Source organism: Pithys albifrons, chromosome Z (genome assembly GCF_047495875.1).
Source record: "Pithys albifrons albifrons isolate INPA30051 chromosome Z, PitAlb_v1, whole genome shotgun sequence".
NCBI lineage: Eukaryota > Metazoa > Chordata > Aves > Passeriformes > Thamnophilidae > Pithys > Pithys albifrons.
The window spans coordinates 51,158,701-51,219,648 of record NC_092497.1 but is presented as its reverse complement, the minus strand read 5'-3'; the positions used below and the strand labels follow the sequence as shown (position 1 = coordinate 51,219,648).

Sequence of the window (60,948 nt, the reverse complement as noted above, 5' to 3'; positions counted from 1 at the left end):
AGCCCATCTCTGGAGACCCAAACGATGGGTTGGGCCACTGAGCTGGACTGGAGCTTGTTCAGTTACACTAAGGGGCACTTCAGAAGCTTTTAGGCCTTTCAGCGCTGTAACTCATCAGATACATCAATAATAGCCCTCTTCAATTTCACAAGGATAAGAAGGAAGTTTTAATCACTGTAACTCCTCTAGTTTGGTTCTGCTCAGAAAGGTTAAAGTTTAGATCAGTTCCTGTTAGGAGCCCAAAGTGGAAAACATAAATTTAGCACACCTAAGATTAGAAAGAATTTTTTTTCTAATTAATTTTAATGTTTTTCTCTCATGCCTATTCAGTCATTTCTCATATTAAAAGGCAATCTGCTCTTCTGGAGTTCTTTACTCAGTGAGTACTTTTGTGCATATTGCTATTTCACTCAATCAAAATTGAGTTCTTCATAGTGTTGACTTTCATTAAATTACAGTTATCTTTCTGATGGAATCAGGTAGATTCTCTTCCTTTTGTTGCACAGCAGTTTCACCATTTTTACTGCAGAGTTCTCTATATTTATTTCTAGTATGTAATTCAGATTCCTTCAGAAACTGCTACAGTCACAAAGGGTACAGACAACTTTCTGCTGTAATCTAAACAAAAATTCATGAACATATTTAGGAGAGAGAATCAGCTCAGTGAATGTTTAGATATCCATCTACCCCAGCTGTCAGTGAATGTGCCACGTGCATGTGCAAACATCTGTGTTTGTAACACAACTTCTGCTGCACTGATGTTCTCCCTGCTGTGCTTTTTCACCCTCCTTCACTGTTCACATAAAATTCTTGTTACCAACTGTTGTTTTTGGACTAAGCCAAAAGTAGCCAGGGTGATATTTATAGGAAAAAAATCTAATTGTCTTCATAACAGTCGTCTTCCAAGAGCTACTTTAATGCTATTTCTTTTGGTCAATGGTTCATATTGGCTATTACAAACACAACATCACAATGCAGGCAAGGATGGGGGAGGAATAAGGAAGAGGACACTGAGAGCTGCAGGAGCTGCAGAAGTTAAGTTGTTTCAGCTGCAACAGTACTGACATACACACACAAGTGTACACTGCCTCAGTAATTCACATAATTCACCCAACAGCAGCTCTGAGAAGAGCAGTAACCTCCTGCAGAGTGGGTATTCAATACATATGCCTGTCCAAGGCTGCATGGCAGAGACTGAGTATCAATAATGTGGGTGAGGTACAGAGTGGAAAAGAAAATAAAGATAATTAGAATCTTACTATGGGAAAAAAAAAAAAAGCAAACCAAAACATCTGCAGACATTTTCCCTACTTAGTTTTTGAAATAGAAGGTTAAAGAGTAACTAAGGAACCTGCTCTTGGAATGTTGTTTGTCTTACTGGCTTATTCATACCTTTTGTCCAGCTCTTAGTCACAATGGTCCCTCATTGATCCTGATGTGCACTTTCAAAAAAGCAGCATGGCACAAATCTCCTTCTCATTCGTCCTGGAAACTTCTCTCTCCTAAAGCAGCCTTTGCAGCTGGATGCTGCTCATGGTACCAACCATGGTGGCTGTTTGGGCTGTGTTTCCCCTCACCTTCCCAGCTCTTTGCTGCACTCACCTGCTCACTTTTACTGTACACCAAGACAATGTCGTGCAGTCAGCAGGTGGCTTTTCAAAGGGAGGAGAACAGGTCCTCACACAACAGCAGCACTGCAGCCCCTGCAGGGAACAGTGTTCAGGTAACAGTATGACACTCCAAGGAAACATCTGTTGGGATTCACACATTTCCAGGCTGGCAAACCAAAGACAAGTTTGCAGGTGCTGCTAAGATAAGAATGGAGTTTGTCCAGAGACCTTGAGCTGGTGCAGAAGCAAGAAATGAAATTTGCAGGAACCCCACAGAGTAACATTAATAGAACTCTTTTATAAAGTTAAAATAAGTTGCATTAAGACTATTTAGATCTAGCAATTTGGGGAAAATATGTATTTTACTTAACAGTTAGCTATAGATGTGTGATGTTGGATAGTCTGCATGGTGTGTGTAGGTTTGAAGATTGTGAGTAACTGTGTGAAAAAGTAGCTCTGAATATGGTCCCTCCTGAAACTTAAAGATCCTTGTGCAAGAATAGGTTAAATATTAATTTAAACAGAGTTGCACCTTTCCCCTTTTCCCCTTTTTTTTCTCCTGCTCCTCTTCCCTTCTCTCCACAACTAGTGTAACCCATGACAAAGAGGACCAAGAAATAAACTATCAGAAACCCCCACAAAATGAGATGCAGTCAAGTGATTTATTTAACAACAGGGCTTGAAGCCCCTGAAAGTCTCTAAAAGGCTCAATTGAGCAGTGGAGATCAGGCATCATGACAAACATCATCAGAGTCTCTGGGATACCACCAGAAAGCCCTGTCACAGCAGGGTGATGGCACAGCAGGATGTCAGGCTGCTGCTCCAAGGGGCGTTGTGCTGGAGCAGCCCCATGACCTGCTGTGATGAACTGACTGGCCTGTGAGGGAGGAAAGTGGGTTGTGTCCCCCTGGATTGCAGTGGAGCCTTTGCCACTGTCGCCCAGAAGATCCTCTTAGGACCTTTGTCAGAGTTGAAGCAGCTGAGAAGCTCCTCCTGGTCAGCCTGGAGGAGGGAAGGTTTGGGAGGGGTCTCACCAACCTGAAAGCAGCTGCAAAGAAGATGAAGGCACACTGTGCTGGTTTAAAGGTAAAACGGCAGGAGAAACAAACCCAACACAAAAGAGATTATAAGTCAGAGTTACAATTTAATAACAATATCATAATAAATGCAATGGCACAAAGAGAAATTGAGTTTAACCCCCAAACCCAGCAGTCTAACCCAGCCCCCTGGGGCACAAACACAGTGGGGTTTGGTGGCCCCTGTGCTGAGCCCCACGTGGTTTCATCGAGTCCAAAGGAAAAGGAAGGGACAAACCTGTTGGTGCAGATGATGGCACAGTCTGGTGGAGAGTGGTGGGCTCCTCCTGTCCAGGGTCTGCTCCTCCTCTGGATCCCATTAGTGGTCCCCAGAGGTCCCCAAATGCCAAGATTTTCACCCCTCAGGTGCAGGTGGGAGCCCCCAGTCCCTCCCCCAGGGCAGGGAGCTCCACACTGGGGGATCTGACTCTGGGAGTCAGGGGGGATTTTGGAATGCTTGCTGGCCCATGAGCAGAGCTGAGCCCTCAGGTGGGTGTGGAGGTGCCAAGGAGTCCCTGGAGGGCAGTTCTCCCAGCTCCTCTGCCAGGCTTCTTTCCCAGCCAGCTCCCAGCCTGAGGGCTCAGCTGTGCCCTGGGCAGCTGCTGCCAATGGGCCATTGGGAACAGTTGCTGGGCAATGGCCCAGAGGGTTTAGAATGCACAGCTTTGGTCTGTCCCAGTTTGCTGAACTGGGACACAGACCCTTTACAACTGTGACAGGACAAGAGCCAATGGGCATAAACTGGAACAAAGTACCAGAAAACATTTTTCCGCAGATTGCCCAGAGAGGTTGTGGACTCTCCATGCTTGGAGACATTAAAGAAATGCTGAAGGTCATTCTGGGTAAGTGGCTTCCAGGTGTTCCTGGTTGATCAGGGAGTTGGACCTGATGTCCTCCAGAGATCCTTTCCAACCTCAACCAGTCTGTTTTTGTGAAGGTGTCCTAAACTTGCATGAAATCAAAAATGACAATGCTTTGAAATTTCACAGGATTTTAGCCAGTGAAAGTAGCAAGGAATTATTGAGGAGTGGAACTTGAGCACACCTGAGGGAAGTCCCCCCTCGGGCTCAGCTCCCTCTCATTCATGCCAATGAATGCTGCTAAACCCACACCAGGGCGGTGGGCAATGGTGCCCAGGGGTCTGTGCCTGCACCTGGAGAGGTCTGAGCAGAGCAAACACACCTTGGTGTTCTCCCTGCTCTGGCAGCAGTGGCCACACACCTGTCCAGGAGGGGAATGCCTGGAGGTGACCCAGGATGGTGGGTCAGGAGGTGTGGGAGTTGTCAGGCTGTGGGGGGAAAGGTGTGTGTGCAGGTGTGCAGGTGTGCAGCTGCAGAGTGCAAGGGGGGCACAGGAGGTGTCAGGGGTGGGTCAGAGCAGGGTGGTGTGTGGGGTGGGGTGTGAGGGGTGTAGGTTTGGGGTGAGGGGAGGGGGTGTGGGCACAAGGCTGTGGGAATGGCTGTGAGAACGTGGTATGGGGGGAACTGGGGTCTGAGGGGCTGTGGGAGGTGCTGGAAGGGGTCTGGGATGGCTTTGGGGGCACAGGAATGTGAAGGGGAGCAGGTGTGGACATGAGAGAGTCCTGGGCATCTGCGGGGCAGGAGGGGTAAACCACTGTGGGCGTACAGGGCTGTGAGACTGGGGGCTGTGGGACTGGGGGCACTGGGGGCAGTGGGTACAGAGGACACAGGGGCACTGGGGGCTGCGGGCATGGGGGGCTGGGGGCCCAGGGGGCACTGGGGGCTGTTGGCACAGGTGTGAGGAGGCACAGGGGGCTGTGGGCATGGGGGTCTGTGGCCCCACAGGTGAGTGTGTGCAGGGGCCTGGGCGCAGTGCTGGGGGTGACACTCGGCGTCCCCCTTGCCTGTTCCCCCCATGCCTGTCCCCCCGTGCCTGTCTCCTACATACCCGTCCCCTCCATACCCACCCCCTCCATACCTGTCCCCTCCATACCTGCCCCCCCCCGTGTTTGTTCCCCCGTGCCGGTCCCGACGAGGAGCGGTTCCAGGTACCGTCGCTGCCCGACGGAGCTGCTGGCACTCCAGGACACGGCTGGTGACAATCCAGGTTGGAGCTGGTGGCACTCCAGGACAGGGCTGGTGACACTCTAGGACAGTGCTGGTGGCACCCCAGGACGGAGCTGGTGGCACTGAGGGCGGAGCTGGTGGCACTGAGGGCGGGGCTGGTGACATTCCAGGACAGGACTGGTGACACTCCGGGACAGGACTGCTGGCACTGAGGGCGGGGCTGGTGGCACTCCAGGACAGGACTGGTGGCACTCCGGGACAGGGCTGGTGACATTCCTGGGCGGGGCTGGTGGCACTCCGGGACAGGGCTGATGACACTCCAGGACAGGAGTGGTGGCACTCCAGGACGGAGCTGGTGGCACTGTGGGCGGGGCTGGTGGCACTCCAGGACAGGAGTGGTGGCACTGTGGGCGGGGCTGGTGGCACTCCAGGACAGGACTGGTGACACTCCAGGACAGGGCTGGTGACACTCCTGGGCGGGGCTGGTGGCACTCCGGGACAGGGCTGATGACACTCCAGGACAGGAGTGGTGGCACTCCAGGACGGAGCTGGTGGCACTGTGGGCGGGGCTGGTGGCACTCCAGGACGGGGCTGGTGACACTCCAGGACAGGGCTGATGGCACTCCAGGACAGGGCTGATGGCACTCCGGGACAGGGCTGGTGGCACTCCCCTGGGACTGGTGGCACTGAGGGCGGAGCTGGTGGCACTGTGGGCGGGGCTGGTGGCACTCAGGGGCGGAGCTGGTGGCACTGAGGGCGGGGCTGGTGACACTCCCCTGGGACCTGTCACACTCCTGTCTTCGCACCGTACGCTGCCACTTCCCTGGGGAGAAGTTTCCCTACTTTTCCGCATCGTTCCCGCACGGAACCTTCTGGATCCGACAGGTTACAAGTTACGGTGACAACTTCGGGGTGGTGGTGGAGCAGTTTGGGCAGCGTGGGAATGGTAATTTTTTTTTTTTTAAAAAATCGAATGTTACTCATATGTGGTAAATTTCAACCAGGAAAAGTTTTTGTTACCCTGTCTGAGAGAATTTGCGAGGGTTAACACGGATGTGAAGAATCACAGGAGTACTTGAATGCTCGTGCTGTTTAAGCCTGCAGGAAAGTTCTTTTTCAGGGATGAGGATCGATGGCAGTTTTACTGGAGTGATCCCTGAACGCAGCTGTGGGAGCCTGGCTAAGTCTGAGAGTGCAGAGACAGACGGCAGAAAACGCAGCTTTCCCGTTAAAAAGGTGAGGAATTCTGCAAGAACTCCTTCATTCATCTCACGTGTTCATGAAACTGTGGGTTGTTTTTGTACTTGTCTACACATTATAACATCGATGTGCTCCTTTCCCCTCCAGCGTTGTGATTGTTTTCATTGTCAGATTCAATCACTTGTTTCCATACTCTGAGGTGCCCTGTGTTGCTTTGTCTCAGAGCACTTTCCAGGGCAATGCTACCTTTTGGAAATAAAAAATTAAGCTCTTTCTCGACAGAAAGAGTATTGTAGGAATATTATTTGTACAAGAACAACAGGAATTTGTGGGAGATCTGAAAGACCAGTCCATGATTCAGTGTCACCCAATGAGATGCATAGTTCCTTCCTTCCTTAAACTGCTTTAAAGCTTTAAACTGCTTTTAAAGTTTACCTTCACAGGTGAGAAGTGACATTTCCTTGTAGGAACACATGAAGTCATTCTGGCATCACAGTTAATTACATTCAGGAATATTTTACAATCTCAAACTGTTCAGCACCCATCTGCAATGAATTATCAAATAAATTACACTTTTAGGGGTTCTGCTTGGACTTGTCTTTCCCTTCAGCTGTGGGGTTTTGGGAGCAGGTTGTACCCAGGTTGTATCCAGGTGTGGCACGTGTATTCCCAGAGCCAGTGTGGGTCCTGAGAAAGTCCAGCTGCACTTTGTTCCCCTGGTGACAAATTCAGGGTGACACAGCCCCAGGTGCTCTCCTGTGATTAACAGTCTCCAGATGAAGTCACGGGAACGTCATCCAGCACTCAGGAACGTGTTCTGCATTGTATTGTTCCAGCTGTGAGTGTGTAACACTCTGCTGTTCATACAGCATCTGTTTTGGAAGTATTTGGGGATTTTTGTTCCCCGTTTCATGTACCTTTCTGCACTTGTCTCTGCACAGAAACATCTCAGGCTTTCTCCATACAGGTTCACTTCTAACTTTTAAACTCCAGCTGTTGCCTCAGGCCAGCCTTACACCGTCCTCAGTCACATCAACAGTCCTGGTAAAGTCCCTGAAACAGTGAATTTGAGCAACAGGAGGCATTAGATGAGATGTCAGGAAAACAGCCTCACCTTCATTGCTGTCCTGCTGCATGACCTCAGGTAACATTATTCTCTTTCCATGCCTGTTTAACCTCTGATGTTCTTTTGGCCATAGAAGGTATCTCCACAGATGTTCTTCCTGTGTAAGAGGAGCAACATCCCACTGCTGAAGTAAAGTGAGCAGCTAAGCATCAGAAGAGCTTTAGATAAATAGGAGGGAAAAGAAAAAACAGCAATAACTTTCATGTAAGTCAAAACTAAGGGAGAACACATTAGAACTCCAACATGCATGCTACCTGCAAGGTATTTCTCTGCAGTTTGTTTCTGGAAATGTAAATGCACAAATTGATTGGCCTGTTTTAGAAAAGGCTTCATAAAAATCTTGAATACATTACTTGTCAAAAGTACATCAAAAAATCTTAGCAATGCTTTGCACTTCAGTGAAAGCTGAGAGGGACAGTACTGAGTCCTGTAATTTCTATAATGGAGTGAATCCTTACAGTAATTTCAGTGCAATTACCTTTTAAAAATGTTTTATCAAGGCAGAAGGGCAAAAAACCCATCCACAGGTCAAAGTCAGATTTCATCCCCAGAGTTGCAGGGAGGAAATCAGACACTTTTGTTTTGCTCATTGGACTTTTGGAACAAACTACATTGAGGTCATACTTTGATTTTTACATTTGAAGTAAAACAGAATTAAATTGCTGCTCTTCAGTTAATCACCAAATTTACTAATGCTTTTAGTGATGAATAAAAATAAGTCTCAGTTAATTTCCTTTGCTTTTAAACTAGTTAAACATTTTTATTTCTCTAGAAATACACTGTACATAAACAAATGTAATTTTCATATCCATGTCTAATATTGTATTGGAATTGCTCTGCTGGTTGTTAAATATTGATTCTTTTTGTCTCTAAAGGTTTTCCCTGCACACAGGTAAGCAAGTGCTTGTAAGACCTGAAAGTGTCAGTTGCATGTATGCAGGTATACATTCACACAAAGCCTTTTGTTATTTATGTCACATTAATTTTTTGTGTGAAATGTCCTGATTTACTTTTATGCTGTCAAATGTTTCTTTTGTTGTAGAGCTGACACTGTTTGCTGAGGGAGAGGTCTGTGCAAAAGACAGTCAGAAATAAAAAGGTGACAGCCATGCTTTAACCTTCTATAAATGTTATACTTCTACTCCAGTATTTAAAGTATTTAATGTGTTTCTTGAACAGAGGGTGGGAACACCTTTCTTTTCTTCTTACCCTGTGTTGCACAAGTACACCTTTCTTTTCTTCTTCCCTTCCTAATCTTTTCACAAAATAGGAGGGTGTCTTTACAGGAGTGATTTGTACAGTTAAATCTTCCCCTTTTATCCCCCACATATTTTCTCTTTTCTGGGGGAGCTCTTTGCGTGCTCTGGAAGGCAGATCCTGTTTCCAGCCCCTGGGGAGGTGCAGGTGAGAGGACACGGCGATGGAGTTGCCGCCGGAGGGGTATTCCCTGATCCAAGCCGTGTACCAGGTGATTTGTGGAATAAAGACCCTGTATCCAATAAGGTCATAGAGAGGTACATTTATTCAAGGCCCGGGTGCAGGGGGGTTGGCTCCTCCAAAAACATTCACACCTGGTCGAGTTACCAACTTGTTTATGTGCAAGTAAATTCTACATATTGTTTCTTCATGCATAAACATTATTTTCCTAGAAAAGGCAGGGTTATTATAATGAGTCCTAAGGACTGATTTCCATCTTCTCCACCTTGTGTACCTCCTTTTTCCTCCTGGGAATTAGGGGTAAGGGGCTCTGGTGACCTTTGGGGATGAAGTTTGTAGTCTTCCTCATGTGTCCCTTCTACCTTTGGCTCAAAACGGCCCCAGACCGGATCTGTTGGCAACTGTAACTGGTTTAATTGGCGAGGTTCTCTAATTATCCTGTTCTTTTGGCATATCTTCTGATTTATCTTTGTTTCCTATGGTGTCCAGTCTATTTTAGTTTGCACAAGAAATCCCTAAGGCCCCTCAGTGTGGAAGCTTCAAGGACAGGTCCTACACATCTGTACCTTATGATTTTTGCCCTATGCTAAGCTACTTTACATAAAGTGATTTTTATAATAACTATTAAGCAAACTGTATGATGGGTGTATCGATTAATAACATTATCAGTCAATAAGGATGAGCCCCTCCCATCACAGGGACGGCTGCGCCTGGCCAGGCTGCTCCTCGACGGCGGCGCGTACATCAACGAGAGCAACAGCCGGGGCCAGACCCCGCTGATGGCCGCGTGTATGAGCGGACACGCCGACCTGCAGAGCGCCAGCAAGGTCAGGATGGTTAAATACCTGCTGGACAACAGGGCGGACCCGAACATCCAGGACACCTCCGGGCGGACCGCGCTGGTTCACGCGTGCCTGGGCAGGGCCGGCCCCGACGTGGTGTCCCTGCTGCTCGCCCGCGGCGCCGACCCGACCCTGCCCGACCGCTCCAACTGCTCCGCCCTGGTGTACGCGGTGACCTCCGGCGACAGGGACACCCTGGACCTGCTGATCGGCGCCTGCAGGGCCCGAGGGAAGGAGGTGATCTTCATCACCACGGACAAGTCCGAGTCGGGCAGGCAGAAAACGCAGCAGTACCTGAACGTGCCTCCCCCGGAGCTCGGGAAGTGTCATTCCCCCGCCGCCAGCACCTCCCCGTCGGGCACGGGCTCAGGTGAGACTTCAGGGGCACAGCTCAGCCTCGGAGAGCTGTTCCTGCCGGGGCAGGTGGGCAGCTCCTCTCAAACAGTGACACTGGCGACAAAACCCAGCCCAACACGAGCGCAGCTCAGGCTGACACACCTGCAGCGAGAGCCCTGGATAAAGTGCTGCCCAGCTGTGTTCCACCAGAGGAAAATCGCTGCTCCACAGGAGCTGCAGAGTGTCACTCCCACAGAAATGCTCTCCAGTAAAGTCAGTGGGCTTGATTTATGGAAGGGAGTCAACACCCATTCCCAGAGTATCGACAGGAAAGTCACTGCTCATGTGTTGAAAACCTCTGATCAAACTGGGCCAAGGAAAGCATCACCTGACAAGATAAACTATCAGACTCCTTTCGTTGAAGAGAAACATAACCCCAGTGTGATTCCCATGGGTAGGAGTGTCAATCTGGGACAAATCAGCTTCATTTCAAACCTCAGTGACTTTATCAGGAACAGAAATGCAAAAGCAAACCGTGACAGCTCTGGCCCTCAGTTAACTGCTGGTCTGAGTCCTGCTGCTGCTGCTGCAGAAAACAGTAAGTCAGCAATAGGAGAGAAAGAGATTCATTCTCCATCTTACTCCTTGTTACCCAGTTCCAGAGAAGTCCTGGAGAAGGTGCCTCCTGTTACTCTGAAAGGCAGAAATCAGACTTTTCCAGACGGACAGGGCTCAGGAGCCTTAGTGACGGACCAGGCAAGGCCAGGTTTCCTGCCACCACTGACTGTGAACCCTCACCCCCCAGGTCAAGAGATCACTGTCATAAACACAGTTTCTGGAATGATTTCCTGTGGGCAAACACAGTCAGGACCAGCAGCACCTACTTTTCCAAGGATGACCAAAAATACCAACCTGCTGCAAAGGAGGCCATATGAGCAAATTACAGTCTGAGCAGATTAAGCAATTACTGAGTCTTTAAGAGGGGATTAAGGGCTAAAAACTCTTTATGATATGTAAATATTCACTACCTGCTTGCAATGGTGCATGTCACAGAGTAGAGCAGGTCTGTGGTGTCAAGCTCTGTGCCTTGGCATGAGTCAAACAGCCGGGGCATTGCATCAAAAGACATACCTAACTAATAAGGATGCCTTCTGTAAACTGGGGAACATTTTTTCCTGGTTTTGTAAGTTTTTTGACTTACCTGTGACAGACTGAACCTGCAATGACTCTTAAACGCTGCATTTGTAGGTTGTAAATATTATCCCTCCTAGACTTCCCCAAACACACACTCTTTGTGCACCCAGAATGGTGCGTGGAATTTGGGAATCTGAAGCGCTTGACTGCCTCTGTCCAGCATGTGCAAACCCAGAGAACTCAGACACAGCAGTGTGCAGGTGCCCTGGGCAGGGGCAGGAGCACAGACTGGGAGCGAGTTTCAGGTGCCTGGCTGGTCCTGGGGAGGGTGGGCACAGCTCTGGAGGAGCCTGACAGCTGCATCAGGAGCCCAACACGGGGAGCAGTGAGCCCAGAGTGTGACACAGAGACTGCTCGCACTGCCAAGGAGGCGGCTCGGACACCTCCACCTCAGCTGCTCCTGCTCCTGCTCCCTGGAATTGCCACTCTCAGCAGAGGAAGGGTGACAATGGTCTGTGACCTTTGCAGCTCTGGAGTCCCCAGAAGAGATCTCCAGGTCACAGAAAAGCTCTTTGTCCTCAGTCACAGCCCTTCCCACCAGGGTGCAGATGGTGGGGCGTATCCAGATGTTGTCTTATCAGCAGGGACACTTCACACACAGGCTTAGGGGCAAGGAAGTGCTCTATCATCCTGCTCAGACAGAGCTGAAAAAGACAACCCAAGGGTGGGCAGGCCCTGGCACAGGTGTCCAGAGGAGCTCCCCATGCCTGGGAGTGTCAAAGGCCAGGTTGGACAGGGCTTGGAGCAACCTGGGCTGGGGAAGGTGTCCCTGCCCATGTCAGGGGGTGGGATGGATGGACTTTGAGGTCCCTTCCAACACAAACCGTTTTGTGATTCTGTGGTTCTAACTACAAAGCTCACCTGGGAGATGGAAATCCACATTTTACCTAATTTGAGGCAGAGGACTGAATGTCTTAGAGGAAGAAGACACTCCTCTGCAGCCTCCAAGTTACTGCATGTTTTGTAGTACCTCTATCTAAAAAAAAACTATCTTTACTGTTCTGCAATTCCAAACATCACCCTATCTTTGTGTACATCCTATAGATGTTGGGTTGCATTTGGTATTTGGGATCTCACCTTCTAAATATTGAGAAAAAGTGAATGTGTTTGTGTTGTCGTAGTTTACAGAAATCAGTTGTATTGAAATTGTGTCTGTGTACTGTAAGTTTCTGCAACTGAAACACTTTTTTTCTGTAGGTACTATCTGTCTTCTTGCAGCTTTAGTCAGAGTTCACCAAAGCTGATACTGCCTAACAAATAACTAATGTTATTTAGCTTTAAACTTAGTATTTGATAATTTAAAGGGGATAAACACAGAAACAATTTAAAGGGGATGATTAACAGAGCTACAATTTAAAGGGGATGATAAACATAAAACACTTCAAAGGGGATGATAAACACGCTCTGTGTAAATACCTTTTTTGGAGTATTTGTTTCCGTTCTGGCTCTGCCTTTTCCTTCAGATGTTGCTGGATCAGCCCCTGTGTACATCACACAGAAACAAGGATTACATGGAAATCTTTTTATGGCAGAGACATTACATGGAACAGAGTATGTCAGTATTAAGTGGGCACAAATTAGTGACTACACACAATATACTTTTCAAATGTTTCCATGGTATTATAAATGGAAATGGCAATTTGTCGTCTCTTCATCTCATCATGAAGTTAAATATTTGTGACAGAAAATAGATCTTTAAAAAAACCACAAGTTTTTTCTTAGAAGAAATCTACCATCATTAAATGTTCTAACTGTGTCTTTGCTGAGGGTATAAAGCCCAATATATGCTGATTTGATTTTAAAATTAATGGTGTGTATGGAACTGTGGCTCCTTTAACTGAAACAGCAGTTTTTCTACAAAATGTTTGGACAATGTAGGAAAATTGGAAGTGTCTTGGAAAGGAGGTTTTCCAGTAGTGTTGCCAGTATTTTGTGATTAGTTGTGGTGCAGATGTGAAGGGTTAATATTGCTGTTTGTTTTTGCTTTACTGTTACAAGTGATCTTCAAAGCAAAAAGCTTTGTTCTCTTGATGTTGTTACGATGAATAAATAAAAGTTATTTTCCCCTCTCCAAGGGAATATGGAAGTAGCACATGCTTTTATTCACCACTGAGTAGATGATGAGTCACTGCCAAAGGTACTCACTCAGAAGTGTTCTCTCTGTGCAACAAAATGGGAACAGCTACTTAGATTTAATCCAATACAGCTCAATTTTCTCAGAGGATGGTGTGAGAGAGGCTCTTTCCACCTGCCAGAAGGTTCCTGTGGTTGCACTTGTGGAGTTGCACTTGTGCCACCTTCAAAGCCCTTAATCCCTGGCATTTCCCAGCCACCAAAGAAGGGTCAGCACAACCCTCATCTCTAATGTCAGAACCCTCCCTTACTGAGACAGAGAAGATAAAAATCAACATTTCAGTGCCCCTGGTACTGATCTCACCACAGGCTGAAAGCCTCTCCTTGCTGGTGCTCAGGGCTGTGGTGCCACATCTCTCAGTCTTGGTGGAAAAGCAGCAAAGCTCATCTGCTCTCACTGAAAATCACAGTCATAAAGCCCCAAAGCACAGAAATTACGCACAATGGCAGTGGCACTGACGTGACCAGTGTCACTGTGGATGTCATTGGCAGCAGCTTCACTCGGGCACATGACCCAGGGGGAAATGGATTTTATATCCAAGTGGTAAATTGGTAAGTTTAGAAATGTGAAAAATTCTTTCCTTGTAGTTTTCATTTTCTCTGCAAAGTGCTGTGAAACTGTACAATGAAATCGCCTTCTAAACAAACAGTGGCAGCCTCTCAAAAGGCAGTGATTATGTTAAAAATGTCATTATTTTGTTTTAAGAGATGTTAGAACAGCAAGTCATACACAAAGTCTCTGTAAAACAGCAGTTTTTGAGGTTTTGGTTAAGGTACAATGTTAAAAGTACAGTCTTCAAAATATCCTTCTCTACACATTTAATTTGGTTTTGCTCTTAGGGAGCAATTGTTCTGTTTTGATCTTTGCCTTTTACAATTACACAGCAGTTCCACAAGAATATTGCCATAATGTGACACACCCAGAAAAGAAACAGTAAACTAAAGCAGTCATTAAAGTCCTCTTTTTTTTCTCATCAGTCCTAAGACATTCCTCTCTCTCCGATATGCAGCTCAACTAATTAATTTTCCAGCTAAAATCAGGCATTCATAAATAAGTGGATTCTTACATTTTCAACCTAAAGTAACTGGCACTGCAGTATCTTCAAGATCAGGTTTCATAAGGAAACTCTTGAACAAAACTCAGGTGTTTTTCAGAGTGGAAGGGATAAAATTCCAATTTTCATCACTAATTGTTCTGATAAAATATCCACCTATTAATATTTTTAAAGAAAATGTCTTTTAGTCCTTTACACATGATAACCTTTTTAAAAACATGTATATATGCAGAATTCCTGTTCTCAAGGACACCTGCTACCTGAGACAGGTGTCTCCTGCTGATAATGCCCCACAGCTACAGATCTGATGTCACTCCAGGGTTTGTCCCAAGCAGAAAAACCCCAAATTGCTGATGAGCCATATAAAAATCATGCAGACTTTTTTCTCTGTGTACACAGACCAGTTTATTCCCCAAATTCCTAAAATCCAGTCAAAGACCCACACTAAGGAACTGTAATTAATTCCTCTATTTTTCCCCAATGCACCAACATTTGACAGGTGTCCCCTCTGCTGGGTCAGGAGCGGATGGAGGGCCGTGCTCAGAGAGTGCTGGTGAACGGGGCTGTGTCCAGTGGTCACCAGTGGTGTCCCCAGGGGTCTGTGTTGGGTCCAGTCCTGTTTAACATCTTTATTGATGATTTAGATGAGGGGATTGAGTCCATCATCAGCAAATTTGCTGATGACACCAAGCTGGGAGGGAGTGTCGACCTGCTGGAAGGCAGGAGGGCTCTGCAGAGGGATCTGGATAGACTTGAGAGATGGGCTGATTCCAATGGGATGAAGTTCAACAAGGCCAAGTGCAGGTCCTGCCCTTTGGCCACCCCAACACCTGCAGTGCTCCAGGCTGGGCACAGAGTGGCTGGAGAGCAGCCAGGCAGAGGGACCTGGGGGGACTGAGGGACAGGAAGCTCAACAGGAGCCAACAGTGTGCCCAGGTGGCCAAGAAGGCCAAGGGGATCCTGGCCTGGATCCAAACTAGCGTGGCCAGCAGGCCCAGGGCAGTGACCCTTCCCCTGGACTCTGCCTTGGGGAGGCCACACCTTGAGTGTTGTGTTCAGTTCTGGGCCCCTCAGGTCAGGCAAGAGATTGAGGGGCTGGAGTGGGGCCAGAGAAGAGCAACGAGGCTGGAGAAGGGACTGGAGGTGGCCCTGAGTGTCCTCTTAAACACGTCCAGGGACAGAGAATCCACCATGTCTTGATCCAACCCCACTGTGATCACCAGCCCAGGGCATGGAGTGCCCTGGGCTGGTGATCACAGTGGGGTTGGATCAAGGGTTGGTTTTGATAATCTCAGAGATCTCTTCCAATCCAACTGAGGAGAGCAACAAGGCTGGAGAAGGGACTGGAGCACAAGTGCTGTGGGGAGAGGCTGAGGGAGCTGGGGGTGTTTAGCCTGGAGAAGAGGAGGCTCAGAGGTGACCTCAGCACTGTCTGGAACTGCCTGAAGGGAAGTTCTGGCCAGGTGGGGGTTGGTCTCTTCTCCCAGGCACTCAGCAATAGGACAAGGGGGCACGATGGGCTCAAGCTCTGCCAGGGCAAATTGAAGTTGGAGAGCAGAAAAAAATTCTTTGCAGAGAGAGTGCTCAGGCATTGGAATGGGCTGCCCAGAGAGGAGGTGGATTCCCCATCCCTGGAGGTTTTTCAGCTGAGCTTGGCCGTGGCACTGAGTGCCATGATCTGGTAAAGGGACTGGAGTTGGACCAAGGGTTGGACTTGATGATCTGGGAAGTCTTTTCCAACCCAATCCATTCTATGATTCTGTGATTTTAACAATTTTGATCTCTTCCATGAGCATTTCACAGATGGAGTCAGTGACAACCTTCTCTCTCAAAAACAAGCCCTGTGCAGGTATTTTAAAAACACAATAATGGGAACATCTTTTAAAACACACATTTAATTCTGCTTGGTCAGATCTCCACTGAGATGATGAATCTCTGCATGCAACTTTTTTTGTGCTACAATTAGGAGAGAGACCACACTCAGGAAATGGAAGCAACAACTACAGCAGAATCACTGCAAAATGTAAGGGAATTAGGCCAAAGTAATTGCAGGAGTAATAATTCAAAGTAATTAGGCTAAAGTGTCAGGATAGTAAAAAACAACACAAAATTGCCCCAAAAATTTAGATGTTCACACTTCAGAACATCAGAGTACAATAAGTGGAATTTTACTGGAAAGAAACAGATGCTCCTGCAACAAAAAAAAATGAGCAAACTGAAAAATAAGTACCTGTGAGCAGCAGAAGACAACAATAATACCACCAGTTTTCTATTACAATTTCAATAAATAGTTTTGTGGTAAAAAAAAAATTATCTAATTAATATAAGCTTATGGATAAAAAACATCTCCTTAAAACATTGTCCAAACACTTCCTAATATCATATTAGTAGCTTAACCCTTATTGTTTAAAAGTTACCCTTATTAAAATACTCTCTGAAAAGTGAAATTATAATCAAGAAGTTTTAGAACACTGCAAGATGTGGAAGAGCCTCTTTGGAAAAGACTCTTGGATATAATGTGGGATACAATTCATGATACTCCAATAGGTTCTTCCAAATCTTCAAAACCAACCAAAACCCAACCATTTTTAATTCCCCAGCACTGCAATTTAGTTTCTTTTTCTTAAAGGAAAGGACCATTCAGTCACCAAGTTAAGTGAATTATAGAGACTTTCAGTGTAATTTCAGCTTTGATGGTTAGATTTGAAAAAAGGGCTGGTTTTATTGGGGGGTTTTAGGGGTTTTTTAGTCAGAACAGGGCAAAACTGAGAAACAGTTTGAATAAATGCTGAAGATGGAGGTGGGGAAAACATCTGATGGAGCAACACATTTTCAAAATGTGCCTTTGAGGGCATTTTCTTGGATTGCAGGCACGTTTAAACAACCAGCAAATATCCCGTGCTTTGCTCCCAGCTCTGCTGTGCCATGGCAGGACATGGTGGGTCACTGCAGGACATGGTGACTTCTCTCTGCTGTACCACGTGATTTTATCCATTTACTGAGATCCCTCAAATGCACAGAGAAATACAAACCTCAAAGTGCACCTGCATTAAATTGCAAATGTTTGAAGAACACAAGCAACAGATCTCTGAGAGAAAATAAAAAAAATAAAAAGGCAGCTACAGCTACCAGAGCACAGACTTGCTGCTCCCACCAGAACAAAAACTCACCTTCACTGTCTCACTGCAGCCCCACAGGTGACTCGTTGTGTTTCAGGAGAGCATTTGAATAAACACAGACCAACAAACTCAAATGGATTTATTTATGTGCAGCTCAGACCAGACTGACACAGAGAACTGCACAGGGAACTAGCAGAGACCCAGGAATAAAAAATACATACAGAATTTAGATATATAGGTTAAAAATATATAGCATTATCCATACAGAATAATGAAACTCACCACACAGCCAAACTCTTCTGCCATCACAAGAATGCTCCATAGAATTAATTCCTAGCATTGGTTTAATCTGGTTTTACATATCTTAATATTACCTAAATTAATTTTCCTGGTAATCTAGATCATGTCCTCTTTTATCTGAATATCCCTGTTCATTCACATCCACAGATATTACTCACAAATATTCCTTCCTTAAAGATACTTCCAGCAATTGCAGATGCTTTTTACTCATTAGTTTAATGAGTTTTAACAAATCACAGTATTTCAGGTGGGAACTGGTCAGTGGGAAAAAGGTTTTCAAATAACAGAGAAGTTTGTCTGTGTGGACCCAAAAAGGCCTAAACACTGAGAGATGAAATTCCTTAAGTCAATGAATGCAAGTGCCTGCAAAAAAGTACAGCTGGAAAATAAGTAATTTCTCCCAATTCATCAAAGGATTGCACTGGCAAAGCTCACCCTTTGGTGAGGTGGTGTAAATTAAATTAAGTGCTTTGTTTAACTTTCCCAAGTACACCCAGAGAGTTTTCTTCCTTAAGTGGAAATTTATTTGCTAATTTTACCCACGTATGTCTGAGCAGGTAACAAAAATGAGGAAAGCTCTTCCCCTCAGTAACACAACCCAGTATTAGATGGAGCTGTAGGTCTGCAATTTTAACCACTGTTGAAATCACCATGTTCCAAAGTTTAGGATTAGGAAATGTTAACTCATTTTTCTATCAGAGCTGCAGCAGTGCCGTGTCAGAACCAAAAATTGCTGTAATTACCTTCAGCACTCTCAGCCTGCAGGGTGTTGTGTGCAAAACCCAAATTAACCCAATGGTCACATGGGAGAGGAATGGGAACAGGAGGACAACATGGCAATGCCTGCTCAGGGCAGCAGCTCCACCCAGACACCCAAACTTTGGACACACCTTTGGGTTTGTCTGTGATGCCTCTCAGAGGCACCAACACCCCCCTGGGGGCTCAGCCTGGGGGGGTTCTCAGGGTGTAGAAGCAAAAGGGGCAACAAAAGGCGTGAATGAAGCAGGTCAGGCTCCTCAGGTGTGTGAGAAACAAAGTCTCAACCCTTGTGGGTGTCAAATTAAAGGTTATTATCTGGTAAAAGCAAATTTCGGTGCCGGGTGCATGTCATGATCCTGCTCGGCCTTTTCACACCCCAAACATAGTGTAAATCTGACATCTATCTAGTTACTACATACATGTTCATTTTACTCATGCATAAACATTTTAGGTACATTGTTAAGCAGTTTTAACATCTATTTCCTTATATAACTACAGCCAAGCTACTTTTTACAACCCCAGCAATAATTCCACATAAATTCCGTTATTTTCCAATAACTGTGTAGGAAAAACCTTACTCCTCCAACCTTCCTGTTATAATTCATGTATTTTTCCTGACAAGGTTGTAGGGAATAAAGTGATTGAACACTATCTTGTTTATTTCTTCATGTGGGTATAAGTTGGATCTTTGAGCTTAATTGGCTGACCATGTTTTTCATGTCTCTGTAGGGGCCACAGTGACTCCTTTGTTTACTGACATGAATCACATCTATGCTTATCACAGGTGTCAGCAGGGTTTTGTCTTGTCTCACACGGAACTCCCACTCGTGGAAATTTCTGAAGTCCTCTCGGTTAAAGGGACCACAAAACCCAGGGCAATGCAGAAAATTAATGTGACCACAGAAATGAGGCATTTCTGCTTCAATCTCTGATCTCCCCCTGGCAGAGGAAATGCAGTATCAAAGATGGAGAAAATCTTGTAAGAAATGGGCTCATGAAGATGATGAAGCAGCGAGCCCAAATGCCCTAAACCCAGAAGTTTTTACTGTTGTGTAAAAATATGTTACTAAATGGACTCTTTATTGTTTTTGCCCTGAGTCACTGTCTCCTTCCCAAAATCCCAAGAAGACCATTATCTCACCTACCAGGGCAGCCTGAGCTGACCTGGAAAAGTTTGTATAAGTTTTCCTTATTGGCCCCTATTTCACCCTCTCCCATTGGTTGTAATCCCTGGTTTCTCATTGGTTGTAGCTTGAATCCCCCCAAAACCTTTAATACCTCTCCCCATGTTAATAAAGCTCTCTCTGGTCCCTCTCCTGTGCTCTCTGTGTGTCTCTCCGGGGGCAACTCGGGGGCCTCATGGGGGGGACAAAGGGGGAGCACATCCCCCCCAGGTTAATTCCTGGGACCTGGAGCCCCTCAGCTGTCCCAGGGGAGGACTAAATTTCTCTTTGAGAAGCCTCTGAACAGTGCTGTGCCACAGGTGTGGTCCTTCTGGCAGGGAAGTGCATTTCCCTGGACAAGAAATCCTCACATTTGAAGGCAATTACAATGTAAAGCATTGCAAGGTCAGGCACTGCCTGCTTTGCATTTACTGTTCTATCCCAATGGCTTTCTTGAATTCAGAATTTTGTGGCTCGAAAATGTCATAATAAACCCTACTTTTGTCAAAGTTTTCTCGGATGCAAAGCAAATCCTCTACAGAATATATGTCTTCCTTTCCTGTCCAAACAGTGAGGCTGTACCTATAGGAAAAAAAAAGGGGGGGAAAAGATAAAAAAGAGTATGTTAAGATAAAGCATATAAATCAGAAAGACATTGCACTAATAATCTCCTAAAAATACTCCTAAAAATATGACATCTTCATTTTAGAAATATAATTAAATACCATAAAACTGCATCCCCCAGAGCAATTTATCTGCAATTTCTCTGTCCCACTGCTGTGCCAAACCTAGCAAGGAGTTAAATAAAAAATCTTAGACAGAGATCCAGCAAAGAAATTACCAGGCTGAGCATTTAAGGTTTGACAAAGCCATGAATGGTCACAGGCTGAGCTGAAGAACAGGAATTGTGATGCAGTCCCAGGTGTGATTGTCCTGCTCTGTTCAGTCACCCCAGAGATGTGCAGGGATGCATCTCATTAACTCAATTCCCATTAATTGCACATAACTTCTCAAAACACCTGAAAGTCTCCACAGTATCCATCACAGTTAAAAGCATTACTCTCCACAATATCCACATGACATACACTGAATCTTCCCCTTGTTTAATAAACCTGTATTTATTTAAAATATGGGTAAATCAGAATTTAGTTGTATGTCAGCAAAACTGGCTCAGGAACTTCTGCCTTCTAATCACGCCACTAGAAAATTGGAATGTTTATGCTGAGGGAAAAGAGAAAATCGTAATATTTCAGTGGGGATAATGCTTGTACACAATGGGGATATATCTCAGACTGACATAATTCATTAGACATATTCTTAAAGCAAAGATATCTTGAAATTAATTTCCCAGTTTAAAATGTTGAATTCTAATTTCTCTCTTGAGTTTCCACTGTAAAAAAAGAATATCAGCACTTTGTGGGTCCACCCTTTTCTTTCTTATTAACTAGAAAATTTTCAGAAAAGAGACTGTCTTAAATTTTCTGTCTTGGGCTTTGACCTTGGTTGAAACAACTTTATTATACTGAGGGCACGCAGAGCAAGGGAAAAGAACAGTAAATGACAATATGTCAGGAAGATGGTTTTATTCTCATTCTATCACATGTGAATAATTTTTAAAATTAAATTGTTATGGGTTTGTAAGAACAATTTTTAAGGAAAATGAAAGTTGCTGTTTGGAAAACACTGAATGCTTCTCAAGTACCTCAGCAAAATGAATTAGCTTGGTAGGAAACTCCTGACTTCCAACCTAAAAATGAACTTCGATGTTCTTCAGAGACATTACTACAAAAAATATAAATACTGAAACCAATAAAGACTCCTTAAATTGGATAAATTCCAAATTGCCACACAACACTATTTAATCTATTTAACTATGTTTGTCTTACAAAACATTTGCAGTAGAACTGGATTACAAACCTATACAACACTGAAAATTTCGTACTGTAGGTAATGAACAAGAAATTGTGGTAACTTAGTATTTTACAGAAATGAGTAGAGACCACTTCTGTCTGATGAACAAGTGGAGAGCTGAGGGGAAGCACAGCAGTGTCCCTGGTCAGGTGTGTCCCTGTGCAGGTGTGTCCCTTGGCAGGTGTGTCCCTGGGCAGGTGTGCCCCTGTGCAGGTGTGTCCCTGGGGCAGGTGTGTCCCTGGGCAGGTGTGTCCCTGGGCAGGTGTGCACATTGCAGTGTCCCTGGGCAGGTGTGTCCCTGTGCAGGTGTGTCCCTGGGCAGGTGTGTCCCTGGGCGGGTGTGTCCCTGTGCAGGCGTGTCCCTGGGCAGGTGTGCACATTGCAGTGTACCTGGGCAGGTGTGTCCCTGGGCAGGTGTGTCTGTGGGCAGGTGTGTCCCTGGGCGGGTGTGTCCCTGGGCAGGTGTGTCCCTGGGCAGGTGTGTCCCTGGGGCAGGTGTGTCCCTGGGCAGGTGTGCACATTGCAGTGTCCCTGGGCAGGTGTGTCCCTGTGCAGGTGTGTCCCTGTGCAGGTGTGTCCCTGGGCAGGTGTGCACATTGCAGTGTACCTGGGCAGGTGTGTCCCTGGGCAGGTGTGTCTGTGGGCAGGTGTGTCCCTTGGCAGGTGTGTCCCTGGGCAGGTGTGCCCCTGTGCAGGTGTGTCCCTGGGGCAGGTGTGTCCCTGGGCAGGTGTGTCCCTGGGCAGGTGTGCACATTGCAGTGTCCCTGGGCAGGTGTGTCCCTGTGCAGGCGTGTCCCTGGGCAGGTGTGTTCCTGGGCAGGTGTGTCCCTGGGCAGGTGTGTCCCTGTGCAGGTGTGTCCCTGGGCAGGTGTGTTCCTGGGCAGGTGTGTCCCTGTGCAGGTGTGTCCCTGGGGCAGGTGTGCACATTGCAGTGTCCCTAGGCAGGTGTGTCCCTGGGCAGGTGTGTCCCTGGGCGGGTGTGTCCCTGTGCAGGCGTGTCCCTGGGCAGGTGTGCACATTGCAGTGTACCTGGGCAGGTGTGTCCCTGGGCAGGTGTGTCTGTGGGCAGGTGTGTCCCTGGGCGGGTGTGTCCCTGGGTAGGTGTGTCCCTGGGGCAGGTGTGTCCCTGGGGCAGGTGTGCACATTGCAGTGTACCTGGGCAGGTGCATCCCTGGGGCAGGTGTGTCCCTGGGCAGGTGTGTCCCTGGGGCAGGTGTGTCCATGGGCAGGTGTGTCCCTAGGTGGGTGTGTCCCTGGGCAGGTGTGCACATTGCAGTGTCCCTGGGCAGGTGTGTCCCTGGGCGGGTGTGTCCCTTGGCAGGTGTGTCCCTGGGCAGGTGTGTCCCTGGGGCAGGTGTGCACATTGCAGTGTACCTGGGCAGGTGTGTCCCTGGGCAGGTGTGCACATTGCAGTGTCCCTGGGCAGGTGTGTCCCTGGGCAGGTGTGTCCCTGTGCAGGTGTGTTCCTGGGCAGGTGTGTCCCTGGGCAGGTGTGTCCCTGGGCAGGTGTGCACATTGCAGTGTACCTGGGCAGGTGTGTCCCTGGGCAGGTGTGTCCCTGGGGCAGGTGTGTCCCTAGGTGGGTGTGTCCCTAGGGCAGGTGTGCACATTGCAGTGTCCCTGGGCAGGTGTGTCCCTGGGGTAGGTGTGTCCCACACTCACCTGTCTGACTGCTGCAGCAGCCAGCGCAGCTCCGGCAGCGACCGCGGCACCAGCGCGGCTCGGACCGGGAACGTCACAGGCTGGGACAGGTCCCGGCACAGCTCCGACATCTCCCGCACCATCGGCCACTCGTACCCTGCGGGGACACGGCACAGCCCTCACAGCGGCCCGACCTGGGGGCACAGTGGCCAGATGTGCACAGAGCGTGCCAGATGTGGAACTGATCCAGCTGTGGCACACAGCGTCCAGATGTAGCACAGAGTGGTCCACCTGTGCACAGAGATCCAACTGTGGCACCGAGCGATCCAGATGTGCACGGAGTGGCCAGATGTGGCACAGAGCAGGCTAGCTGTGCACAAACCTATCCACCTGTGCACAGTGATCCACCTGTGACACAGAGTGATCCAGCTGTGGCAAAGAGTGATCCAGCCGTGCACAGAGAGATTCAGCTGTGCACAGAGTGATCCAGCTGTGGCACAGAGAGATCCAGCTGTGCACAGAATGATCCAGCTGTGGCACAGAGTGATCCAGCTGTGGCACAGAGTGATCCAGCTGTGGCACAGAGCAGGCCAGCTGTGAACAGAGAGATCCAGCTGTGGCACCAAGTGATCCAGCTGTGAACAGAGAGATCCAGCTGTGGCACAGAGTGATCCAGCTGTGGCACAGAGTGATCCAGCTGTGGCACAGAGCAGGCCAGCTGTGCACAGAGAGATCCAGCTGTGGCACCGAGTAATCCAGCTGTGAACAGAGAGATCCAGCTGTGGCACCAAGTGATCCAGCTGTGAACAGAGAGATCCAGCTGTGGCACAGAGTGATCCAGCTGTGGCACAGAGCAGGCCAGCTGTGCACGGAGAGATCCAGCTGTGGCACCGAGTGATCCAGCTGTGAACAGAGAGATCCAGCTGTGGCACAGAGTGATCCAGCTGTGGCACCAAGCGATCCAGAGGTGCACAGAGTGGCCAGCTGTGGCACAGAGTGATCCAGCTGTGGTATACAGTGGCCAGGTGTGGCACGGAGCAATCCAGCTGTGCACAGTGATCCAGCTGTGGCACAGAAAGAGCCAGCTGTGACACAGACTGGTCCAGATATGGCACACAGTGATCCAGCTGTGGCACAGACTGAGGCAGTCTTACAGTACTCCTTTAATTAGTATTACCATAAACAATGAAAATTGGAAAATTCAGTGCAAATATTCAATTATTCAAAAGAAATTAGGACAATGTTAACCAACAATTTGATTTCAGTGATCAAAAAAGGCACAGAGAGGGTTTTAAACTTCTGGACAACCTGTTTTTCCTCAGGAAACATGCCAGAATTCCAATTACCAAACCAATCCTTGAAGGATTCAGGGAGAGACACACCTACCCTGTCCCCTAAAGCTCTTCAGTACTGAGAATGAGTTGAAGAACAAAACAGTTTGTTTTAACAATAAAATGGTCAGATTTCTGTGCAGCTGTTTGCAGCCACACTGCAGTGTCCCACTGTCCTAGTTCAGCAGGTGGGACCAGTTTATCCCTGTGTGGGTGTGACCAAAGCTGTGCATTCTAAACCCTCTGGGCCATTGCCCAGGAACTGTTCCCAATGGCCCATTGGCAGCAGCTGCCCAGGGCACAGCTGAGCCCTCAGGCTGGGAGCTGGCTGGGAAAGAAGCCTGGCAGAGGAGCTGGGAGAACTGCCCTCCAGGGACTCCTTGGCACCTCCACACCCACCTGAGGGCTCAGCTCTGCTCAGGGGCCAGCAAGCATTCCAAAATCCCCCCTGACTCCCAGAGTCAGATCCCCCAGTGTGGAACTCCCTGCCCTGGGGGAGGGACTGGGGGCGCCCACCTGGACCTGAGGGGAGACAATCTTGGGGTTTGGGGACCTCTGGGGACCACTAATGGGATCCAGAGGAGGAGCAGACCCTGGACAGGAGGAGCCCACCACTCTCCACCAGACTGTGCCATCATCTGCACCAACAGGTTTGTCCCTTCCTTTTCCTTTGGACTCGATGAAACCACGTGGGGCTCAGCACAGGGGCCACCAAACCCCACTGTGTTTGTGCCCCAGGGGCCTGGGTTAGACTGCTGGGTTTGGGGGTTAAACCCAATTTCTCTTTGTGCCATTGCATTTATTGTGATATTGTTATTAAATTGTAACTCTGACTTATAATCTCTTTTGTGTTGGGTTCATTTCTCCTGCCCGTTTACCTTTAACCCAGCACACACACACACCTGTAGGGAACGCCTGTCTCCTCCCCACAACCGTCACCGTGTGCAGTCCCCGAGCACTGCGCGGTGAGCTGTGCTGGTGCCGTACCTGCTGCCTGGTGGCGGCTCCATCCCGTGGTCCAGCCCAGGGACAGGGTGACATCAGGGCAGGCCGAGGTGACGGAGCTGAGGATGGTCTGGGCGTCCAGTGCCACGCAGGACCCGCCAGGACCCACCAGCACATCCGCGTTAATCCAGATGGGTCGGAGCAGCCGTGGCCGCACCATCTCCAGCAGTGCCAGCGCCGGCTCCACGGCGTCCAGGCTGCAAGGGGCATGGGGTCAGGGCATGGCCAGCCCTGGGACCCTCTGCCCACCCCCTGGGAGAAGGAGCAAGGCCTGATTTGCAAAAGACCCCCCAAAATTCTAGGGCCTGTTTGCTCAGCCCTTATCACTAAGCATGCTCTGTTCTTTCTACCCGGTTTCAGCTTTCACTGAGCTCACTTGGCCACGGACTAGAAGCATAAATCAGGCAGCAGGAGACATATGAATAGGGCAAAATGGTAACTAGCCAAGATTTTTGCTACTAAATTTTGCTGGGTCACTTAACATAGAATCATAGAATCAATTGGGTTGGAAGAGAACTCCGAGATCATCAAGTCCAACCCTTGGTCCAACTCCAGTCCCTTTACCAGATCATGGCACTCAGTGCCACGGCCAAACTCCTATAAAAAGGAGTAAACTGGGTCAGTATGAGAAAGACCTACAGAAACCCTTATTTTGGGGATGAAGAACAGAAGAACCCCCATCCAAAACTGATGCCAGAAGAAAACATGGCCCCAACTCTGCCCAGACTCCACCTGTCATCAAAATGTGTAATGAGATGTTGTAATCACATGCATAATGTATGAAAAATGTTGTAATCACTCATGTTCAAATGTATAAATTAGCCTGCTTTGACACTTGTGCTTTGAAGTGAGTTTGTGCAGCATTAGCTAGTTAGTCAGTTAGTGTTAGTTAGTGAGTCTGTGCCAGCTGCCTCACTTCTCTGTGCAGAAATAAAGACCTGCTGCTCATGGAATACAAAACTTTCTCTTAGCGTTCTTTCTTGCAGTGTTTTCACTATCACCCTGCCTCCTCCCACCCGAAGGCAGAGCAAGGCCCAAAAGAGTTAAAGGAATGCAACACGCAGAGTTGCACAATAAGAAACTAATTCTGGTTGACCATCACCTGCCACACTGTTATGAAGTGACAATGCAAACAACACAAACACCTTATTGTTGAGATACCTCTTAAAGTCCAGCTTGATGCCTTTGTTGGTGTCGACCATCAGTGCCAGCCACTCCTGCAGGGTGATGTCGCTGTCTGTGTCAGGGGGGTGAGCCAGGATGGGCTCTCCCTTCCCTCCCTCCCCTCCTCGGAGCAGAACATCAGCTTCCACCATGTGCACATCACCTGTGGGGTTCAAAACTGAGGTTACAACAGCTGCAAATCCTAATAATCTGAATCCTAAACATCTAATTTTCATCTAAATCCAACAGTTTTGTGTCTGCCTCACAGTAACCATCACCAGCCAGTGTCCCCACACCAGCTGTGTGCCCTCACTCACACAGAACACCCAGTGGGAACCGCTCTCTGTGACAGAGAAGATGCTTTTCTTTGGGTGCTTCCCTCGTTAAACTCTTCAGAGATGGACAAGCACGTGAACATTGACTTTTGTAGATAGATATATCTTATAAATGAAATTACATAAATAAATATTTCCCAAAGATTCACATAAATTCACTGCTGCCCAGGCTGGGGCATCAGGGACCTGCTCACTCCCCAACTCCCTGTCAGGGGGGTCGGGCTCTGCCCCAGGGCACAGGGACAGGAGCAGAGGGCACAGACTCAGGCTGGGCCAGGGCAGGGGGCACAGCAGCAGGAATTTCTGCCTGGAAAGGGTGGGCAGGCACTGGAAGGGGCTGCCCAGGGAGGTGATGGAGGTGTCCAGAAGGTGTGGGGATGTCACACTTGGGGACATGGTTTATTGGGAACAGTGGTGCAGGGCCTGGGGCTGGACTCAATGATCCTTGGGGGCTTTTCCAACAGTGATGACTGGGCAGGGTGGGAAAGGGAAGAGGAAGAGGAAAGGGGAGAAGGGAAAGGGAAAATGGGAAAAGGGAAAGGAAAGGGGAAAGAGGAAGGGGATGGGAAACAGGAGGGGAAGAGGGAGGGGAAGTGGAAGAAGAAGGGGTAGGCAGGGGCAGAGCAGGCAGGACAGGGGCAGGGCTGGACAGGAGGAGCAGGGCAGGGCAGGGATGGGATGGGATGGGATGGGATGGAATGGGATGGGATGGGATGGGATGGGATGGGATGGGATGGGATGGGATGGGATGGGATGGGCAGTGCAGGCAGTACAGGCAGGGCAGGGCAGGGCAAGGATGGAATAAGATGGGATGGGATGGGATGGGATGGGATGGGATGGGATGGGATGGGATGGGATGGGATGGGATGGGGTGGGGTGGGATGGGTAGGGTGGGATGGGATGGGATGGGGTGGGGTGGGATGGGATGGGATGGGATGGGATGGGATGGGATGGGATGGGATGGGATGGGGTGGGGTGGGATGGGATGGGGTGGGGTGGGATGGGATGGGGTGGGGTGGGGTGGGATGGGGTGGGGTGGGGTGGGATGGGATGGGATGGGATGGGATGGGATGGGATGGGATGGGATGGGATGGGATGGGATGGGATGGGGTGGGGTGGGGTGGGGTGGAATGGATTGGGATGGGCAGGGCACCGCGGGGCAGGGCAGGACTGGACTGGACCGGGCAGGGCAGGGATGGATGGCAGGCAGTGCCAGCCCCTGTAAGACTCACTCCGCGCCGCCCGTGCCGCTCTGTCCCCGCTGTTGGCCGCGTGGAACCAACGCACCGCAGCCGCGTCCCGCACCGCGATGTCGCCGCAGCGCAGGAAATGGTCCACGGGCCACTCGCTCCAGGGCCCTGCGGGACACGCGGGGACACGGGGGGGACATCCTCAGCCTCTCTCCCTTCTCCCGTCTGCCCCCAGCCCCTCTCCCTGCTCACGCCAGGCCCCTGTCCCCGCTCCCCATGGCTCTCACCCCTGCCCCCTCTCCCTCCTCTGTTCCCTTTCCCCTGTCCCCTGTCCCCACGGCTCTCCCCCCTGTCCCCACGGCTCTCACCCCCGGCCAGGCTCTCCATGTTCCGCCGCTCCAGCTCCGCCCCGCTCGGGTCGCGCTGCTGTCGCTGCTGTCGCCTCAGCGGGCGGGGCCAGACCAGGCTGGGGATGAAAGTGCGGCCAAACGAGAGGAGTGTTCCTGCCTTATCCTGAGTCAGGATGGTCTTTGCTGTTTGGTCTTTGTAATGTCCATCCTGGCCAGCAAGGGAAGAGCACTGGGCAGTGGGACAGGACTGGCTGCATCCCAGGATGGACAGCCTGGAGCAGAGACACGGGGGGTGTCAGTCACCAGCTGCTGTGAGCCCTGCTGATGGCACAGGGTGTGCTGTGTGTGCCCTGCTGATGACACAGGGTGTGCTGTGTGTGTCCCGCTGATGGCACAGGGTGTGTGTGCTGTGTGTGCCCTGCTGATGGCACAGGGTGTGTGTGCTGTGTGTGCCATGCTGACGGCACAGGGTGTGTGTGCTGTGTGTGCCCTGCTGATGACACAGGGGGTGTGTGCTGTGTGTCCCCTGCTGATGACACAGAGTGTGCTGTGTGTGCCCCGCGGATGGCACAGGGTGTGTGTGCTGTGTGTGCCCTGCTGATGGCACAGGGTGTGCTGTGTGTGCCCTGCTGATGGCACAGGGTGTGCTGTGTGTGCCCTGCTAATGACACAGGGTGTGCTGTGTGTGTCCCGCTGATGGCACAGGGTGTGTGTGCTGTGTGTGCCCTGCTGATGGCACAGGGTGTGTGTGCTGTGTGTGCCATGCTGACGGCACAGGGTGTGTGTGCTGTGTGTGCCCTGCTGATGGCACAGGGTGTGCTGTGTGTGCCCTGCTGATGACACAGGGTGTGTGTGCTGTGTGTCCCCTGCTGATGACACAGAGTGTGCTGTGTGTGCCCCGCGGATGGCACAGGGTGTGTGTGCTGTGTGTGCCCTGCTGATGGCACAGGGTGTGCTGTGTGTGCCCTGCTGATGACACAGGGTGTGTGTGCTGTGTGTCCCCTGCTGATGACACAGGGTGTGTGTGCTGTGTGTGCCCCGCTGATGGCACAGGGTGTGTGTGCTGTGTGTGCCCCGCTGATGGCACAGGGTGTGTGTGCTGTATGTGCCCAGCTGATGGCACGGGGTGTGCTGTGTGTGCCCTGCTGATGGCACAGGGTGTGTGTGCTGTGTGTGCCCCACTGATGGCACAGGGTGTGCTGTGTGTGCCCTGCTGATGGCACAGGGTGTGTGTGCTGTGTGTGCCCCACTGATGGCACAGGGTGTGTGTGCTGTGTGTGCCCCACTGATGGCACAGGGTGTGTGTGCTGTGTGTGCCCTGCTGATGGCACAGGGTGTGTGTGCTGTGTGTGCCCCACTGATGGCACAGGGTGTGCTGTGTGTGCCCTGCTGATGTCACAGGGTGTGCTGTGTGTGCCCTGCTGATGGCACAGGGTGTGTGTGCTGTGTGTGCCCTGCTGATGGCACAGAGTGTGTGTGCTGTGTGTGCCCTGCTCATGGCACAGAGTGTGTGTGCTGTGTGTGCCCTGCTGATGTCACAGGGTGTGCTGTGTGTGCCCCACTGATGGCACAGGGTGTGCTGTGTGTGCCCTGCTGATGGCACAGAGTGTGTGTGCTGTGTGTGCCCTGCTGATGACACAGGGTGTGCTGTGTGTGCCCTGCTGATGGCACAGGGTGTGCTGTGTGTACCCTGCTAATGACACAGGGTGGATGTGCTGTGTGTGCCCTGCTGATGGCACAGGGTGTGTGTGCTGTGTGTGCCCTGCTGATGGCACACGGTGTGCTGTGTGTGCCCAGCTGATGGCACAGGGGGTGTGTGCTGTGTGTGCCCTGCTGATGGCACAGGGGGTGTGTGCTGTGTGTGCCCTGCTGATGGCACAGGGGGTGTGTGCTGTGTGTGCCCTGCTGATGGCACAGGGTGTGTGTGCTGTGTGTGCCCAGCTGATGGCACAGGGTGTGTGTGCTGTGTGTGCCCCGCTGATGGCACAGGGTGTGTGTGCTGTGTGTGCCCCACTGATGGCACAGGGTGTGCTGTGTGTGCCCCGCTGATGGCACAGGGTGTGTGTGCTGTGTGTGCCCCGCTGATGGCACAGGGTGTGCTGTGTGTGCCCTGCTGATGGCACAGGGTGTGTGTGCTGTGTGTGCCCTGCTCATGGCACAGGGTGTGTGTGCTGTGTGTGCCCTGCTCATGGCACAGGGTGTGTGTGCTGTGTGTGCCCTGCTGATGGCACAGGGTGTGTGTGCTGTGTGTGCCCTGCTGATGGTACAGGGGGGGTGTGCTGTGTATGCCCTGCTGATGGCACATTGCCCCAGTTCCCCCATCCCACAGCTGCAATACCAAAGCCACACACGCAGCCCCTGCCCAGGTGCAGAGCCTTCCCTGAGCACCTGTGGTGTTGGCTGGGGCTGTGCCCCGTGGGGCAGTGACTGATAATCCTGACAGAGGGGCTGTGCTTAGGAATTCCCAGCTCTGACTTGCTGTGTGCAAACCAGGGCACAGAAAGGGCAGGTGTTGTGCTGTGTGTGGCACACACTGAGCACCAGGGCCTGTGCAGGGCTGAAATAAATGGGCAGTGTCAGTGAGAGTGGAATTACTGCCTTGTGGCACACTGAGTAATGAATCTGAACTTTTGTGGCACGGCAAGTAACAAAACTGAGTTTGTGCACAGCATCAGGAGTCAGCAGAGAGCGGCAGTGACAGGACAAGCCTGTGTTTTGGTTTTATTATAAACAAGAGACACAACACCACAAGCACTGTAGGTAACTTTATTGGTCATTACTGAAAAGGAGTTAGTAGAGGGCCAGTGCCAAGAGGCAGCTGTAGGTTCAGGTGCCCCTGCAGACACCCCTGGGGCACAGGGCACATCCGCAGCCCCCAAGTGCTGCTCAGCCCCGAGGGCCCAGCTGGGTTTCACCAGGGCATGTTCTGCTCATGCTGTGCATGGCGTGGGTCCAGCCCTCCTCCAGAAGGGCAGTGTCTCTGCAGAGTCAGCACAAAGAAGCTGAAATGCAGCTCAGTTCCCTCCAGGGTAAGATCGTGAAGCCTGAACCCTTCTAGAACCGATGTGTTAAAGCACAGGTAACAGAAGAGCAGGTAAGGTTAAATTACAAATTGTTTTTGATAGAAAAACATAGAATATCCCCTATTAGCATCAAGAAGGCATCGAAGTTTTAATACTTTCATTATAAAATTGTACCAGCATTTCTACTAAAAACAATATAGATCTCATATATATTTAGTTTTGGTTCTGTTACTGATAAAACAGTTTTGTGGCAGTTACCAAACCCCCATGTGGTTCCAAGAACCTCAGTACAAATCACATACATCACAAATACATAAATAGATCTAAATGACCCAGTATCAAAAATACATACTATGCAAGAACCTCAAGTATACTAAAAATCCCAGAATGGTTGGGTTTGGAAGGAACCCAACACCCCTACCATGGGCAGAGACAGCCTCCACTAGAACTGATCTGTTCGTGAAAATTCACACTTAATACATCCACTGTCCCTGAAAGTAAGCGTGGCTACTCAGAGGAGGCAAAAGCAGCAGACAAGAGCAGAAAAAACATTGAAGAATTATTGTCTGACTTATTGCTACATGAAGATTCCATCAAGGGTAATCTGGTTTTTTTAAAAATCCTTAAAAGGTCAAACTGCATAAGGACTTTAAAACCAGAGTAAAGAAAAAAAAAGAAAGCACTTCTTAGAAAAATAGCATCCATTTTAAGTTAGATAAAACCTTATAAACACAGCAAAGCAATCAGTTGCTCCACAAAAGATTTTTCAGAGCATATGTTCCTGAAGCAGCATCACATCCCCATGTTCAGGACCTCACCCACAGAGTCTCCACCAACACACTGCAGGGCTCTCCCTGCCCTCACACGCAGAGCTGCAGAGGGTTTGTGTCTGACCCTCAGAAGGGCAGGGAGTCAGCTCTGGGCCCGCTGTGCCCCAGGGCTCAGCCCCTCTTCAGGTGGGAAGCACTGGCTGCAGGGATCCCCTATCCCTGCAGCAGCGTGTGGTGCCACCCCTCTGAGGCTGGGAGGCAAGGGAGTATGGCTTGGAGTTACACTGCACACAGTGAGTGCTGCAGCCCTGGAGAGAGGAGCACAACCTGCCCTCTGCTGCACCTGTATTAAGTGTAAACTTTCAGAACTTTAGGACACGTTACGAACTACACTTCTTTTGTGGTAGAGCAACCACAGGGGGTTAATAAAACAGTTTGAAAAGCTATTAAAACACAACAGGTTTAGAAATTTTAACATTTTTAGTGTTTGTAGCATTAAAACTTTGGTGTTCAGATCTAGCAAAACAGTATATTGCCTGTCATCAGCCTCATCAAAACAGGTGCTCTGTAATGAAAAATATTAATTCCATTTTCAGTGGTAGAGTTGTAGGATCTGACATTCCACCATGAATCACGGGAATCAGAGCACTGTCCAAGTCATTCAGATAGTTCTGTGGAAGAAGGTGACCTCCAGATCCAGCTAAATATTCAACCTAGGAGGAAAACACAGTAATATTGGTATTAATTAACACTTTTTGTAGGAACAAGACCATGCTAAAGGTGCAGTATCTCACTGCAAGAATATTTCAGCTGGCACGAAGTGACAAAATAGTCACTAAGGCAGCATCTTCACCAAATCCCATCCTCTGTTGGGGTCTGGGGTGGGGCAAAACTCTTAAAAACGTTGAGGGAGAGATGCAGGGTCTGTACAGAGGAAGCTGCTCCAGTGGGAATGGGGGTCTGCAATGGGAGGGGAAACATTACCATGTCTGAGTCAATGGAAACTCTGAGGCCTATCTTGTTCATCCCAGTGCTTTTCAGGGTGGCAAGGTGAGGGCAGAGGGCAGAGCTACAGGCTGTGCCAATCTCCTTAGCAAAGTGGTGAGGAGCAGCACTGGGGAGCTCATGGTCCCCCACAAAATAGTAAACCTGGAATCAGAGAAAGGGGAGGACAGTCAGCAACAGAGTCACATCCCACAGAAAGGATAAGGAGTAACTCAGCACATCAGAGCAGAGCAGAGCAAGCTTTGGCAGGCACAGCACCCAGGTGTGTGCCCAGGTGTTTCACCTGTTCAATCACAGCCCCTCGGGCCCAGGGGAATGCCTGGGCTGTGCAATGAGAGATCTGTCAGTGCCAGCAGACCTCAGACTTTTTCAGGGGAGAAAAATGAGAAGTCTGTAAACTCCCCCAAGAACCACAGAGAAGGTTCTGCCTGTCAGTGTGGCTATTCATCCAATCAGCCATGATTTTTAGTAGTTCAGTTAGTATGGTAACTTTACCACTTAACTATTGAAAAAGGAGCAAGAAAGGCTCAAGAATAATGTAATTCACCAACCTCAGTGCACTTCAAAACTTTTCCCTCTCTTCTGAAGTCTCTGCCTTGTGGTGCTTTTTCACTCTGAGTTCCTTCCATTGATTTTCCATCAACTGAGCTTAAAATTCTGTGGAAGACAATAGTATGATTAATGATTAAAACAACATTTTATGGTTTAGATTGAGTCACTTGCATGAAATAATGTTTACTCATCCTTAAAGAGTATTTAAGCAGCCTTACAACAAAATACCGTACAGGGCTTGCATCATGAAAATAAAGATGCTACAAAAACAAATATCCTAAATAAAACCAATATAAAACCAATAATATAAAATCGATCTTGCAGGTTTAACAAGCTATAAACCATTTAAGGTATGGAACATTTTCTTTCAATAAAAATACATCAGATTAATTTCAGGATTAATTACAGGCAGAAATCTGAGCACTGGAAACAAGAATTCCCTAAGATGTTCTGCTCTGGCAGTGCATTTACCCTGTGTTTGTTCTCTCTTCACTCTCCACCCAGCAAATATCCACATATTCCTTCACGTCCTCTGTGTCTGCTTTCCCACAAGTGATCCTGAAGTCCTTCTTGTCCCTCAGTGCCTGACGAAGGCCCTCCATGGTTTCCCGTGTTATTTGTACCATTAGCCCATCTAGAAAAAATCCAGTTCAAATCCCAGATTATCTACAGGAAGAGCAGCTTTTCAGAGGAATCTTGACTTAGAGTCTAGTGGGACCAACCCTGCCCTACAGCTCACTGGTAAAAGCTCAGAAGGATTCCATCCCCCAACTACAGCATTCAGTGTTACACGAAAGAGCAAGAAAACCTTTCTGTCAACAGAACAAAGACTAAAACATCATTCTTGGAATAATCTTAGGTTCTTTTTTTCATTTATGTGCCAATATATGTATTTCAGCAATATGGCAATGAAAATCGCTCCATAAAGGAGAGACTTGCACTGACTGAAGAGAGTTAAAATTTCATGTTTCATAACAAGTAAATGAACTAACAGGTATTTTTATACAGTATTTTGTTTGCAACAGGTTTCCTACAAAGCTAAAAAGGAAAAGTTTAGCTTACTGAGGACATAAAGACCTTACACATAACTGGTGGTACATTTTTTTTCCTAAGTTCTCTTAATAGGAGAACACACAGAACAAACTTCTTACCTTCAACTATGCTGGATTTAGCTAAAAATCCTGAAGATGTTTTTAAGGCTCCATTAAACACCACAAAACTTGCACCTGTCACTAGAAAAAGCAGGAACAAAGTGAGCACCAGTTGGTATCACTCATTACTAACATCCCACTTGCACTCCTTCTCACACATGTGTCAGTGTGACACCAGAGCTGCATTCTCCTTGCAGCCCAACAGTGAATTCAGAGCAGAAATGTGGTTTTTCTTCACCAGAGCACTCACCTTTCCTGGGCCGTCCCGTGGCACTGATGGCCTGAGTGTGGTACAGGCCGTGCTTGTTCTGCACACACACCAGGTGAGAATCTGCCGCAGTATTAAAACTTGCCCCAATGCTAATTACATGTTCATTAGAAGAATTTATCACCTTCATTACCTGTCAACACAAAAACTGTCATTACACTTACAAATCACACTTAGTGTTAATGGGGTTTGCTGGTTGGTTTTTTTGGGTGTTTTTTAAGTCTTTAGCAAAACACCATCATCAGGAAATTCCTGAGACAGAATCCTTGGAAATCCAAGCTAAAAGACTTTGAAGAAAGTGCTGATTTTTCAACACTTACCAGTTGTCCTAAATCCCACTGATCATTATCCACCTTCCAGCATAACCAGGAAGGAAGGAAGTGTGAACTCACACAATTTTATGCTCCCCCCATTACACATTTAGGTCAGTATAAAGTTCAAAGAGGATTTTTTTAGCGAAGAGCTCATGGTGAAGTTGTGACTGGCATTATATGAAAAACAAGGACTAAAGCAGCTTGGATTAGAAGGCTAATCAAGATGGGTTCACTCACCTCATTGTACTTCCTTAGGGGTATTTTAATACAGCTTCTGCCCATCTCCACGTGAACAAACAGGTTGTCTATGGTATGCAAAGTGTACTGGTAATTTCTAAGGTCCTGTAACAGACAAAATATTTACATTAACAGAAAATTAATTATTCTTTTATCTTTTATAACGAAAAATCATCTAGATAAAAGTACTTTACATACATCTTTAGAACTTCTGAAAAATAATGACACTAAGAGTGGCTAAAGAGTTAGTGATCCTTGTTTGCCTACTGGGATGTGTGACAGGATGATCCCTGTTTGCCTACTGGGAATGTACTCACAAATTCATAGCAGGACAAGGTAGTGACTTATTTAGACTATGGCTACTTCATACAGGTTAGAATTTCAGTATTCTAGGGAAGGAAAACCTTCAACACCCTCCCTCTCTTGATAGCAAAGTGAAGCAGGGAAGGCACTGTCTCGGTGAGTCTGTGTGCAGGCTCACACCCTGCCCTCTGCAGCTCCAGCTGGTTGATTTGTACACTAAATATACTGCACCATTTCTTACACTGTTCTCTGACATCACCCATCAACTCACCCACTTCTGCAACACTCTGGGTTTTTCACAGAACAACATTAGGCCTGGAATGGCCTTACTTGCCTTCATGAGCCCAGCTGATAAGAAGGTATAAACAAGCTCTTTACCCCAGCTGAGCCAGGCAATCAGTGCCTTCCTCAGTCAGCCCAAGAAGGGCATTTACAAACACATCTCAGTGCACTACACATTTCCACACAACAGGCAGGTTTGAGCAATAGTGAGGATGTGAATCACAGGTGCCCTTTGCCCCCAAAGTCACCACAGCCTCAGTCACTTGTGTGGTGAGGGGTTTTGTACAACCTCTAACTGAGGATTTGCATCAGAGATGCCAAGGCACCACCAAGAGACTCTTGCTGCCATCTGGGGATTAAAACTCCTGCCCAGCAGAACATCCTCCCACTGCTTCAGGCTGACACACACAGCTGTGAGGGGGAAACCCAGTGACTCTTATCCAGCTGAAGAGAAATTCTGCAGAAGCCCCTTCTGCAGCAGCAGTCTCACAACAGGACTCCTCAGAATGTGAGGATGCAGTTACACACTGGCACTGCCAGGTCACCCATCAGGCTGGGAGCCAGCTCATGGAATTACAGTGTAAGATTCCTGCATTTACAGGGAACACTGTTATTCACACAGTGCATCTCCCCCCACTGGTTCCTCAAACAACAGCCTGGACACCAAAAGGTTCCAGGTCCCTCTCAGCTGTGATGGCCTCGAGACACTCACGAGGGGGTGCAGAGGCTGCCTAAATCAGATGTGCAATTCCTTCCATGGCCTTACCCTCAATGTTGTGATGAAAAGTGCCCTAAGTTCTGTGTAAGTATTAGAGGAGGAAGGTTACTGGCCAGGAACACAAGATCACTGCAAGTTTAAATCAAATTGTTTGGGTAACAGAGGAAAAGCCTCCATGGGGAATGGCAGGAATTCCAGACTTGACTTAGTCTTATGATTTTGCCAAAAAAATCCTTCACAAAGGACAATCAGGCTGATTAATTGGGGTAAGGTCAGGTTTGTCTGGCAAAGTAATTGCTCCTGTAGTTAGTCCACAGATCTGCCTGTCAAAGCTTTCTTCACATTTAATACTGTCAGACTTAAGACCAGAATTCAGACTTCAGACCAGACTTTCTGCACCACAGTGATGCTTGGAGGAGAAAAATGCACTTGAACACTCATTACTACCCACTTCAGTGCACATGTCAGCATTTCTCTCCATCATTTAAGGCCATTCCTCACTACCAGAACTAATACCTGGTGAAACAAACAGCTTTCCTAACTCACTCACCCTGTGTGTAAGAAGTTTCCAGTCCAGTATGAAGAACAAAAACAACTGCTTTTTACATTTACCAAACCCCACTGCTTTCAAGGTTCAGAATTTTGGACATTTTGCATCATTTAAATTACAACAGGAAGACAATAAAACATTTACTCACAACAAGCAGATTCATAATCGTGTGCCCAATCTCTCCAAAAAGTGGCTTCCGGTGCCTGTAACTCACGACAGGAGTTGGATAGGCTGGAGACAAGGAAGGAAAAGGGGCATGTTCAGCTATCAACAACTCTAAAACTTGCTAATCCAAGTATTTACTTAGTTTATTTTCAGCTATGTTTCCTAATCTCATTATCTGAGCAGCACATCAAGCAGAGCCTCTCCCTAATTCCCTGTCAGGGGATGTCCCTCAACCACTGTGAGATGTCCCCACCCAGGGTTAAACCCTTCAAAACTGGCCAAAACCCCAAAACACAGAGAGTAATTTCACAGGAGAAGGAAGAACAAAGCAGCCCTTGTCACCACACAGAGATGGGCCTGGCTGGCAGCGACCTGTGGGCTCCAGAAACCCCTGAACAAGACAATATTTACAGACCTGCAGCTTCTGGAACGGTGGGATCCTGCCTTTCTACAGGCCTAGTTGCTTCCAGTGAATTACTAAGTTATCCTTACAGGTTATCAATACCTGTACTCAGTTTATGAAGCAGTAATATCCTGCCAACATACTTAATCTCAGTAATTTAATTTAAAAAAAAACCCATTTTGTTACAGAGTTGTAAACTGGGCTTGTGAACAGTTCACACCTTTTTCCTGTGATGAAAAAAGTCAGGCATTTTTGTATCAGGTTTTTTTTAACGTCAGTTTCTTTACATGAGTTTTGGTTTCTTAGCACTCTAATCAGCTAAGGAAAAACCCAATCAAGTCAAGGGAGTCAGTCCAGCAGGACAATGAACATTCCCAGCTGTCTCAGCCGGTGGCTTCCCATGCCAGTCTTACACAAAATACTGCAAAGATGATTTTAAACATTTCACTTGTCTAAAAAAACCTTGTATTTTTCAAGGGGAACTCAACATTTATGCAGCTACTGAAAGTGTTAAACTCACCCCCATATTCTGCTCCCAACCTCAACATTAAGCGGATTGGAAAGACTTTAGCCCACGGTATTTCCAGCTTATGGATGAGAATGCCACACAGAAAAGGCTTATCTGGGAGAATCTGAGCATCGAGTTTCTGGAAAATCGGTGAAACAAACAGGAATCCTCCATGCTCTTTGCTACTGAGAAAGTTCTCAGTAAAAGTAATGTTCTCCATGTTTCTTATGAACCTTCCTGTAGAAAGAGGGACAGAGTTTGCAGGTTGGGGTCAGTCAAACATCAGTGCCAAGAGAATGTGGTGACCAGTGACCTCTTGCCAGTCTGTGGTGGGTTTCAAACCCTCCTGAAGTCTGTCACACATTCACACCCAGAGAATAACTGCTCTGTATCTCACAACTAAATGAACTTGGATATGAAACTAGGTTTTTGTCCAAACAAATTCCAAAAATCCTAAAGCGTTCAATGTTCTGGCACACAACAACTGGGGAACTTCCACCAACAGACCTAAATATATACATGCATGAGCACTGCACCTCTACAAACACAGTGCCAGATACTCTTAAACCACAGACTCAAGGGCTTGTACCCAGATCTCCAACACAGTGCAACTGAACAACCACAAAAAACCTGCAAACAGGATGTTTACAGGGGTATAGGAAACAAAGAAACTTAAATGCTTTTATTTCTGTTATTTAGAACTCAAGCCTAACACTGCAAGGTCTTGCATCAGAATCATTAGACACTTACAAATTCTTCAAGAAAAATTACATATCAACTTTCAGCTTTAAAGATCTGCAAGAATATACTATAAAATACAATGCTAGACCTTCAAAATGACATACCTTTCATTGCATCCTTGTAGATGTCAAGAAACAATTTGAGTATTTCTCTGGGGAAAACATCTTCCTCTGGCAAACACTGCAACAGAATGATGATTTCTGCCTGACCCAGACCATGCAGGCCGTTTGTGCAGAAGCACCAGCACCTTTCTGAGGAACCTTTGAGAAGGGGAGACACCACAGGACACTGTTGTACAGTCAGAAAAACAAGGCTGCACTTAATGGACAAGAAAATGTGCAGTACTTACATGTCATCAGCCTGACATTGACAAGCAGGTTTGCATTCAGAATGAAGGTTAAAGGAGCAGGACCTCCTTCCCCAAGCAGTGAGGTGACCTTTTGGTGGGATGGGTGTTCCTCCACCACGGGATCTAAACAAATCAACACACAGTTTAGTGCAACACACCAGCCAACAACTCAAACCAGGCATTAGTTCACAGCACATGACATAGAATCACAGAATCACAGAATGGATTGGGTTGGAAAAGGCCTCCGAGATCATCAAGTCCAACCCTTGGTCCAACTCCAGTCCCTTTACCAGATCATGGCACTCAAGTTAAAAACCTCCAGGGATGGTGAATCCACCCCCTCTCTGGGCAGCCCATTCCTGTGTCTGATTACATGTTGTCCCACCGTCCTTCCTTAAGAGGGTGCAAGTTTTTCCAGACTTAGCTACAGATTAACCAATGGACAGCTGACCCTGAGATTCAAGGAACACGTAACACTGAAGCAGCAGCTTCCAACAAAGGGGCAAACTGGGGCTACCATTGCTTTGGAAACCATGGCCAGTCCTGTGTGCTGGCTCCTCATGCACACACTGGCACTGTTGGGTACCACTGGTGGGCACAGACACCACTGGAACGTGCCCAAACGACAAAGCATTCCTGTCACAACACAGTGATCCTGTTAATGACACGTGTTCCATCATCCAGCAATCCGGTATGCAACACATACATGACACTAACATTGCATCAGAATGCAAATTACATGCACTTGAGTTCAGATTTAGAAATCTGGCACCAGGTGACTTAAACTCCTCCCTGGGAGGGTGGGCAGGCCCTGGCACAGGTTGGGCAGAGAAGCTGTGGCTGCTCCATCCCTGGGAGTGTCCAAGGCCAGGTTAGACAGGGCTTGGAGCACCCTGGGCTGGTGGGAGTTGTCCCTGCCCAGGGCAGGGGGTGGGACTGGGTGGGGTTTGAGGTCCCTCCCAACCCAAACTATTCTGGGATTTTGTGGAATAACCAAACCAGGGACAGGGACACAGTGAGTGGCTTCCCACTGCCAGAGAGTAGAGATAGATGGGATATTGGGAAGGAATTCCTGGCTATGAGAGTGGTGGGGCTCTGGCACAGGCGCCCAGAGCAGCTGTGACTGCCCCAGCCCTGGGAGTGTCCCAGGTCAGGCTGGATGGGGTTTGGAACACCCTGGGCTGGCAGGAGGTGTCTCTGCCCATGGCACGGGGTGGCACTGGCTGGGCTTTGATGCCCTTCCCACCCAAACCACTCCGTGATTCTGTGACTAAATATGAACAATTTTCCCAGTTTTACCTTTCCCTCTGTCTCCCAGTGCCAGCAGCAGTGGTGGCAGCTCATTCCCGTCGGGAAGGAGGCTGATGTCCCTTCGCACACACTTCTCCACCCCACACAGGGCTCTGTAGCTGGAGGGACCAACAGGCACATCCTGTGCCGTTTGATCCCCTGCACTGGAGGGGGACTCTGCAGCCTCTGCAGCAGCAGAACAGTCCTCAGTTCCTGGAGTTATGGATTTGTAACAAGGTGCCCCCTCACTGTGCCCTGGGACACCCTGCTGTGCATCCTCTGAAGGACGTGGTTCCTTCATTCCTGTAATGGTATTAATTTCCTCCTTTGGGCTTTGATGTACATCAGTTAATGTGCTATCTTCCTCTGGGTTTGCTGCCTACAAGGAAGAAATAACAAAAACAACTCTACGTTGTCTTACAACCAGCTAAACTTTCATTATATTCATCCTAGAAGCAAAAAGTTAAGGAAAGCCATCACACATGCTGAGAGTGCATTTCCTCCTAACAAGAAGAAAGCCACCAAAACTCTCCTTGATCTTCTTTGTTTTTATGTTTGGGAGTTACATAGGTGAAGTTTCATCGTTAATTTATTTGTTTGGTAACACAAATGGTTGTTGCAGCACAGACAGTCAGATGTAACACAAGCAACACACCAGGTACCCCTTGAGGACTCTGCCTGCTGCTGGTGTTCCCGTCACACCTATGAACGTTGCCATCACTTGGATCAGCAGCTCAGGACTGCACATGTATTTCTCTTCCTACCCTCTGCACCAATCACTGAGTCCAGCATTTCACAGTTTGATTAATTTCCAGCTTGGAGTCAAACCTGTGCTGCTCCTCCACTGAGATGGGTATGACAAGCTGTGACCACGGGCACATCAGGATTTCAGCTCTCATGACAAAATAAAACAAAGAGAAAACCCCTGAGAGGTGCCCCATCAAATGTGTCAGACTTCCATTCTACCTCCATAGGGAAGACTTTGTACTGCAACAAGAAAAACACTCAAAAATTCTATGGTTGCTCTACAGAAGCTCTCCAGTGTCCCATCAGCTCCCAGAAAAATCCTCTGTTTAATGAATACACTGCCAGAAAATAAAAAAATAAAAGGACACCAACCCCAAAAGTAACACTCCCCAAACACCCAGACAGGAACATGAATTCTGGCCAGTAACAGAATTCTTCTCCATGAATTTGCCTGCTGGTGTTTCACATCACTGGGTACTTCTGATCTCCACAGTGAGGATTTTGTGATACTTTTGTTTCAGAGCTGCCTCTGGTGGTTTTGTCTGAGCTTCTGAGACTGCACACAACAACCACCAACCAACTGTATCCCACTCACTTTATCCCTGCTGCTTTTAGTTTCAGGCATTGCTCATCCTCTGCAAGTGAAAATGTCCTACCCTGTTCCCCAAGATGTGAGACAGGCTACACCTTCTAATCACTGCAACCTTTTTGAGTCCTTCCTTGTTCAAAAGAATTCACATTTACTATTATCTGATCTTCACAAATAACAAGTGACTTACATGCTATGTATCTGGTAACGATCCAGGTCCTCCACATACAAATAATAATGATCTGGCCTCTCTTTTGTTTTGTTTGTTTTGTATTTTGAAAACTCTTGAGTGCTGTGAGAATCATGAAATTTATGTTATCACTTGAGACAGCACTTCAGAGCTCTGTTTTATTTTAAAAAGACTTCAGCTGAGGAATCTCTCCAAACCTTTCCACAGCAAACTCACACCTCTTCTTTGGACTTTTCTTGTCAAGTGCAGCTACTTCAACACCACGAATGTGATCATGGTAAAAAAGCCACTCCCCCTCTCAGTTCAGTATCAGTTCATGTTAGAAGCAATACACAGATTTTGCTGCACCCTATAATGGAGTATTGCAAGGCACTGAGCAACTTCTGGCTAGTCTAATCCAATAGGAAAACTACAGCAAACCACTGGAGAAAAAAAGAAACCAACCCAAACTTCTGCTGCAAGCCCATTGTTAGTGACAGGTTTAGAACTGTGGCTGAGGTTACCTTCATAAAAACAGTTAATCGAGGGCTGTGTAACAAAGACCTGCTTTGGAAAGGTTGTTTTTGAACTTCACAGACACCCCAAACCACACAAGGTTTTCCTAGAATTGAAAATGACTGCAGAGTTTTCTAACACAAGGACTTCACAGCCACCTCCAAAACCCCACCCAAACACTTTCTCAGACTCCAGGAGCAGAACTCCTGCTGTGGATGTGAGGGGTGCCCACCAACAGCCAGCAGAGGTGCCCAAAGGTAATCCATGCACATTCACACACTTCCCAACTCATACCACGTCAGGGCTCATGGGACTCAAGTCCTGCGACGACCTCTTGGCTCCAGAGGACAGTTTAGTCGTGTCTGCCACTTCTCCATTGGGCAAAATGCCATCTGCAAACCAGACCCTCCTCTGCTCTCTGGGGCACAGCCCTGGCAGGGTGAGAAAACAACAACTGCACATTATTGCACTGCTACAGTACCTGAAAGGGAGAAAAATTCAGTCCCTTCTTCCCCACAAATATAGAGAGAATCTTCTTACTGGACTTAAGCAGAGGTAGAGTTTGGCACCAGCCACTATAAATACATGCAGAAAAATCTACTTGTGAGAGCTGCCATGTTACAATTAAATCTACCAAGTCCTATCTGAGGAAGGGCACTCCCTCAATCACCCCTCTGTACTCGCTAAGAATGATGCTCATATCACAGCTAAAAGATGAAATACACTCTTAGATAGTTAATTTATCACTTTGTTCATAAATTTATTTCCACTGAAGAAGGTCAGATGTTTCAAAAAAGCAGAACAAAGACACTATTTAGCCAGTAATCATTTGTATTTACACAGAGAATGAATCTCCCTTGTGACTTCTCCCTGAACAGCTACTTTTTGTTTGTACTGTGAGACCTGCGGTCACAAGCCAGAGATCTCCCAAGAGACATAAAAACTATAAAAGTAACAGTTACACAAAACGATTTACAATATAAAAGAGAGGGCAATGAAAAAAGTAACATCCACATTTCATAAACAGAGATTTAGGACCAACCTGGACCTGGCACCAAAGCTGGGAAGTGAGAGTAACTGTCCAGTACCCCCATTCAGAGAGTTTACATTCCTCACAAAAAAATACATTGAAAATACATCAAGTACAAATCCAAGATGCAATAAGCAACTCTTTCCAAGAGACTCTGAGAGTGCTGGATATGTTGGTGTCTGTACCTTCGATGCCAGGCTGCTTGAGAGCTGAGATGGGCAGCAGTGCAGGGGGGGAAGCAGAGCTGGCACTGCCGGGGGTCTGGGCCCCCTCCACAGGGGCAGCACCAGGGGAGTGTTCAGAGCAGACACTGGAACTGGGGACAGGACCAGTTGGACTCATCATCCTTTCAAATGCCTGTGCTGAAAAAATGTGGTTAGTTTTTAAGATCTCATTTCATTTGCAGGGTGGTTTTGTGAGTGGGTTTTCTTGGCAGAAGCAGCACAGTTTGAGATCTAGGTAAGAAAACTGCACACTCAGGCGACTGCAAGGAAGGAAATTTACATTTATTTTCTAGCTGTGTGTTTGCCAGACTGTTGTCCTGACAGAAACAGACCCCCTGCACCTCTTGGAGCTGCTGCAGTGACCCCTTGGTGCAAACACAGATCACATTCATCAGCTCAAACTCCACTTAGGTGGTGTATTAAAAATCCGACATGTTTTCAAGCTGTTATTTGAACATTAAACAACAGAACCTCAAGTTTCTTCCCCTGATATTTCCACAGGCACTCATGCTTGGCTTCCAGCTAGGAAAAGGTTGTGTGATGGTTCAATTATTGCAGTGCTGTGATGTGACATGTGAAGACACCATGACAGGAAGGTACAGAAATGGGCAATTGAGACGTGAGAACAGGCAGGGGCAAGGCCTTGAAACACTCAGGTGGTTTCTGTGGAGGCACAATCACCTTTGCTAAACTCCTGTCACAGATGACCCAACAGTGTATCTTCATATTTAGTCCTACGCAGTTAAAAACTATGGGATTTTTTAATAAAAATCATCAACTTGCTACCTAAAGTTTAAAATAAGTCCAGCTTAGAGGCACAATTATTCCCTTCATCCCTCCACCTCTGCAACAGGAAAACATACACCAATTAAAGTAATCAAGCTTCCCAAAAAGAAAAAAGGATAAAAAGGTACTTTACTAGTTACTGCAATTACTCAAAAAAATCTTTTTACCTTTATTAATATCATCATAGCAGCCAGTACAGACTCTTGCCTCCTTCTCCATGTACTGCAGTTTGCATTTTCGTTTGCAACAGCCACCACAAAAAACCTGGATCAGAAAGGATTGATTGAAATACTACAGACATACTGTGTGGCCTACAATGGCACAGCAATTAGAAGACTCCTCTGAGAAAGACACTTGTTTCATTCTAACCCATCTGTAACCTTGCACTGAAGCCAAGAAAAAAAAAAAACCCTGAGAACAAAACAACACAAAGCAACAACAGAGGGCACGACTGACATTATATTAAAATTGTTATCTGGGGTGATGAGAAGAATTCACAGGGTCACACCATTGTTACGCAGACTCCAGACTACCAGCCTTTACAAAAGGTCTCCTGAAACCTTGATCTGACCCTTCTACCACTGACCAGAGTTCAGTAAGTGGAAAGAACACTTAATGTCTTCTACACTCCCAATCACCGTCAGGGAAACAAAGTGGTGGATGAAGGAAAAAAAACCCAAACAGTGGGGACAGCAAAAAAACCCAAGTTATTACAAGTGAACTCCTTTAAAATGGAAAGTTCACTGTAAAAACAGCAGTAATTGATGGATGCACCATGAGCTCAAAAAAGAAAGTTTTTGAGTGGTTCTGCATTAGTGCCACAGGTGATTTACCTCAACTGAAAACAGGCATGCTCAGTGCAGATGTTAACAAAGCAACTGAGGGGGATTAATTGCTAATCAGTTACAATCCATCTTAGGCTTCACATGCTAAAGCAGCTCAATCCTCTGCAATGGGTGTTCTCCTCATGCCCCTGGTGACACTGGGACCCGCAGAGGATTAATCCTAATGCACCCAAATGGGACAGACCAAGGAACAGGGAAAGGAGGTGGAGATGGGGCTGCTGAGAGAAGGAATTGATGCTGGCTGAGCTGGGAAGAGGCAGGACACAACAGACAGACACCTCAGCAAAGGGACTGCAAAGCTGTTTGGCCTCACAAGGGCTGCACTGGGAGACAAAACAGGGACCACCAATTCCACCCTGCCCTTCAGCATGGAACCCAGAATCCATCAGTGCTGCCAATTTCACTGGTGAAAATACACGTAGGATCGTAGGAATATATAAAATTGTCTTCCAGTTTAGTCCACACAGGACGACTGTGAATTCCTACTGGTTTCCCCTATGGCCCAAGTGGCTGAAAACACAACACACAACAGCTTCACAAGGAATGTCTGGGGTTTTTTGTAAGATTAAAAGTTCCTACTAAAAAGACAAAAAGTCTGACAAAAAGTTAAGCTACTGCACTCTGAGAAAAGCTATGCCAGAGTTACAGCTGCATAGCACTGCAGCATCTGTGAGGCTGAAATGACCCACACTGTGCAGCTTCCTGTAAATAAAACCAATATTTACACTTCCTTGGAGCAAGCTGAAGGGACTCAGATCTATTTAGTGCTCTCCTAATGAACAGACTGTGATGCTTCCTCTAATTACACTGTTGTTTGGCCAAAAGCCCTTCACTCAGCACATCAACAGCTGCAAACAGGGCTGTGCACTGAAGGGTCTTCCATCCCCATCTCCACACAAGGTACAAAGAACTTCACATAAAAGGTACAGGAGGAACCCAAAGTCAGTCAAGCATTACAACTAAAGTGGAACCCACTCTGAAGAATGGCACTTTAAACCACCACAGAGCATCAGCAGGATATTCCCGCAGTAAGTTCAGTGAGCTCTGGGTTGGCACAATGAGTTCTCCTTTTCCTGGCACTCAGACCTGGATTTTAGTTCACACCCACTGCAATTGACTAAACAAGTACCGAGCTTTGAACACACAGTGCTAGAAAAGAGGTGGGGGAAAAAAAACTACCAAGCCTCTCCAGATCTTCTTAGCACTGGGATGCCAAAGTGCTGACACTGTCTTTGCTCTGCCTCCTCATCCCTAAAGCTCACAGAGCAACAGTGAACAGTAAGTTCATTAGAACTGAGAGTATTTCCATTTATGCACCACCACAAGTGTAAGGCACAGCAGCTCCCAGGGGAATTCTGAATTCAGGGTAAGATGTGGCATCATTTACCCACTGCAGAAGACCTTGGGCTGAAACAAGTTCTGCAATTACTTGCTTTGTTGGTCAGTCACACACTTTTCCCCTGAGATGACTTCCCTGGAAAATCACATATCTAAACACACAGGAGGACAGATTTAGGGTATGAATCCTTTGGATTGGTGCTGCTGTTACAGTTTCTAATGGAATGCAATCCTCCCAGGTTTATGAACAGGGTTCCACAGATAACATAACCACTTACCTGAATTCTCAGCATCACCTCAATTCTTTAAAACTTAAATACCTAACTTAAATTCTTTCCAGATGAATGGGCTGCCCACAGAGGGGGTGGATTCCCCACCCCTGGAGGTTTTTCAACTGAGCTTGGCCGTGGCACTGAGTGCCATGATCTGGTAAAGGGACTGGAGTTGGACCAAGGGTTGGACTTGATGATCTTGGAGGTCTTTTCCAACCCAAACCATTCTGTGATTCTGTGATTCTTTCACTTTCTCTGAAGTGAAAATAAAAATTATTTTTTGTTAAATAAAATAGTTTTGAGTATGGAAAAACTGTGTCAGTCTTCTTTCCTTTCTGTGCTCTGGTTATCCCTAAGTCAGAACCATCTCCTCCCATCCACACAGGACCCCTCTCCCCAGCTCACCTTCCCACAGGCCCGACAGTGGTGTCGCCTCTTGGTGAAGGTGAACTTCACCTGGCAGCTCATGCAGTTGGGGGCCTCAGAGTCTGGGACCCACAGAGGCTGCTTCCAGGGCAGAGCTGCAGGGGCTATAGGGGGCTCTGTGTTCTCAGATGTTTGACTTCCTCCAGCTTCAGCGCTGCTCTCCCCAGGATCAGCACTCTTACCAGCACTGACACTGCTGCCTGAGAAGGGAACTTCTGGGGAAACAGAACCGTGTTCCTGGTTTTCTCTCTCAAGTACATTTGTTCTGTTTGGTTGTTTCTGACCAGCAGCTCCTTGGGAAAGGCCAAGCAGCTGCTTTGGTCTCGCACCTTCAGTATGAACATCAGAACCCAGAGCGTCACTGCCACTCTCAGTCACCTCCTGACCACGGGACACGCCGGATTCTGCTGCAGGTTCCAAACAGTCGGCAGGAAGAGAGGCTTTAATGTGGCTGTTAATGCTCGTTGTCCCCTCCAGTTTTGTTTGCATAAATTCTGCAGCGACGTCTGTCAGACCCAGGCTGTTCACATCTGTTATATTTCCTTCATCTGTATAATCTTCTATTAAGTTACTATCGTTGTCTGAACTCTTGAACACCTTGGACTGCAGACTTTGTCCATACAAGAAATCGTCAAGTTCAGCATCGCTTATTAGAATATCACTTCTAATAACATCCTCCTCCACAGCAAAGTCAGTAACTGGGCATGTACTTTCATCAGAGAAACTGTCCACACCACCACCATATGGCTCAACCTCAAGGTCCAGAAAAGCAGAACCAAAAGCTTTGCTTTGTTGAGAATCCCCACCCTCAGTTTCATTCTCAGCACCGCACTGCTCTCCACCCCCACTGTCCTCCACAGTCCTTCTGCTGATCTCAGCTGAATGTTCTTCCTGCTCATGCCAGGCAGTGTTTTCACAGGATTCCCTGCCAGAGGGATCAGTTTTAGACCTTCCAGCGTGAGCAGCTACAGCATCACTAATCACCTCTGCCATTGCATTCTGAGGTAGAGGACTGACCTTTCCTTCTGTTAAAACCAATGAACCACACACAGACACAGGAAGACACGATAGAGAGGTCTGTACAACCTCAGCTGAAACACACGAACTGGAAACACTGCTTAGTATCTCACTGCTGTTAAGCTCTTCACTATGGACATCATCTTCTGTGATTTTCTTTTCCAACTCTACGTCACCTTCTGTCTGACAGGAGGAGCCTGGTAAAACACAGTTCCCAGGTAACATTGCATGGGTTTTGTGCACCTGATGCCTCTTGGGCAGGTCTGAAGGCATGGATTCAGCATCACTCCCATCTTTTGGGTCCACCTTTCCTATGGCATTTCCTTGGTGTGTCTCTTTCCTTATTGCAGAGCAAGCCCTGTCATCCACTGGGTCACACGGTAGTTTTTCACAGGCTCTCTCATCTTTGGGACCATTTGCATTTGCACTCTGTGATGCCACAGGGACACACTCAGTATCAAGGTGAGCAGTTTGTTCAGGCTGATCAAGAACTTCCCTGCACTTTACAGGTTGATCCTTGCATGGGTCTGAGATCTCTCCTGCAGCGTAACCGTCTGAGTTTAGAGCTGAACGATTGATCTCCTCTGTTGTGGGACGCCCTGGACCCTGCAGCACTGAGTGCCCGTCACTGTGCTCTGTGCTGGGGGCACCCCTGCACCCAGGTGGTGCCACACCAACAGTGACAGCTGTGCAGGGCAGGACAAGGCCAGCGGACCCCTGGCTGCACTGGCAGCCATCCTGCTGCAGCCCCTGAGCACCCTGGCGAGCAGCGGCCGCGTGGATGAGCTCCGCGGTGTCACTGACGAGGTCACACACCGGGACGCTGCCCCTCCTCGGGCAGGAGAGCTCGGCCTCGCTGTCCAGAGTGGAGAGCAGGTCGGGGCCGGCCACGCCGTGCTCCCGCAGCGCTGAGTGTCCCCGCAGCGCATCACTCGCCCCGGCGTGGCCGGGGACAGCCGTGTCCCCCGGGGACGGGCAGCTGTCCGTGTCCTTGGGCAGCCCCGGCGCCGGGAGTGGGCGCTGCAGGCACCCCGGCGGTGAGGGCAGGGAGCGGTGCTTCGGGTCAGAGGCGCCGGGAGGGGCTCTCAGGCAGTCACACTCATCTGTGGAGAGCAAGGACAGGGCACAGGCAGAGTCTGTAAGGCTGCTCTCTTTTCACTCCCTCTGGATCCCATCTACGCATCAATACAAGCCCTCATTCAGCACATGCCACTCTCAGACTCCACGGTCACAGCCACGTGTGTGACCAGATGGAGAACAGGCCGTGCAGGAACTCACCCGTGCTCTGCTCGAACTCATCCAGCAGTTTGTCCAGGTCACACACTGCAGCTCTGAAGTAACTGTCCATTCTAGTCTCAGTCCCAGCCAAGCTCTACTCTTCTTAAACCTGAAACGAAGAACAGGGTCACACCACTTTGCTGCTTACAAAGCCCAAGTGTCAGAGATCAGCTCAGCTGGTTCAAAGTTGGCTCTAACAATGCCAAGGTGATGGGTTCAATCCCCTGTGTGGGCCACTGACTGAAGAGCTGGACTCGATGATCCTTGGAGGTCCCTTCCAACTCAAAATAGTCTGGGATTCTGTGAATTTCTGTAAGGTGGTTTTTTTTGGTGTTATTGACACCTTTTCTCTCTCTCCATGTAAACAAAGCCTAACTACAAACAGGGCTACAGCCTCTCTGGACCCTCGGTATGCTCCACAAGGTACTCAGCCCTCAAGAACTCCCTTAAAATCCTGAAATTGAGGCTGCCTGACAAAAGCATGTACTATGGCATGGCAATGTCAGCAAGTGTAAAACCAGAATGGGTATTAGGATCTTCTGGTTTGACTCTCTATACATCTTAAGGCACACTGTTCACAGGTAAAAACCTAAACAGGCCATTACTACCCTTCAACATAAATGAACAGCTTGTTCTCAAGTAATGATTATTATCAAATAATAATAAGAACTAAAAAGTCGAGCATGGTAATCCAGGTTATCATTTCTATTCTATTCAAAACACAAAACCAATCAAACTTCTTTGAGCAAGCTGAGGGGACTCAGGTCTATTGAGTGCAATGTCTGGAAACCACAGCTGTGCAAGTCTCTCTAGTTCTCCTTTTATCAGTGCCCTCAGTCTGCTCTGGCTGACTCCACACCCCACCCAATTCAGTGTGTTTTGACTGTTCCTGGAGGGTTTTAAACTGAGATTGGCTGTGGCACTGAGTGCCATGATCTGGAGTTGGACCAAGGGTTGGACTTGATGATCTCAGAGGTCTTTCCCGACCCAATCCATTCTGTTATTCTATGGATGTGGCACTGAGAATCCACCACATCTTGATCCAACCCCACTGTGATCACCAGCCCGGGGCACAGAGTGCCCCGGGCTGGTGATCACAGTGGGGTTAGATCAAGGTTGGACTTGATGATCTTGGAGGTTTTTTCCAACCCAATCCATTCCATGACTCCATGATCTGCTGCTGCTGCTTCCAAAAGCTCAGAGACCAAACACTCAGATCCTCCCACATCACTTTTGCCACCCTCAGCTACAGATCCATGTCTTTCTCCTTCCCTGAGGTCCAAGGTTTCCTTTCAGTGGATCCTTCAGATCAGCTGCATTCACCTGCACTGACACGTAATTATTCACCACATGTGATGTAATTAACACAATAATATGAAGTGACAAGAACACTTTAAGGCAATGTGAAGTTCAGAGACTTGCAAGGGGTGACACAAATAGTGCACAGCAGGGCAGGACTTTGTGCCCACCCAACCCCAAAAATGAACAATCTGAATAAACCATTTTATTTATATCCTCTTTGCAGGAGGGCTCTGCAGAGGGATTTAGAGACTTGAGGGATGGGCTGATTCCAATGGGATGAAGTTCAACAAGGCCAAGTGCAGGTCCTGCCCTTTGGCCACCCCAACACCTGCAGTGCTCCAGGCTGGGCACAGAGTGGCTGGAGAGCAGCCAGGCAGAGGGACCTGGGGGGACTGAGGGACAGGAAGCTCAACAGGAGCCAACAGTGTGCCCAGGTGGCCAAGAAGGCCAAGGGGATCCTGGCCTGGATCCAAACTAGCGTGGCCAGCAGGCCCAGGGCAGTGACCCTTCCTCTGGACTCTGCCTTGGGGAGGCCACACCTTGAGTGTTGTGTTCAGTTCTGGGCCCCTCAGGTCAGGAAAGAGATTGAGGGACTGGAGCAGGGCCAGAGAAGAGCAACGAGGCTGGAGAAGGGACTGGAGCACAAGTGCAGTGGGGAGAGGCTGAGGGAGCTGGGGGTGTTCAGCCTGGAGGAGGCTCAGAGGTGACCTCAGCACTGTCTGGAACTGCCTGAAGGGAAGTTCTGGCCAGGTGGGGGTTGGTCTCTTCTCCCAGGCACTCAGCAATAGGACAAGGGGGCACGATGGGCTCAAGCTCTGCCAGGGGAAATTGAAGTTGGAGAGCAGAAAAAAATTCTTTGCAGAGAGAGTGCTCAGGCATTGGAATGGGCTGCCCAGAGAGGGGGTGGATTCCCCATCCCTGGAGGTTTTTAACCTGAGCTTGGCCATGGCCCTGAGTGCCATGATCTGGTAAAGGGACTGGAGTTGGACCAGGGGTTGGACTTGATGATCTCAGGTCTTTTCCAACCCAATCCATTCTGTGATTCTATGTCATTAATTTGTCACAGCAAGGGTGTCACAGTCACCACAATCCAAGTCTCTCACAGATGTTTGGAGGGCACTAAACTCCTTAGTGCCACTGTTCACTCCTTGAGTGCAGCTCTTGCCTCCAACAATCACCTCATTTTGTGACCTCTTGGTGACTGGGGGTTACTTCAATTAAGAGACTTACAGGGAATCCTGACAACCAATTTTGAACTATGCATAAATGCACATTATTAGATTATGATGCTAAAGAAGTAGATTAGGGTGCATTTGTGTTGTGCAGCACTTGGCCCACTGACCTCTGGAAAAGGAAAGAACTCAAATAAAAGAGCTGCAGAACTGAAATTATGAGCAAATATTTACATCTACTTAACACAGAGTAAAATCACTTCTTCAGAGAACTCATAAAACCATCACACCTCAGTCTACTGAGCCAATAACATTGTTACATTCTGTTAAATCTGGTTTTGAAATAGAATGGTTCCATTTGACTTAATGAAGCATTTTGAGTAATTAACCTGACTTTTAATAACTACCATATTATTCCTGTAATCTTACTACCCCTTCTTGAAGTTTTTCACAGGTTTTCAGCCTTTCTACAATACAGGCCTGAACTAAAAAAACCCAAAATGCACAACAAAATCAACGCCCCCAGGCAGGGCAGACCAGCAGAACTCCTTTAAGAATTACACCTCTAACAAAAGAATTACACCTCTAACTATCAGACACCAGGACTATGTATTTTTTCAAGCAGGCAGAACTGTTGTCTTATGAACATGTTTTTTTCTATAGCTCTGAATTCAATCACTAAACACTCTTCAAACTGGTTCAAAGATAAATTATTTTCAAAAAATAAACTATTAAAACTTAATGCCTATAACTTTATCTGAGGCATTAAGTCAAGTCCCTAACACTGCAAGAGTTGTCCCAAACAACTTCAGGCTCTCACCAGCTCCATTTTATGGATTGTTTTTTTCAAAGTAGAAGTAACTTTTAGCAATCACTGCTGTTAAAGGCTGCAAGCTTTGAGATTAAGATAAATTAAATATTTATGTACCAGGGGACTTGAGAATAGAATAGCAGTCCATCACAAAAAGGGAAAATAAAACTCAGAGCATAAAAAGTGCTACAAAAAGCACTCTGGATGTGCCATTTTCCAGGCAAACATTTGGAGTGTCTGAACAGACTCACCTCAGTCTGACACAGTCAGACCCACTCCCAGCACAGACACACAGACCCGCCCCACAAGGCACTAATTAGCAGTGCCCCATAAAAGCTGTCACTGTGAAGGCCAATCCTGTGGCCAGAATGGCTGTGCAGCGACTGTGAGTGTGACAGGGCATTTAAACACCCCCACAAGACCCTTTTTCACAGCCTTTGTAAGTCACTTTTCCCTTCTAAAAGGCTCCAGAGTTCAGAGTCAACATTCCACTGGGAATTTCTCAACACACTCTTACTTAAAGGAAAAGGTACCACAAGGCTGCTGGACACAGAGGGGCCAAGTTACAGGAGGGGTATCTGGGTTTTCCCAGACACATTCTCTCTACATGGAGATAGTTCTCAATGCTGTTAACTCAGAACGAGTAGGTTAATTATTACCAACTAACCAGTTCAAGGTCTGAAGACAAGCTGCTTTTTGGAGTTAAGAATCCCTGAGAACACTCTTTGAGGTGTCAGCACACCTGGGCACTCCCAGATCCCCAGACTGGCACAGCTGATCACCCGGGCAGAGGCTGGGCCTGCTTCTCATGGACCTGCTGAAACAAGGCAGGATCAGGGTCAGAGACAGAGACACACAGGCCTGTTCAGAGACACACAGAGGGCACACAGGTCTGTTCAGAGACACACAGATGGCACACAGGTCTGTTCAGAGACACACAGAGGGCACACAGGTCTGTTCAGAGACACACAGATGGCACACAGGTCTGTTCAGAGACACACAGAGGGCACACAGGTCTGTTCAGACACAGACACAAACACACAGAGGGCACACAGGCCTGCACAGAGCTAGCCACAGCAGCCACCCTAATCTGGGTACCAGGGGAATCTCACTGCTCACTGCAGAGTCACGTTATTTCAGCTCCATCCGCGTTTAATCATTCCATTCAGCCTGACCACAAAGCTGCACTGAGGCTGCCATGCCCAGGACTGACGCAGGACTGAGGTGGATTTTTCCAGCAACCACCACAACCAGAAAAAACCTCTGGTGTGAACACAATCACCCAGCAGGGAGTTCACAGTGCCACAGGAGTGAGGAGCTCATGGAGCACAGTCTGTCTCCTCTCCCACTTTATTGAAGGGTATTTAATGACTTAATCACCAGTCTCTTCCGTCCCAGGCACTCAGCAACAGGACAAGGGGGCACGATGGGCTCAAGCTCTGCCAGGGGAAATTGAAGTTGGAGAGCAGAAAAAAATTCTTTGCAGAGAGAGTGCTCAGGCATTGGAATGGGCTGCCCAGAGAGGGGGTGGATTCCCCATCCCTGGAGGTTTTTAACCTGAGCTTGGCCGTGGCCCTGAGTGCCATGATCTGGTAAAGGGACTGGAGTTGGACCAAGGGTTGGACTTGATGATCTTGGAGTTCTTTTCCAACCCAATCCATTCTATGATTCTGGATGTGGCACTGAGTGAGAATCCACCACGTCTTGATCCAACCCTACTGTGAGAATCCATCACGTCTTGATCCAACCCTACTGTGATCACCAACCCTGGGCTGGTGATCACAGTGGGGTTGGATCAAGGGTTCGACTTGATGATCTCGGAGGTCTTTTACAACCCAACCCATTCTATGATTCTCTCAGCCCCCTCCCACACCCCAGCACCTCAATCCATCCAGGCTTGAGGCTGTACAGACACAAAATTTAAGTGTACAACTGCCCATGGAGCTCACCAACAACCAACCCCATGGAGCAGCTCAGTGCAGCTGAACAAACGCAGTGTGAAAATCTCATACAAACCTAAAATGATTCTTGCTGAGCAAGACAACTTGCTATCCATCCCGAAAGCTGCAGCTGCTGCTGCCACAACAAGTTTATGAGCTGGATCAGGGAATGAAGACAAAAGTAGCAGAAGTTTTCAGACACCTCAGGAACAGATTATGAGACACACCACAAAAAACTTCCTTGGCTGAAGAACAACATCCTCTTGGTTCAACACAAACCCTTCAGGAGGACAGAACTCCACCAGCAGTGTGATGACATTGCCACCTGCACCACTGTGACAGCCCTGTCCCAGCATCACCTGCAGCTCCTGGGGATTCTCCTTCATTCACCCACACACAGAAATTTACTCCTCTGAGTGGAAAACGGCATCACTGACCCCACCAGGGAATCACAGACTCCAGCACAGCCAGATTTGGAAAGGCCCTCTGGAGCCCCCCCAGTGCCACCCCCTGCCCAGGCAGGGGCATCCCCAGCAGTGACACAGGGCCGTGCCCAGGGGGGCTGCAATGTCCCCAACAGGGACACTGCACACCCTCCCTGGGCAGCTGGGCCAGGCTCTGCCACCCCCATGCAAAGCAGTTCTGCCTCATGCTGGGGGCACTGGTTGTACTGGAGTTCATGGCCATTGCTCCTCGTGCTGTCCCTGTCCCGCTGAGCAGAGTGTGGGACCTTCCTGTGTCACCCCTGGAGATGTTTGTGTGCAGTGATGGGTCCCCTCTCAGTCTGCTCCTCTCCAGACTGACCAGGCCCAGCTCCCGCAGGCTCTGCCCACCAGGGAGATGCTCCACAGCCCAAACCATCCCTGTGGCTTCCAATGGACCCTCTGCAGCAGCTCCTGGTCCTTCTTGTCCTGAAGATCCCAGAGCTGGACACAAAGCCACAGTGGGGTGGGCCCAGAGTGCTGTCTGAGCAGTTCTGGATTCCCAGCAGTGCTGCAGAGTCCACAGCAGCACAGTCAGTCCCCCCAGTGAGGAACCCACCGGCTCAGCTGGGCAGGCACAGCCCCACACACTGCCCAGGGCACCACCACGGCCCCTCCTCCTGTATCTCACACTTACTGTGAGCATTAATTATTCAGCCTTAGAGAATGAGCCATGAATGGGGTTGCACCAGGCGTGCCAGTTCCCTCACCATTCCCATCTCCTCTGATTTGCGTGATTAACGAGCAGTGGTTCATTAGGCAACCTCACCCCAGGGCACTGACAGCCGTGGCACTCGGGGGGGGGGGTGGGGGGGGTGGGGGGGGGGGGGGTGGGGGGAAAGAATGCTCTGCTGGAGCCTCGATGATGGCAGGCCTGCAGTGGCACCACACCCAGAACAGCTGGCACCCTTTAATGGGCTGAGCATTGTGCTTTACGTGCTCCATGTAATACTCCAGGTATATACATTATACTCTATATACCGTGTATATACTCCATCTATCCTACATATCTTCTATATAGCCAATATAACACTTCCTCTAAGTATAAATAATACTCTATATACACCTATATACAATCCATATAGGCTATCACAGACTGTAGCCCTGTTTTTAGTTAGGCTTTGTTTACATGGAGAGAGAGAAAAGGTGTCAATAACACCAAAAAAAACCACCTTACAGAAGTTCACAGAATCCCAGACTATTCTGAGCTGGAAGGGATTCCCAAGGATCATCGAGTCCAGCTCTTCAGTCAATGGCCCACACAGGGGATTGAACCCATGACCTTAGCATTGTTACAGCCAAGATTTAACCAACTGAGCCAATCTCAGGGTCAAATACATAATACTGTTTGCATATAAACTCTACATATGGAATATAATACTGACTCTACGTTACAAAGTACAGTCCCTGTATAACACCTTCTCTATATAAGCTACCCTACATATCCTGTATGTATCAAACCGAGCTGAACAGCAGGAAGTCAAAACATCAGGATTATGCCCAAACCCACGGGGCAGCCTCAGACACAGCCCGGACCCCCGGGCTCGCAGAGCCCCGTGTGTCCCCCCACCCGAGCTCTGTGTCCCCCCACCCGGGCTCTGTGTCCCCCCCACCCGGGCCCTGTGTCCCCCCACCCGGGCCGTGTCCCCTCGGGTCGTGTGCCCCCTCACCCGGCGGCTCCGGGCCGTGTCCCGCGGTCGGTGTGTCCCCTCGGGGCCGTGTCCCGCGGTCGGTGTGTCCCCCCGGGCCCTGTGTCCCCCTCCGGGCCATGTCCCCTCGGGCCGTGTGTCCCTGGGGCCGTGACCCGCCCCGGGCCGTGTCCCCTTCCGAGCCGTGTCCCCCCTCACCCGGCGGCTCCGGGCCGTGTCCCGCGGTCGGTGTGTCCCTTCGGGGCCGTGTCCTCCGGTCGGTGTGTCCTTCCGGTCGGTGTGTCCCTTCGGGGCCGTGTCCCCCCGGTCGGTGTGTCCCCCCGTCGGTGTGTTCCCCCGGGCCGATGTCCCCAGGCCGTGTCCGTCGGGCCGCGCCCGGCTCGGGGCGCGGCTCGGGCCCGGTTCTGCGCGCAGGGCGCATGCGCGGACACGCCCGCGCGTGGTCTTTCGCCGCCCGGCACCGCCCATCCTGCGCATGCGCAGCGTCTTCGCGGCCCGTCAAGCCCGCGGGCGGGGCCTGGGAAAGGGGCGGTGCCGGAGCGTGATTGACAGCGTGGGCGGGGCCTGCCGAAGGGGGGCGGGGCCGGCAGTGACTGACAGAGGGGGAGGAGATAGGGGCGTGGTCTGTGCGGTGATTGACAGCGTGGTGGGAGGTGACTTGGAAGCGTGGTGAGAGCTGTGACTGACAGGAGGGGGCGGGGCCTCAGGTAACTGAAAAATAGAAGGGGCGGGGTCTGTGGTGGGCGTGGTCTATCCCGGGCGTGGCCTGCTTGATTGACAGGTCTAGTAGGCGGTGTGTGGTGGGCGGGGTCTCCTTGAAGGCGTGGCCTGTTGTGACTGACGGGGGCGGAGTCTGTGATGGAAGGGCGTGGTCTCCGGTGGGCGTGGCCTGCGTTGATTGACAGTCCCAGCCCACCCACTGCGCTCCCGCGTGCACCGACAGGAGGCGCCCGCCCGCCGAGAGTTATGACGTCACATCGCGCGTGGTGACGTCACTCCCGCGCTGACAGCCGTTCTCTGCTGGCAGTGACGTGGCTGTGACATCACAGACTCAGCAATGGGGAAGGATGTGCCCAGGGAGTTACTCATAGGGAGGGATGGGGCGGACCAAGCCCTGCCCAGGGGCTGCAGTGTGGAACTGTGAACATCTTGGTCACAAAGGGCATCCTGGCGGGTTTGCACCCTGTGACCCTCCAGCCCAAGGAGCAAGAAATGCCATGGCACTTGTCAGGCCTCGTCCGAGCTGGACACGTTCAGTGGCCTCAGTCCCGGGGAGGGAGCACAGCCCAGGACGAAGGGTTTGCATCCCCAGGGGCACAGGGATGCACAATCCATGGGCACAGCCGGAAGGGTTGGCACCCCCAGGGGCACAGGGATGCACATTTCAAGGGCACAGCAGGAAAGGAAGGGTTGGCACCCCAGAGGCACAGGGATGCACCAGAGGCTGGAAGGAATATACTGGGACCAGTGGTGGGTGGTGTACAATGTAGAGAGTCTCATTCTGTACTGCCTGTGCCTTTATGGGCCTAATGCAGAAGTCTTGAGGGAGGTGCTGCAGCCGATGCTCAATGAGCACACAGCACCGCTGATCCACAGCATCATCAGTGCCCTTGTGAGCTGCTGCAGTGGGAGGGCCCAGAGACTGCTGGGTTTCCATCATCCCAGAGACAAGGACATCAGGCCGGTGGGCAGCAACACCTTCAGCAGCTCCAGCAGCTCCAGATCCACTTCCAGCAGCTCCAGCACCTCCAGAAGCTCCAGCAGCTCCAGATCCACTTCCAGCAGCTCCAGCACCTCCAGAAGCTCCAGCAGCTCCAGATCCAACACCAACAGCACCAGAAGCTCCAGCAGCTCCAGCAGCAACCAGGACATCACTCCCATCAGCAGCCCTGCAGTCTCCAAGGTGGAGGAGAAAGCTGGTGAATCACAGACTGGCCCACCAGTCATCCCAGCATATTACCTCCAGCTTCTGACACAGGCAGGGCTGCACAGGGTCCAGGAGATGGGGCTGCTGATGGAACAGTCCTGCCCACACCTCGGGCAGGATGCCACCCACGGGCTCTGGCCTTGCAGCCCCCTGCTCAGATGGGGACAGTGTTCCCTGGGGAGGAGGAGGAGGGGACACCACAGGGTGACAGGGGCTGTTTTCAGGCAGATAGGAGGGACCTCTTCCTGCTGAGCTGTTGGTGTCTGGTGACTCCTCAGGGCTTGGGATCACCATCTCCACAGAATCATGTTCTCCATGGCCAGCCAACCTGACAGTTCCTGCTGCAGAGTGGGCACGCTGCAGCTCTCCTTGTCCACTGCAGGATGCAGCCCTGGCAGAACTGGTGGCAACTGGGCAGAGTGGAACCCACGTCCCACTGTGCAGTGAGGGACATGGTGTCACAATCCATTGCTGGTGATGGATCTGCCTCTTGGGATGTCACCATCCAGTGATGTCATAGTGGGTTGTTCCCCTCTGTAGGTGCAGAGTGACAGGAGGAAAAGTACCATTTCTTGTTCTCAACTTACAGATTTTGGTGTGGCTCTGCATGCTGTGTCCATGGCCATGGGACTCTTCCTGCTCCTGATGCCATGCCAAGGTCTCCTACAAGCCAGCGGTTGGTGGGACCAGTCAGCATGGACTGCCTGCAGCTGGGTATCCCCTCCTCCCCTCTCTGCCTTTCCCTGTGCAGTGCTGGGATTTGGAGCACCTGGGGATTGTGGCCAGTGCTGGGGGAGAGTCTCCCACCCTCTGGGTCTTGCCCCTGTTCCCTTTCCAAAGGGCTTCTCCCTTCTCTGGGGATGGCCACCCCATCCAGGCATTCCAGGTCAGACTGCATAAGAGTCTTCACTCTTGCCTTGAAAGTCAGAGTTTGTTTTCTCTTCATCTGCTTGTGCTTTTACAGAGTTCTTACTGCCATTTTCCTTTCTCCTGTTTCAGGTTCTAACATAGCTTATTTTGATACTAGGAATTACCAGAACAGAGTTTATTACAACAACGAAGCATCATTGTTCATCTGCAGTATGGTCTCTTTCCTCACCTTTTTCCATGTGTGTTCCATATTCCAGAGAGCAAAGTGTACCAAGAAAGATGGCAGGGAGATGGATTGACACAGGTATAAATTAATGACCTCTGTGCCATTCACTGAGTCACTGTTTAAACTGTGAAGGTCTGCTCCTCTCACTGTCTCTGGGCCCCCTCAAGTGCTGGGTGTTCCTCACTCTCAGTCCCACTGTCATTGCCCACACCTTCCCAGATGCAGCACTGCATCTCCATGCAATAACACCTTCTTTCCTATTTCTGCACTGATCAAGCACACAGTTTCTCCTGAAACTTAAAGACCCCTGACAGTGTCTTCCTTTCTGCAGCAACACGAGATCCATGTGTAACAAATAAGTTAGTTTCACTTACACAATCAGCATCTCAGCACTTCAGT

At 48.8% G+C, this 60,948-nt stretch overlaps 4 protein-coding genes and 1 long non-coding RNA gene across 8 annotated transcripts; 2 read left to right on the top strand and 3 right to left on the bottom strand.

Annotated features, from left to right (window-relative positions):
- Positions 1 to 3,969: 3,969 nt before the first annotated feature.
- Positions 3,970 to 4,878, bottom strand: LOC139685039 (uncharacterized). Its single transcript, XM_071581557.1, has one exon. The coding sequence runs from the start codon at positions 4,876 to 4,878 to the stop codon at positions 3,970 to 3,972; it is 909 nt and encodes a 302-aa protein (XP_071437658.1).
- A 642-nt stretch (positions 4,879 to 5,520) lies between these two features.
- Positions 5,521 to 7,698, top strand: LOC139684459 (uncharacterized). Its single transcript, XR_011699916.1, has 3 exons — positions 5,521 to 5,605; positions 5,834 to 5,949; positions 6,881 to 7,698. It is a non-coding gene; the product is annotated as an uncharacterized lncRNA (long non-coding RNA).
- A 399-nt stretch (positions 7,699 to 8,097) lies between these two features.
- On the top strand, positions 8,098 to 12,921 carry ANKRD34B (ankyrin repeat domain 34B). The gene is made up of 3 exons (XM_071580430.1): positions 8,098 to 8,138; positions 8,410 to 8,507; positions 9,175 to 12,921. Exons 2-3 carry the CDS (start codon positions 8,460 to 8,462, stop codon positions 10,603 to 10,605), a joined length of 1,479 nt encoding a protein of 492 aa, XP_071436531.1. The 5' UTR covers positions 8,098 to 8,138; positions 8,410 to 8,459; the 3' UTR covers positions 10,606 to 12,921.
- A 4,358-nt stretch (positions 12,922 to 17,279) lies between these two features.
- FAM151B (family with sequence similarity 151 member B) lies at positions 17,280 to 28,425 on the bottom strand. The gene is made up of 6 exons (XM_071580418.1): positions 28,323 to 28,425; positions 27,997 to 28,122; positions 26,427 to 26,592; positions 25,248 to 25,462; positions 22,951 to 23,086; positions 17,280 to 19,959 (listed from the first exon to the last, which is right to left on the bottom strand). The coding sequence occupies exons 1-6, from the start codon at positions 28,339 to 28,341 to the stop codon at positions 19,806 to 19,808; spliced, it is 816 nt and encodes a 271-aa protein (XP_071436519.1). The 5' UTR covers positions 28,342 to 28,425; the 3' UTR covers positions 17,280 to 19,805.
- A 2,631-nt stretch (positions 28,426 to 31,056) lies between these two features.
- Positions 31,057 to 57,951, bottom strand: ZFYVE16 (zinc finger FYVE-type containing 16). 4 transcript variants are annotated; one of them, XM_071580174.1, is made up of 19 exons: positions 57,725 to 57,951; positions 54,123 to 54,269; positions 50,171 to 50,279; positions 47,855 to 49,995; positions 45,162 to 45,258; positions 44,170 to 44,346; positions 43,249 to 43,385; positions 40,943 to 41,312; positions 39,644 to 39,766; positions 39,399 to 39,554; positions 38,566 to 38,790; positions 37,626 to 37,708; positions 35,625 to 35,729; positions 35,056 to 35,206; positions 34,806 to 34,886; positions 34,126 to 34,288; positions 33,654 to 33,759; positions 33,082 to 33,246; positions 31,057 to 32,810 (listed from the first exon to the last, which is right to left on the bottom strand). In XM_071580174.1, the coding sequence occupies exons 3-19, from the start codon at positions 50,238 to 50,240 to the stop codon at positions 32,649 to 32,651; spliced, it is 4,512 nt and encodes a 1,503-aa protein (XP_071436275.1). In that variant the 5' UTR covers positions 50,241 to 50,279; positions 54,123 to 54,269; positions 57,725 to 57,951; the 3' UTR covers positions 31,057 to 32,648. The 4 variants fall into 4 exon arrangements, with proteins under 4 accessions (XP_071436275.1, XP_071436278.1, XP_071436277.1 ...); XM_071580177.1 differs by lacking the exon at positions 44,170 to 44,346; XM_071580176.1 differs by lacking the exon at positions 54,123 to 54,269.
- Between the last annotated feature and the right edge of the window lie 2,997 nt (positions 57,952 to 60,948).

Coding starts and splice junctions, on each gene's coding strand:
- ZFYVE16 (XM_071580174.1), bottom strand. CDS start 50,240: ATGGACAGTTACTTCAGAGCTGCAGTGTGTGACCTGGACAAACTGCTG. Junction 35,730..37,625: donor CGATTATGAATCTGCTTGTT/GTGAGTAAATGT, acceptor TGTCTGTTACAG/GACCTTAGAAATTACCAGTA. Junction 33,760..34,125: donor GAAGAGAGAACAAACACAGG/GTAAATGCACTG, acceptor TGTCTTCCACAG/AATTTTAAGCTCAGTTGATG.
- FAM151B (XM_071580418.1), bottom strand. Junction 26,593..27,996: donor AGCGGCACGGGCGGCGCGGA/GTGAGTCTTACA, acceptor TGAACCCCACAG/GTGATGTGCACATGGTGGAA. Junction 19,960..22,950: donor CTGCTGCAGCAGTCAGACAG/GTGAGTGTGGGA, acceptor TTTTTCCTATAG/GTACAGCCTCACTGTTTGGA.
- LOC139685039 (XM_071581557.1), bottom strand. CDS start 4,878: ATGTCACCAGCCCCGCCCTCAGTGCCACCAGCTCCGCCCTCAGTGCCA.
- ANKRD34B (XM_071580430.1), top strand. CDS start 8,460: ATGGAGTTGCCGCCGGAGGGGTATTCCCTGATCCAAGCCGTGTACCAG. Junction 8,508..9,174: donor TGATCCAAGCCGTGTACCAG/GTGATTTGTGGA, acceptor CTCCCATCACAG/GGACGGCTGCGCCTGGCCAG.